This window comes from Papio anubis, chromosome 6 (assembly GCF_008728515.1).
Source record: "Papio anubis isolate 15944 chromosome 6, Panubis1.0, whole genome shotgun sequence".
Classification (NCBI taxonomy): domain Eukaryota; kingdom Metazoa; phylum Chordata; class Mammalia; order Primates; family Cercopithecidae; genus Papio; species Papio anubis.
In genome coordinates, this window is record NC_044981.1 from 160,855,218 (window position 1) to 160,927,306 (window position 72,089).

General features: G+C 36.6%; 1 long non-coding RNA gene across 2 annotated transcripts; it reads left to right on the forward strand.

The window, feature by feature from the left end:
- The first annotated feature begins 25,279 nt into the window (after positions 1-25,279).
- On the forward strand, positions 25,280-56,223 carry LOC103884134. Of its 2 annotated transcripts, XR_001902253.3 has the most exons (3): positions 25,632-25,827; positions 25,940-26,180; positions 51,540-56,223. It is a non-coding gene; the product is annotated as an uncharacterized LOC103884134 (long non-coding RNA). The 2 variants fall into 2 exon arrangements; XR_646639.4 differs by having other exon boundaries at positions 25,280-26,180.
- Positions 56,224-72,089: the final 15,866 nt, after the last annotated feature.

Genomic DNA, 72,089 nt, shown 5'->3' on the forward strand with positions numbered 1-72,089 from the left:
TAGTTGACCTCTTAAGAGTATCTTTTGATAAATAATCATTTTTCATTTTAATATAGTTTACATCATCCATTTTACTCCTTTTGTGCTAGGTATACTTGTATTCCGTTTAATAAGTTTTTGCCTATTTCACATTCATATAAATATACTACCATTCTAGAAGAAACCTTTAGGAGCTTTAATGCTATCCTTTTCATATTTATATGTACAAATATGCTGGGAATGGTTTTGGTGCATAATGTAAGATAGGGATTAGACTCATTTTGCGGTCATATAATTATATCAGTGATCCAGAATAGCTTATTATTAAAAAGCCATACTGTCCATGATTTAGTTTCACATTTGATTACATTAAAAAGTATGAGCTGTTTCTGGATTTCCTCTTATATCATATTAGTTTATTTATCTGTCATTGCATCAATAGAGCACTGTCTTAGTTATTGCCTTAATAATTAATACAAGATATCATGTGTTGTATCTTGTTACCAGCTTTGTTTTCCCTTTTCACAGTTATGTTATATGTTATTGGCACTTTGCATTTCATGTAAACATTTGAATCAGCAAGAGAGAATTTGTATGATTGCTAACCTGGTGTGAGCTTTGAGAAGTGTTATTCTTAGAGCTTCCTGGTAATATTTTCCCCTCGGAAGTAATTCTTGTCAGAAGTAATAGATAGGATTTTATCCTATATATATACAAACTGATATTCAGCCAAAGACTCAGTAGGGCCAATATTGAAATTACTGGATGTCTTCCTTTGTGTAACCTCTGAAATTTCCCTCACAAATTCTAGACTTTCCAGCCCCCTCAAACTCCTTTTTCTATCTCCTTACTTCAGTGGGATTGCCAAGCCCTGTTTGGGATCCTTCTCTGTCTGATGCATCTTGAAAATTGATTCTTGGCCCAAAGCCTAAGCAATGGCACAGCTTACTTACATCATGTGTTTCCTTTCTCACAAGGATCACAGTCAGAGCTGCCTGTTTCCTAATGTGGGAAAATAATTGTTTTTATATTTCACCTATTTCTAGATGTTAATGATGACAGATTAATTTTGGACCAGCTCATTACTTCTGAGCCAAAAGTAGAATTCTAAATGTATTTATATTAAGTTTGCGCAACACATATTTATTATCTGTTGTCTTATCTGATTCATGTTTTTAGAAGTGCACTAACAGTCAACAGAGAATTACATTCTTTTGTGGTTTTAGTAAATTTGTTCCAGAGCACGGTAAGTTTAAAGTGTAAAAGGCAGAAGTGCAGTGTTTACAATTCGAAACACCAGTATGAATTCAGTCCATCTTGGTGATTGTGCATTTAACAACAATCAATGTATCAATTCTTAATTCCCCTTCAGGTGAAAGAGAATTTTCCTTTTTCTAAATAAATTTCTAAATGAACCTGTATCCTTCAATGCAGAATAGTAAATTGGGTAGATTGTTGTAACCATAAAGCCTGTAAAGTATTTATATTAGAAATCAAACCCAAATATCTTATAGAAACACAACATAATTCTATAATGTATATCCCATGTTAATCAGTTTACCTAAATTTGAAATTTTACTAGGATATTAAAGTTGAATGTGTGTTTTTCATGCATGTACCTAGTGAATGTTTGCATTTATAGTAAGTTAAAAAATCAACTACCCTTTGATATTGAATAATTGTCACAGCAATAGATTAGCCTTTTGTATATGTCCATAAATTCAAAGTTTCAGTATTAGAGTTTAAAAAAACCCTTTAACTTATTTTGTGAGTTTACTCAATGAATATAATAATTAATATATAGACTAACAACTTCGAATAGATTATTTCTAAAAAAGATTTCCCCATGAGAAAAATTTCCTTAATTGTATGAGCTCTAGCTAATTTCATGTGTGAATGCTGATGTAAAATTCATTGTTTTAAAAATTAGATATGTGTAAAAACAGGATGTATTGAAACAAGCCAAGGGATTTATATGTTGACTTTTTATTTTCCAAGTTGCATGAACATTTAAAGACATTGCAGACTGGTTTAAGAAAAATCTACAGTTTAAATAATATTATTAAATAGCTTAGCTAAAAGAACTACAGCTTTTTGACCAGTCCTTTAAAAATACATTGTTCATATGTTGTGCTTATATATGGCAAGAATGTTGTGCTATTTTGAAGAGATTCCAAAATGGGGAAAATGGGAGCTATATTTATTATCCACTTTCTCCGGCAAAACAATGAAGGCTTCTCCAGCAAAACAATGAAGGCTTCTTTCACATCTTTGAGTCTTTGCTATTACACTGAAATATATATATATATATATACACACACACACATATATATTCTTTAATCTACTGTATGCTTAAATACAATATTAGAGATAATTTAATAAATGTTTAATTAGATCACAAAGTGTAAAAGTATTAAAACAATATTAACAGACTTGCTTAACCATCTTTTAGATTTGTATGATCATTTGAGAAATTTTATTTGCCACTATTAAATAACCAATTCGCCTAAATAATGTAAGTTACATGAAGAAGCTACTCATGTTTCTCATATTGTTGATAATCTATATTCTCCATATATGTCTAAATTATTTATACCAATAATAAATAAACCTGATTCTTATTATATATAATTTGGCAGAACTCAATAGCATATGGAGGTATCTTGTGAAACATAGGCATTTAACACAGAGGCTTACAGCTCAAAAACTGCACTGTGCAAACATTAATACAGCCTGCCATTTGCCAAGGGAAATACTTTTGTGAGCCTCATTAATTTAATTGGTCCCTGCCATCTAGTTAAAAAGGAGAAAAGAAGAGCTTTTTCTGACAAAACCAAAGATGGTTAAAAGTCCTATTAGATTGTGTAGCACTTCAGAAATTTTCGAGTTAGGAAGGAAATGGAATTGAGAACATTTAATTCAGCATTTTGTAACACCTGCCTCCCCGTTTTCACTCCCCCCCATCTCTCATATGGCGAATCATAAAATTTCTAACTCAAAAGGAGTCAGAACTCTTAAATATTAAGAGCTTGCACTAATTAATCTCTTCTTTTTAATTGCATATAAAGGTATTTTATCTCATGAGGTATAATTGCAAGATTGTATCAATTCCACTGGGAATGTTCTAACATCTCTCCAAGCTCCTAGCCTGAAAATCAGCGTGGACATCCGTCTGCCTCCCAGAGCTGGATGTTTTGCAGATTCAAAATTGTTTCCTTCTTCACTCAGTCTCTATTCCCACCAGCGTAGTTCTAAATTTCACCTTGCACCCCTTCTCCATCTTGATATGGAAAAGGCAAGAAAACCTAATCAACCAGTTATTTCCCTGCTCCTGGCTCCCAGTTGGTAATGCCACAGTCTTTTGGAGATGAGACGGGATTGTTTCCTTGACCTTAACCCCTTTTGTGGGCAGGAACTGGAGTGACTCGTTTCACTTAGCCCACTGCTGGCCTCTCCTTGTAAGAGGGAGCATGCGAGTAAGCAGGTGTGTGAACTGGAGAAAATGAATTCGGGAACCAGTTGGTCACTCCTCTCTGGTGGAAGCAGGCTCTTTGTGGGTCCTGCAGCAGGGTCCAAGCCCCTGCCCTCTTGGCACCTGAGTTCTTGTCTAGTGTCCAGGAAGAATCAGGTCACATGAATGGATTGAAGTGTAATGTATGCAGAGGATTTTATTGGGCAGTGGAAGTGATTCTCAGTGAGAAGGGAGTTGGAAAGGGGATGGTGTGGGAAGAAGGTGATCTTTCCCCAAAGCTGCACCATCTAAAGTTGGCCGCATCTATCCATTGTCTCTGATGCTCAGCTTCTTCTGTTCCCACCACTCAGCTCCTTGTATTCCTGACACTCAGATGCTTTTATCCCCAATGCTCAGCTGCTTGTGTTACTTTGCCAGCTGAAGTCTTTTTATGGGCACAGGATAGGGGCGTGGCAGGCCAGAAAGGCCGCATTTGGATGGAAAAATGGGGTCAGTTCTTTTCACTTAGGGCTATGGTTCCAGGCTGAAGGGTGGGGTTTAGCCGAGAGCTCAGCTGTTCTGTATCAGAAACAGTTGTTTGGATGCTTCCAGGAAGGGCCTTCTAGGTTTTGTTCCTGGGAAAGAGCCACAATGAGCGTTCTGCTTAGTGTTTGCCACTCTACTTGTAGAGCATAAAAATCCTTCCAAGGGAATATGGGACTACTTTTGCTTCATCTCTCCTCTAGACCCTAGCTTCCTGAAAGACACTGAAGGCTATGTCCAGTGTGTGAGAGTGTTCTTTTTAGGCTCTCTTCTAATCTGATTTTGAATCATCATCCTTCTTGGTTTTTTTTCAACATGCCTGCCACTAACTCCTGGAGTAGGGGTCAGCAAACTACAGCCTTTGGCCCAAATTCTGACTTCTGTCTATCTTTGTATAGCCCACAAGCTAAGCGTGATTTTTGCATTTGCTAATGGTTAACGCAAAATTAAATGGTGAATAATGTATCACACATGAAAATGATATAAAATTCAAATTTCAGAGTCCATCCACAAAATTCTGTGGAAGCACAGCCATGCTCATCTGTTTAGGCTTTGTCTGTGGCTCCTTACCTGTTGTAATGGCAGTCGAGTAATTATCAATGAGATGATGTGGTCCATAGTAGCTAACATCCTTCCTATCAGGCCCTTTCAGAAAAAGTTTGCCAAACTCTGTCCTAGAATATTACCCGAACACAGATTTGGGGACTTTATATTATTTCAGGCAAGTCCCTTAGGACATTAAAGGTTTGGCCTTTAGAACCAAGAGTTCCCTAATGAGCCAACTAGAGATTGTGTTTGCACACAGATCTAGACCTCCAAATTCTCCTAATAGAAGTACCTCTACTGTAATGTCCTCACACACCACTGCACCTCTCCCCTTAACCTCATCAGGTAGGTGGTTGTGGCTCAGCAGCCAGCACCAGCCAAAAAGTGTATTCAGCACTAACAGTTGTGTCTTCTTGTGATAGCTTATTAAACCTTCAGTGCTTTGGTTTCTCCATCCATAAAATGAATTCTTGAAATAAATGGTGTCTGTGTTTTTTCTTCTTCCAATATTCCAATTTTATGATTATACTGACCATGAAAAACAACTTTTAAAATTTAAAATTTCAAACCAGTTGTTGAGTTCAAGTTGGAAACATTTGATAGAAAAAGATAATTTTGTCTCAGTTAAGCATCTCATACTGTGATAATTGTGTTTTATTTCTAAAATACCCCTTTCATTCCAAACTGCCTGGAGCACTTCGGCATGAAACATTAGTCTCTGGGAAAGTCCACCAGCCTGAAACCCAACATAGCTTATATCAGAGCCTCATAAGCTTGCCCCTCAATTATTTTATACCTCCCTCACTGATAATGCTTTCTATAGAGGATAAGTGATACAATTGAACTTGTTCACATACACAGTCTGCTCCCTAACTCCATTAAGCCAAAATTTGTATTCTACTTTCTAACTTAGTTAAAATATGTAGCAAATTTAGCAATGCTATTTTGGTTAATTGCCCTAATCCAGGGAACACTGGCAGCTCCTCTGGGTCACCAGAGAAGTCTTCTTTGCATTGTAAATGTTTTTTTCCTAACTGAAAATGCACAGTTTCATTGGACATTCAAGTTGTACCAGGCTACCTGTGGATTTTAAATGTAGTAATCTACTGCTGCTATATTTTAAAGGACAGTGTTGAGTCATCCTTTAACACATTGTCACCTGCAAGTTGTTCCTTTGCTTTACTTAAGAGCCTTTGCTGAAAATATACTTGTATGAGCAATTATCAGGGTCTTTTTTGGTTCAGCAAGTGGTCTTTCTACTGTAGATTATACTTTCCAATAGACTGGCTGTGCCTTATTTTCTCTCTTGTTTGTAACCAAAAGTTGGCTTAGTCATTCAGATCTTCCTTTGTTGATTAGCTGTAGATGTATTGATTCCTCTTGAATTATTCAAATGGGTTTTCTTTTTTGTATAAAGCACACCAATAGTAGGAAAGTTCAGTTCAACATCAAAGACCTACTGCTGCCCCTTTAAGGACACTCTCTTTAGGATCCCTGTATTCACTCTTCTCTGCAGGTGTGGCTGCACCTGCACCTTAATTGTTCAGAGTACTTGGGTGACTATTTACAATGTGCGCTCTAGGAAAAGCAATTGCACCACCAACCTTGATAATGTCTCCCATGATTTTATAATCCTTGCAACAAGGGAAAGTTTAGTTTTTTCTACACATTTAGTTAAAGACAACATTTTGTTTTGTTACTCTATACAAATTGTATCTAGAAAACTGGGCAACATCATGGTTTTTATAAGACAGATATGACTTGAACCACTCCCAATCAAAGTTATTTACTCAGTTAAGCAACAAATGCAGAATAAATATTGATTGTTTCTATGCATTTCTCTTAGGCATTATTTGAAGAACAGTTATACTTGATAGTCATTATAGAAAATCTAAAAACGCATACAACCTTTCTCACTGTTGACAATTAAGGCAGAATGGCTTTGAATGGCCAGACATCTGCTCTGTGCTGTTTTTACTTTACTTTCATTTCCTGGAAATTCACTTACAACATCTCTGTTAAATCCCTAAGAAATGGTCCCTTAGTCATAAGTATGGCTCCTCTGTAAATAAGACGCAGGTGGAATTGATGAAGAATTCCTGTTTTCCCATCTGCTGTATAAATTTAAGATTTTAAAGGTTTGATATGGAGAATGCAGAGCTCTCTATGGGCCACTTGGAATTAAAATGGCATTATAAGGAATTCAGACAAAGAACTAGGGCTCAAATCTTTCCTGTTAAAAGTATCTCAACTGAAATCTACTTGTTCACTTACTGCTGTCTCCTTACATTTATCATGTGAGTTGTTAGGAACTTGGAATGGGATTACTGTGGAAAGAGTGGAGGAAACTGACTTGAAACTTTTTCTGAAATTCTTTCTTCCATTTAGATGTGGACCTGGTAGCCTGTGGAGCTAATGACATTATTTAAAGTCCACTAAAGAAAGCTCTATACTTGCCCCAGATTACAAAAATTTCTATGGCATAATGCAGGGAAGGGAGCCCACACAGAACCCAGTAAACTTCCTACATCAAGGAGAGGGAACCAAGATCCAGAGAGACCAAGAAGGCTAGAGTTTTCAGAACAAGATACAGGAAAGAAAAGGGTTGTACAGAGAAGGAATCAGCACATGTGTGGGATAAAACTGCTCAAGGCCCAATAAAAATCTGTAAAAGGATTAGCGGGAATAGTAACTGGTGCTCACACAAGGCTGGGAATAGTGCCTCTTTCCACCTGCCATGGAAAATTCATCATTTATATGGCTTGAATAAAGTGCTAGGGTCTTGTGTTAGAAGAGGGATGTGACTAGCCCTAGACTAAACTTTGCTCTGATCTTACTAAACAAATCTTAAAGGCAAGATCCAAAAGAAGAAAACAATTCTTAAAAGAGTTATATTTCATATGTTCAAAAAGTTAGAGACATAGTAGATACAAAGATACAAAGATACAAAGACATAGTAGATACAAAGATCAAAATTGAAGCTCCAGAAATAAAAACTACAATGTGTAAGGTGAAAAACACACTGAATGAGATTAACTGGAGATTAGATGAAAAATAATTTTCAAAATATATGCAAAGCATCAGTGAGCTGTGGGACAATTTTGAAGAAAATATGTAAGTGAAATTTGACTCTTCAAAGGGAAAGGAGACAGAAAAATTATTTAAAGAATTGATAGTGGTAAAAATTTCAAAATTTGAGCCACAAAGTTACACATAAAAGACAAAAAAAAAAAAAAAAAATCATGGTAATACTATCACTAAGCAAAGTAAAACTTGAGAGATGACATTAACACCAGAAAAATATTTAATAACAAAAAATTACCAATGAGAAAGAAGTATTTCAAAATGATACAAGGATCAATTCATTAAGAATATGTAACAATCCGAAACTTCTTAGCCTCTATTTAATCTACTTTTGCATCTTCAAAATACATGAAGAAAAATATGGTAGAACTGTGAGGGAAATGTTCAAATTGATGATTTTATTTAGGGACTTCAGTATGTCTCTCAATAATTGATAGAACATGTAGACAAAACATCAGAAAGAATACAGAAGAAATGAACAAGACTATCAACCTAATTGATAATTAATATTTATAGAACTCAACTGAAAAACAGTAGAATACACTTTTTTTTCAAGTGCTTGTTCACCAAGATATATAATATTCTTGGCCATAAATCAGATTACAATACAATTTAAAAGAATTCAAGTGATACAGATTATTTTCTCTGACTGCAGTGGAGTTAAATTAGAAATAAATCACCAAGGAATCTCTCAAAAATGATCAAATATTTGGAAATTAAAAAATACACTTTTAAATGACTTATGATCTAAGAAGAAATCAAAAAGGAAATAAAAAATAGTTTATATTGAATGAAAATATAAACATGGTGTAAGAAAATTTGTGACATTCCAGTAAAGCTGGGCTTATGCTAAAAGTTATAGCATGAGATACCTATATTAGAAAAAAAGCAGTGTCAGATCAATAACTTCAGCTCCCACTCTCAAAAACTAGAAAAAAGGGCAGATTAAATACAACATAAGCAGAGGAAAGGAAATAATAAAGATAACAGCAATGATAAATGAAATACCAAACAGAAACATAATAGAGAAAATCAATGAAACCTAAAGGTGGTTCTTTGAGAAAATCAATACAATTGATAAACCTCTAGCCAGAGTGGTCACCAGAAAAAAAAGAGAAGACACAAATTGCCAATACCAGGAATAAGAGAGATTCTAAAAATACTAAATGGATAGTAAAATATCATAAACACATTTATTTCAATAAATTTGAAAATTTGGATGTAATAAATTTCAAGTACATACATTACCCAATTTCACCCCTTAAGAAATAAATTGTTCAGATAGGTATATAGATTGAAGAAATTAAATCTGTAGTTAAAACCATTTTCCCAAGGAAACTTACAGGCACAGATGGCTTCATGGGTAAATTCAATCAAATATTTAAAGAAGAAATAATACTAAATCTGCATACATTTTTCCAGAAAATTGATGAGGAAAGAATATTTCCAACTTATTCTATGCAACCTGCAGTGTCCTAATATGAAAACTAGGACAAAAATATTACAAAAGAAGAAAAATATAGACCCGTCTTTCTTATGAACATATGATGTAAACGTTTGAACAGCATTTTGGTGAATTAAGTCATGCAATATTTAGAAAGAATGACATATTATCACCAAGTGGGATTCATTCCAGAATGCAAGGATACTTTACCATTCCAAAATCAACCAATTTAATTTCACCATATGTATCAGTTTCCTAATGTTGCATAACACATTACCACACATTTAGCCATTTAAAGCAACACCCATTTATTAGTATATATTCTGTAGGTCAGAAGTTCAGTGTGATGTAGCTGAGTCCCTTGGTCAGTATATTACAAGGATGAAATAAAGGTGTTGGGTGGTTTGAGTGTTTTTTTGGAGGGTCTGGGGAAAAATCTGCTTTCATGTTCATTTTCATCGGCAGAATTCAGTGTGTTGTGGCTGTAGGTCAGAGGTCCCCATTTTACTGTGGCTGTCAATTGGGGTGCTGCCATCAGCTTCTAGAGGTGATTCATACTTCTTAATATGTGGCTCCTTCTATCTTCGAGCCAGCAACAGTGCATGAAATCCTTCTCATGCTTCAAATCTCTGATTTGCTCTTCTGCAATTAGTTGGAAGAAACTCTCTGCTTTTAATGAGCTCATGTGATAATCTCTCTTTTGTGTGTGTGTGTGAGATGGAGTCTCACTCTGTCACCAGGCTGGAGAGCAGTGGTGTGATCTTGGCTCACTGCAACCTCCCCTTCCCGGGTTCAAGCGATTCTGCTGCTTCAGCCTCCCAAGTAGCTGGGATTACAGGCCTGTACAACAATGCCCAGCTAATTTTTGTAAGTTTAGTAGAGACGGGGTTTCACCATGTTGGCCGGGATGGTCTCGATCCCCTGACCTCTTGACTGGCCCACCTTGGCCTCCCAAAGTGCTGGGATTACAGGCATGAGTCACCATGCCCAGATGCCCAGCCCTCTCTTTCCTTTTTTTTTCCGAGACGGAGTCTCGTTCTGTCACCCAGGCTGGAGTTCAGTGGCACGATCGCGGCTCACTGCAAGCTCCGCCTCCCGGGTTCACGCCATTCTCCGGCCTCAGCCTCCCAAGTAGCTGGGACTACAGGCGCCTGCCACCTCGCCCAGCTAGTTTTTTGTATTTAATAGAGACGGGGTTTCACCGTGTTTGCCAGGATGGTCTCGATCTCCTGACCTCGTGATCCGCCCGTCTCGGCCTCCCAAAGTGCTGGGATTACAGGATTGAGCCACCGTGCCCGGCCCCAGCCCTCTCTTTCTTAAAGTCAAAAGTGCCATGTAAAAATCAGGGCAGTAAAATCCATCACACTCACCATATTCCCAGTTCTACAGATTATGCAGGGCCTATATCCTGGGAAGGCAGGGGGAATCTTGGGGAACATAATAAAATCCTGCCATTATCACCATATTAATAAACTGTAACAGAAAAATCATGATTCCTACAATAGATGGAGAAAATACTTTTTTCCAAATCAAACATCCATTGCTGATAAAAATTCTTAAATAAAAATAAAAGAGAATTTACTCGAACGGATAGAAGGCATCTATAGCATTCTATTTAATATTAAAGGAGCGAAAGCTTTTCTTCTGTTATGGACTGAACTGTGTTCTCCCGCTCTAATCCCCAGTAGCTCAAAATGTGGCTGTATTTTGACGTAGGGCCTTTAAAGAGGTAATCAAGTTAAAAAGAGGCTGTTAAGGTGTGCCCTAATCCAGCTGGACTGGCGTCCTTATAAGACATGAAAGGGACACCAGGGATGCATGCAGACAAAGAAAAGACCATATGAGAATGCAATGAGAAGGTGGCTGTCTGCACGCTGAGGCAAGAGGCCTCAGGGGAAATCAAGCCTCTAGCTTGGACTTTTGGCCTCCAAAACTGTGAGAAATAAGTTTCTGTTGTTTATGCTACCCAGTTTGTGGTATTTTGTTATGGCAGTCCTAGCAAACTATTATACCCCTTAAGACAGGAACAAGATAAGCATGTCTGTTCTTGCCATTTCTAGTCAACCTATACTGGCAGTTCTAGCCAACATGACCATGCAAGAAAAATTTAAAAAAAAAAAAAAAGGAAAAAAAGTGTGACCAATTCTATCCAATGTTACCAAAAATGAGAGAAAGAAGTAAAATCCTATTTATTTATGTACAATTTTATTTATGTGACATCTAGATAACCTGAAAAAAAACCTATAAAAATCTGGAACTAATAAGTGATTTTAGCAAAATTGCAATAAACGAGATTAATATACTGAAACTAATTATATTTCTTTATACTAGCAATACAAACTTGGTAAAAAATTTAAAATGCCATTTATAATAGCATGAAAAAATATGAACTACTTTAGGAATAAATCTGACAAAAGTTTTAAAGGAATGTATACACTGGAAACTATATTATTGGAAAAAATTATAAAACACACCAAAAAATAGTGTGTGTATGTGTGTGTGTGTTTGTGTTTTCTTTTTCCTTATGTCAGGAGACAATATTGTTAGGATGCCATTTTTTTTTTTCCAATTTGAGCTATAGATGCTATGCAATTTCAATCAAATATCCACAGAAAATTTTGTAGAAATGCACAAGGAGATTCTAAAGTTTTTATAGAAATACCAATAAACTAGAATGGCAAAAACTACTTTGAAAAAGCAAATAAACAAGTATAAAGTTGGAAGATACAAACTATCTGACCTACCTTGTTCCCTGTCCCAAGGCCAATGTCACTTGTCTTAAAATTTTGTTATGGAAATACCCCATTTCTGGTAGCAATTTTTATTTCAGGTATCTATTAGCATAAAATAAACTGTCTCAAAGCTTAGTGGCTTAAAACAATAATATTTTATTATTTCTCATGATTCTGTGGGTGAATCAGTATAGTGGTTGTTTGAGGCCGCTGTAGTGGCTGGAAGCTTGGTTTGGGCTGGAGCATTAAAAAGAAACTCCCTAGGTGTCTGGGTTGTGGCACGGACTGTTGGCTGGGGAACCCTGATTCTCTTCTTCCATGTTGCTTTTCTCCTTTCCAAGTGGTCTCACTTTTCAGTTGTCTAGCCTCAGCTTTATACCATGGTGGCTGGTTTCCAAAAAAACAAATATGTTTCCAGGACTCTTATGGACTAATCACTTTACATGGATCAAAACTAGTCAACAGGTTAGTCTAAGACAAGAAGTGGACTTCATTGATGGAAGTAGCAGGCATATGCAAGAATGGGAGGAATCAGCCTTCTCTGGAGACCATCTATTCCTAACCCTTCATCAACATGATCCAAATAGAACACCTATTTCTACTTCACCTTACCACTGCATGACCGTGGTGGTATTTTTTATTTCTTCTCAGCCCAAACTGTACCTCCTCTTCTGTAATTGCTATTTGCTATCTTATTGTGTTACTATAATCACTTTCCTGTTTGAAGAATTTCCCACCTTCTTTATTGTGACCCTGTTCTTTCAGCTTCCCTTGCAACTAAGGTATGACTACATAGCTTAGAGTCTGTCAAGTGGATGAACTTACCTCAAACTTTAAAGACAGAGTTGGTATAACTCTGACCAACTTTCCCTACAAGGAGTGGATGATGAATCAATATTAATTGTCTTGGAAGGTAACGTTGGTGATGCTAGGTGCAGCATACATGAACATCTAAATATATGAGTGTTACAAGCTCTTGCCAGTATTGGCAATATGTCCTCATCAGACCAACCCTTTGGTGTGTCTGGGCATTATGTCTGGCTGGATGGCCATAAACCTGATTTTCCAGTCCTCCCAGTGACTCTGGACTCGCCTGATAGAATTCTCATAGTTTTATTCTTCTTGAATGAGTCAATGGTACCTCCGAACATGGCTCCCCTCCATCCTATTCAAAGGTGCTCCCATAACCCAGTTTGCTAGGACAGAAAAACAAGTTAATCAGTATGTTTCCTTTTTCTTCTCCCTCCATATCTAATTATTCAATGTCTTAGGTTGAGTTACCTAGAAATAGAACTAGAGACAGGGATTCAAGTGCATGTGCTTTACTGAGGGAATCTTTAAGGGTGGGCGTGAAGCAGGATCGGAAAGAGGGAAAAAGCTGAGTAAGGTTGCGCTCTTAGGTCAAGCTTGTCATTGGTCTGATCTAGGAGTGAGCTATGAATATAAATCTCAGTTCAGGATTGTTCTCCATGCAGCCAAAGGTAGGGTGGCCAACCATCCTGGTTTTCCCAGTCCTTTCTGGGTATTAACCCTGAAATTTCCATGTTGCAGAAAACTTTCCAGTCCTGGGAAAGCTGGGATAATTGGTCACCCCAGCACACATTTGTACCCCTGTACCACTCAGCTATTGACTATGGGCAACCACCTATCCAAGGATGGGGCATATCACTTCCTGGGAGAAGCAGGTCCCATCAGTTAAGGGCAATTCTCAGGATAGGGGTTACAGCTGTGAGCCATTAGCAGAAAACGCCAACAGCAGCTGGAAGATGGGTCTTGGCCCTATGAGAGAAATTCAGGCAGGGAACCAACATAGCATCTACAGCAATCAATGGTGATATTAACCCTTTTCCTGTCTGCTGCGAGAATACTTGCTGGCAGTGCTTGCAGCTGCCACATTTACCCCAAGATAACTTTGCCACGAAATATCTTGCTTTTATTATTATTTTTGTGTTGCTTTAGTATATTGACTTTAGAAACAAAAGATATCATTCTATTTACACCATTCTGGTTTTAGTAGTAGTACTTCCATTTACAAAATATAGTTATTCCTGATTGCCGAAAATGTTAAATCCTAGAAAACGTGGCATTCCTATGCAAGATGTTAACATGGTTCTCAGTTGTTAGCCAAATATTCATTTGATGAATTTAATTTTTCTGAAATAGACAATTCTGATGATTCAGGTGATTCTGATATTAGTTCTCTTTAGAAATAACTCCAAGAACAGGTTTTATATTTTATTTTCACATTGAAAATCCATCAGGGCCGGGTGCATTGGTTCACGCCTGCAATCCCAGCACTTTGGGAAGCTGAGGTGGGTGGATTACTAGAGGTCAGGAGTCCAAGACCAGCCTGGCCGGCATGGCAAAACCCTGTTTCTACTAAAAATACAAAATTAGCCGGGTGTGGTGGCGGTTGCCTGTAGTCCCAGCTACTTGGGAGGCTGAGGCTAGAGAATAGCTTGAACCCAGGAGGCAGAGTTGCAGTGAGTGAGATTGTGCCATTGTGCTCCAGCCTGGGCAACAGAGTAGTGAGACTCTTCATCCAGTGTGGAAATGGTGGAAGTACCTACATTATATGGATTCTGTGAAGTTTAAATGAGTTTCTCTATTTGAAAAGTTAAGGACATCTGTCATATAATAAGTCATATCCAGCGAAATATAATGTCATACCATATCATACTGATAAATGTTAGTTGTTATCAAAGCCATGATTAAAACATTAAGCAATCTGCAATGGCAAAGCTGCCCACAAAGAATCTTCCAGATGATGCTGACTACTTAGTGCCCTTCTTCACTGAGGTTATAAACAGGGAAATGATATCGTGAAACTTCAGTACAATTCAGTAAAAGAATGTACTGTGAGTGGGGTGATGAGGTGCAGGAAATGCGACTATATGGCATCTTGGCATTCTGAGTATTTTAAGAAGGAAATAGACATCATGATGTAAACACAGAGGTTACCTTCTGGCCTTTCTCCTCTGAAGCAGGCCATAAAAGAATGATCTGATCTATCTTCCATGATAGTAGGTCCTAAGACCCTTGTGTTCTTTATACATGGAGGAAAGGAATGAAGACTCAGAGAAGAGATGCCAAGAAGAATCTGAACAAACTGGTCCTCTAAGCCCACCCCCCAAGTTTATTGCTTTCAGAGTCTACTCTTTGGCAGTCAACCAAACTTCTGCATGACTGTTCACAGACATAAGATGTTTCCCTGGTCTTCATTTCTGAAAGATCCCTTGCCACATAAAACTTTTATTAAATAGATTTGTTATGCTTTTCTCTCGTTAATCTGTATTTTTGCTATAGGGGTCTAGGTCATGAACCTAGAAATGGTTAAAGATATGTATGTTTTTCTTCTCTATAGAGGCATGCTAAATAATAAAGAAGTTTATAAGAGCTTTCTTCCCAGGAAATAAATTTCTTTTTGAAAAGAGTATTAACTTTTAATAAAACAATTATGAAAATAACTCAGCCAACATAGAAGAGTTAAGTTAAAAATAGAAAAAGAAAAGGAAATATCTTTCTAAATCATTTCACTCAGAAAATGAAATTGCCAATATCTGGTGAACTTGATTTCAGATATAGCTCTAAGCTTACATACAGTTGAAGGCTTGACAGATAAAATACTTTTACAAAAATTACACATAATATACATGATTCTTAAAATAACATTTTAAATGTAATTCTACTTGAATTTAAAGTGGATAATAGACTAAATAGGCACTGACTAAAAGAAGTTACGTATTACTGAAATAAAAGAGATCATTAGCCTCTGAGAGAGCTCTCAGAAGCTAAGGTGATAAATTAAAAGCTTGACGTTATTATGTTATTGTAGCCATATGAATCCAGTTTGTTCAATAAGTATTGATCTAAAATGGGGTAAGAAGAGGAAATGTGCACACTACATTTTCCTCTCATCACTGATTGTGAATGCTGTCTGGCTTTTGTTTAGTCGTTTTGTTTTGTTTTTTAATGCATTCAATTTTCAGTATCAGTCCCTTTTATGATATTTCTTAGAAAAAGATTATTAATTTCTATTTCATGTTTTCTTTGGCTGAATATCATATTCAAGATTATATTCTCCAAAATTGCTCATCGGTACAGTATACTCTGAATTTTTAAATGTTGCCTTTTATTTTTAAATATAATTTGGTTGGTGTAAATTTCTCAAATCTCTTTGTTTATGAGCCATTTTTGTACAGTGATTCATATAATTCTTGATTAATGGAGTTCAGAACTTTTCTAGATTATATTGGTGCGAATTTTTTTTGCGTCATTCCCTCCCCAGTACTGACTATACAGATTTGTACAGAGTTTCCTCTTTCTGTACCAGAAAAGTTCCCTACTTTTACATTCACAATACTTCTTTTTTTTTTTTTTTTTTTTTTTTGAGATGGTAGTGTCTTAGAGACGGGGTTTCACCGTGTTAGCCAGGATGGTCTCGATCTCCTGACCTCGTGATCCGCCCGTCTCGGCCTCCCAAAGTGCTGGGATTACAGGCGTGAGCCACCGCGCCCGGCCCACAATACTTCTATGTATTACTTGTAAACTTGTCTTCTTAATGTTCAATCACCTTATTGAAAATTATATTTATGTTCATTTCCATTTCAAATCAACGACTTCTCACTTTACTGTATTCTTGACACATTCATTATATATTTTTTCTTCTACAGCAGCTCTTACTTCTGTAATAATTTAATGTATCTTGCATCTATTATTTTCTTATTTCTGCTGGTTTGCTTTTCATTCTCATACCATTATCTTACTTTCTTGAAGTCATTTTTTAATGATGAACATCACATTTTAAAATAATTTATTTAAAATAAATCTGTTTGCTCAATTCTCTGTTAATTCTTTTCATGATATATGTTCTTCAAACTTTCCTTTTTTTTTTTTTTTTTTGAGACGGAGTCTCGCTCTGTAGCCCAGGCTGGAGTGCAGTGGCCGGATCTCAGCTCACTGCAAGCTCCGCCTCCCGGGTTCAAGCCATTCTCCGGCCTCAGCCTCCAGAGGAGCTGGGACTACAGGCGCCCGCCACCTCGCCCGGCTAGTTTTTTGTATTTCTTAGTAGAGACGGGGTTTCACCGTGTTAGCCAGGATGGTCTCGATCTCCTGACCTCGTGATCCGCCCGTCTCGGCCTCCCAAAGTGCTGGGATTACAGGCTTGAGCCACCGCGCCCGGCCTCTTCAAACTTTTCTTAAATCACCTTCTCACATCAATATTTTTTATTATACTCTGTTACGTTAAAACCTATTGCTCTCACATTTTCAAAGGACAATTTACCTGAGGATAATTTTGCAACATCATGCAATGGTAATTTGGAAATTATTAGTTTACTGAGTTATGCAGATCTTCTAAAAGTTTCCAAATTTCATAATCCAGTATCAAAGAGATCACATTCATTCATATCACCACAACCTTATCAAGAAAGTCTTTAAATGATGGGAAGTTATTGGTCTCAGAATGGTGGATATGATTTTTCCAAAATTTGAATTTTTCACGTGAACGCTTGAATTTTATCATTAGCAACTAATGTCAGTTGTTTTCCTGTATGTGACAGGTTCTCTTTACTTATTTTTTTTTGACAAAATACCTGCCAAACTCTTAAGTCAAAATAATCAGTTTGTCAGTTTCTCAAGTAAAAATGACATTAAATGAAAGAAGCAGTTTGCAAATGTAACAATGACACATGATTTTCCTGGAGACAACCATCCCACTTTGGTAGGTACCAGAAATCCTTTATGTACTTCACATTCCATCAAATGGGATATTAAAAACAACATGTACCCAAGGGTTGATTTTAATAAAATTAACACTTTTTATTGCTTCAGTGAGGATATTCTTAAGTGAAACTGGCATCTTTCCCCACTGCAATTGCTATGAAAAATACAATGACTGCTCGTTCAGATTGCTGACATTGTCTTGATTTGTGCTAAGCCCCCAGCTGTTTTACTCATTGCTTTTGTATCATCATTTGCAAATGTCAGCACAACAACTAATATCTCAATATTGTTGTACAAACAGTTTTGACTTTATGTACTTTGGAGATGGTACATACTTTGGAGATATGTACAGGGGTCTACGGATCCTTTTAATTACTAGCTTTAGCAAAAGCTGTGGAAGAAACTGCTATCCCCTCATGGTGGTGGAATTAGTAGTAAGAAGGAATCAAACTATTCACCTATCTCTTTGTATTTTTAATTGCTTCCACTCATATGTTACTTTTATAAATTATTTTGTAAAACTCAATAAAGAGAAATAATTTAAAACATTACCATCATAATCAGCAACAGCAGTTTAGCCCAGGTCAAAACATAATTTTATCTCAACTATTCTGATATCTGCCTTAATGTGACCTCTATTTTTAAAATAGATGTCTAATACTCACTCAACTGATGCTTAGAAAAATGCTAAGGAATCTATAACTGTGCTTTCCAATTATATATTTTGTACTTTGGATACATGCTTCATTGATTTATATAATCTAAAGTTTAACAAATAACCCCATTCAACTTATTGGCAAAATCAAAAATATAGTTTGACTCTATGATCATCAGTATGTAAATAAATAGGCAGGTGAAATCTTAATTTAATCTTTTAGAAAGAAATATATTTAAAATTGCTTGCTGCATAGATAAGTTAATAAGCTTCACCAAAGCATGCAATAATGTGAAAAAAATTTAAGTCCCCTAAGAGTGCCAAATATATGCCATTATTCAACAGCCAGCTCCATTTTTAATGATTTCCCTGAGCTACAAAGGCAAGTTGAATTGAATGATTTAATCAGCACACTATTTCCTATTTTCACATTTATGTATATCAAACTGAGAATATAATCACCCACATTATATAGAAATTCTTTTATGTCCTGAATAGGTCAAGTGTATTATTATGAGCTTATTTGGCTGGAAGAAACCCGGATTGTATCTGTTCTACATGAACTGATTACATTTTAATTGCATTTACCATATTCCTTATAGATTTTGTTTGGTATAATTAAACCAATTAAACTTATAACACACTTACTCACAGAAGGTACTAAGAAAAAAAGAGTAAAGAAAAGGTATATTTTTCACTACCTGATAGTGGTTTGAGCTTTTTTAGTACTAGATTAGACATCATTGCAATTAATTGAGTGTAATTAAAAAGTGAAGTGATGTTGTTACTGTGGTCACTCATCAAGTAGCGTGATAGCAAGTGCTGAGGCACTGTTGACTAAACGCTATTAAGGAGATGTTTTGATGTCATTTATCTCAATAGATACTCATCTGACGTAGGGTTCCATGGACAAAGCTATAGACACAATGGGTATTCAAATGTTAATTGAAAATTCTAATAACATTATAAGGATGTGAAATTAAAAAAATTATCTCAGCTGTGCAGAAGTTGGCAAACGTTTCATTAAAGAGCTATGTAGTTTCTGTTGCAACTATTCAACTTCACCAAGGTGGTGTGAAAAGAGCCATACAAGATGGCAATAAAACTTTACTCACTGCAACAGGTAGACAACCAGCAGTCATAGTTCACACAACAGCATGTCCTCGAGAAGTAACCTCTAACCTAGTGATTGTTATAAACTGCATTCATTCTTAGAAGAAAACATGTCAGAAGTGAAAAGCAGGTATAAGGGTGGAATAATCCATTTCTCTATCCATCTTAGGTTGTCCAGCTGGGGCCCCATAAATGAAATGAGACTGGCAAAAGACAAATTGACAAGAGAACAAATGTTTGTTAACAGGGGATAAGTGACTTGAATGTTTGGTTATATCTTGGACTTATATAATATTTTAGCAAAGGATCAGCAAAGAGAAGGGACAAGACAAAGGAAAAAGGCCTTGAGTCTCCAGGGGTATTAAATTGTCAGAAGGCAAATATATGAGAAAGGAATGAAACATAAGGGCTAGCTAGTAAAGCTTGTTATATAGAGTCTTCTGGTGCAGATTCCAGGCTAATAAGGGTCTAGAATGATCTCTGCTGATTGACTCTTGTCCTTCCTGGTAGAGAAGGATAACTTTGTAAATTTATGTCCTGTTTTTGGCAAATGGGAGGAGAGCAGAGAGCTTTTCCAGAGGTTTCTGCTCTTAATTGCCTTCAGCTCAAAATAATTCTTATGCCAAAGAGGCATATTTGGGGGCAATATATTCTGGTTACCTTTATTGGTTTGCATTTTATTTTGGCAGAGGCATATGAAGCATCACCAACAGTCCCTGATATATAACACTATTCTAAAAGCAAGCAAAAGTTGGATTTAGTGTGGGAACAAAATGAAAGGCACTATTCTATTTGGTCTTTCTTTGAGTTTGTCCATACAAAATAGATTCACCCAAAATTTCAAAGAAACAAGGCAGGAGTTAATGAATACTGCTTTGTTTTTCCTCCTTTTACAAACTGATATAAAGCAAGAGTTAATCAAGACCTTTCAAGGAGGCTCTGCTTAAAAGTCGGCAGTTTCTCTGCTCATTATCTCCTGAGTGAGATGCACACAAGTAAGTCACCCTGCCTATATTTTAAGGGATTAGTGTGGGAAGCTCCTGAGATGCCAACAGAAACTTCAAAGTGACATTATTTTATGACTATGGTTTAGGGGAAAGGATGTAGAAACTAAGACATCTGTGAAAGCATTTGCCACACTGATAATGGAAACCCCTTCCACATCTGTTTTGAAATCTGGGAGATAATTGTCTAAGCAGAAGCTCTGTTTCAAGTAACCGTCCAGCCTCCAAACTGAAGAAAGCTCTTCTAATTCAGATTCTAAGCCATTAGCTTTCTTCTGGAAGGTCATGTGCCCATCATTGATATGAAAATATTTCCTGTCCTCGTGGCCTCACAGCCCTGGGCTAATCCAAACTGCTCTTTCATTCCTTGCGTAAAACCTTAAAATCACTTTCTTCTTATCCATGAAATGCAGTTTCTAGGGCAATGCCTTTTCTCCACTTTGAGAGGGGTAACATCAGCTACAGATACAGACATCATTTGAGTTTTTTTCTCCATACACGAAAAGTTTCCTTTCCATGCTGGCAACCACGGTGATGCCCTCTGTGTTTGGAGAAGACTCCTGTTTTAATCAAATCTTTAAAAAAATATTATTTACACATTAAATGAAGTAAAACACTCTCCAGCTTCTCTCCTTTGCCCTTGCAACTGTGAACACAACACTATGCTCACAAAGCTCCTATGTCTCACCTTACAAGTCATTAAAATGTAATAACTAAGCCTCTACAGCTATTGTCCTCAGGAAAACACACACACACACACACACACACACACACACACACACCGCAACACGAGCACAGTATACTCAGCTTTGAGGCTATAAGTGTTCCTTGCAAATGTTTAAACATCTCCATTCCTTAGAATAGATCACAAAGCAATTGTAGATGCCTTCATTCTTGTTCACACAATTTACTAATTCACATAACAGGTCATCCAAAATGGGTCATTCAGTTATTGGCATAATTATCCAGGTTCAGTTGTTAATATAATTAGGGATAATGTAAATGTGAGCAGTTTTCCAAACCATAATTAATAGGGCACAACAATACACAGAGAAATAAAAGCCACAATTTTCCTAAATTGCTAGTCTAGCGCTCATTAGAGTAAGCTGTGTGGGAGCATTTGCCATGCACCAGGCCCTAGGCAAGGGATTTAAACAGATCATATCATTCAGTCCTGGACAGTCCCCACTGTACACATCAGAAACTGGAGCTGATAGAGGTTGAGCCCTTTGTTCACATAATCGGTAACTGGTAAATTAAACATTTGTAGTTGGGTCTGTCTGATTTCGATCACTATGCCATAGTACCTACTCCTAGATTAAACTTTTGAAAATAAATAAATGGTTTGGAGTTCCAGGGCCATCCTTTCTGGGACTATTCATTTGGATATGTTCTTGGGGGAAAATGAAAAGAGGAAAGGAAGTTGAGGGAAACACCCCTGCCTCCTGGATGCTCTTTCTACCACATCTGCAGGCTTCGCCACCTCTTCTCACTCATCCCTTCCACGGAGAATGGTCAACCTGATCCACTACACTGCAGAACAGATTGCTCCACATCTGCTAGGGAGTAGTGCTGCCGTATGCTAAGAGTTTGTTGATAGAGCACAGTCAGCCTTCCCTCTCACTTATCCCGGGGTCACTTTGTAAAATGTGGGCTGCCTTCTCATCACTGCCTCTTCACCAGCAGGACTTCTGCCAAGCGGGGGCAGCCCATTAAGACTGAGGCGAACTGCACACCACATTCAGACATCTGTAATCACACCTAAAGCAGTCTTTTTATGTGACTCGGGCTGTCTTTAGTATACTTAGGGCTACAAATGGCCGCACAGACTGGGGAACAGTGAGAGAAAAAGGAGCAGGTGCAAAGAGAAGTAGAATTGAGATAAGGAGAAAGAATAGCTGAGTCCATCCGTTTTCTACTTTCCTGAACTTGCAAGACATTCTTTCCTTGGTTTCCGAGAGACACAGGGTAACCTCACAATAAAATCCCCATGTGGGTATAAATGAACTTTAATAGGGTTTTATTTGCTTCAACAGAAGTGTTCTAAGGCATATACTAATCAATGTTCAAAATGTCCCCACTAATAAACTCGAGTGAACTCGAATCTCTGCGAGGTCCTTAGCACAGATCTGCAATCTGTTCACTTGTTCTTGGGTCCATTCTTTTGAAGGCACCTTCCACAGCTTCACGATGCTTCTCAAACATTTTTGAGACAAACAGTCTGAGAAATATTTTTTAAATAGTTTAAAACTTATGGGAATTCTGATTAATATACATTCCCGGCAAGAGTTATAGTTCTTAGATGCAGCAGAGTCAGGATATTTTTTTCCTATAATGAGATTCCTAACAATAATTTTTTATACAAGTAACTGCTTCTTTAGTGTAAATAATGATACGGAATTTACATAGAAAGCTTCATTCAATAAATCATCTTTGTGAATGGATATTTTCAACACTAGTGTTATATTTTACAATGCAAAATGTAAACACTTTACTTTTTATGCTTTCTTTTAGTGTTATGAATTATCTGAAAGAATATTTTGTTGATTGTTCCGCCATGGCTTATGCCCTTTTATTCCTGGAAAGATAAATCAAATTTTATCTGCATTAGTCATCTCCTTCTTGGAAATATTTAATAATGAGTAATGACAGAGTATGACTCTATGAACCAAGCCCTAAATGATGGTTCTTCGATACGGAAAAAATCTACAAGTATGTGGTAAAATGTGAGGGACTCTGGAAGGAACATATCACATGGTAAGATGAGGAGAAAAGCTTGAAGATGTTAAATTTTGGAGTTTCACAGCTCATTAATCTATCAGATGTGTTCTATGAGCCAGACACTATACTAGGTGCTGAGATACAAATATTAACAGAGGAAGAGCTCATAGTCTATGAAAGAAGACTTAAAAATAGAGTACAGATTTAAAAGCCTCTCCTGTAGCTCATTGCAGCCTCAAATTTCTGGGATAAAGTAATCCTCTCACCTCAGCCTCCCAGGTAGCTAGAATGACAGGCATGCACCACCATGCTGGGCTGATTTTATTTATTTATTTATTTTGAGATAGTCTTACTCTGTTGCCCAGGCTGGTGTGTAGTGGCATAATCTCAGCTCACTGCCACCTCTGCCTTCCAGGTTCAAGCGATTCTTCCACCTCAGCCTCCGGAGTAGCTGCAATTACAGGCATGTGCCACCAGGCCCAGATAATTTTTGTATTTTTAGTAGAGATGGAGTTTAACCATGTTGGCCAGGCTGGTCTCGAACTCCTGACCTCAACTGATGTGCCCGCCTCAGTCTCCCAAAGTGCAGAGATTACAGGTCTTGAATTCCTTGTCTCAAGGGAGCCTCCTGTCTTGGCTTCCTAAAGTGCTGGAATTATAGGTGTGGGTCACTGTGCCTGGCCTGACAGCCAATAATTTTTTATAGCTATTTACAAGAAGGAAAAAAATTATATATACCTTTATCGTTTGTGGGAATATCTCTTTGTAGATCAAACTTTGGTATTATCCTTCTGCTTCAAGAAATTTCTTTAATTTGTCTTGTAATGAATGTTTAATTGATGAATTTTCTTTGACTTTGCTTGTCTGAAAAATTGTTTCCTTATTCTTAATTTTTAAAATACAATTTGTGACTGTAGAATTTTGGAATAATAATTATTTTTTTCTTTTCGTAATTTAAAGATGCCACACCATTGTCTTCTAGGGTGCATAATTTCTGATGAAAAGTCTCCTCTAATTCTTACCTTTATTCTTTTGTAATGCTTTCTGCTTTTGGCAAATGTAGGAATTTGAATGTAAAGTATCCCAGTGTTGTTCTTTCTTTTTCTTTGTATTTATCTGGCTTGATGTTTGCTAAACTTTTTGAATTCGTGCTTTTATATTTTCATTTTATCTGAAAAATTCTCAGCTATTATCTCTTCAAATATTTGTTTTGGCCCATGTTCTCTCTATTCGCCTTCTAGAATTGTAATTCCATATAAATTACACCTTTGGGTGATGTTTCACAGCTTGTGGACGCTCTGTGTCTCCAACCACTTTATTTTTTACGTTGTGTTTCAATTTGGGTAATTTCTTGTTTTTATTTCAAAAGCTTTGGGGGCACAAGTGGTTTTTGGTTACATGCATGAATTCTATAGTGCTGAATTCAGAGATTTTAGTGTACTTATCACCTGACTATTATACATTGCACCCAATATGTAGTTTTTATTCTTTACCTCCCTCCTATACCCCTGCTTCTGAGTCTCCAAAGTCTGTTATATCACTCAGTTTCGGTAATTTCTATTAAACAGTTTTAAAGTTCACTGATTCCTCAGTTGTGTCATGTTGACTGATGAAGTTGTTACAGGCATTCTTCATCTCTCTTAACATATTTTTTATTTCCTATGTGGTAGGCAAAATGATGACCCCTAAAGATATCCATATCCTAATCTCTGGAGCCTTCAAATATGTTATACTGTTAATAGGAATTAAGTTTGCAGATGGAATTAAGGCAGCTAAACCACTGAATTAAAAATAGGAAGATTATCCTGGATTATCTGGGTGGGCCCAGTGTAAGGGTTCTTCATTGTGAAAACAGGAGGTAGAAGAGTTGGAGCACTATAAGCCAAGTCATTCCTGGTTTCCATGATAGAAAGAAGGCATGGAGCAAAAGAATGAAGTCAATCTCTAGAAGTTGGAAAAGGCAAGAACAGTTATTCTTCCCTGAGAGCCCCTGGAAAACACTATTATCCTGCCAATACCTTGATTTTAGCCCAGAAAGATACATTTTGGATCTCACATGCGTAACTATAAGAGAACGCATTTGTGTTCTTACCAATTTTGTGGTAATTTATTAGAGTTACATGTTGTTCATAGTTATTTTGTATTCTCTTACAGATAGTTTCAATATCTATATCATTTCTGTGTCTAATTCTGTTGATTGCTTTTTTCTATTGGAAGTATTTTTTGTCTTTTTTAATTTTATAATTTTTGATTGATGTTCATAGTGTACATGACAATGTAGTAAGTAGCATTTATGTCTGGAATTGGGCATGCTTATTTTCTGCTATGCTATTAGTGATGAGGTAGGGAGGATTAAGTCAATCTAGTTAAAAGTCAGTCTGGGTTTGCAATTAGCTGTTTCCATGTCTGCCTTCAGTATACTGCTATCTTCAAATTCCTCCAGCATTACCTTGTGCTTGGATTCTGGATAACTTTCCTGAGCATTTTTCTCAATGTTCCTCCCCAACCACAACTCCAAGTTTGCCTTTGTATCTAGACCTAAGAGAGGATCTAGTTTCAGGTTCCTTTTTTTCCCCCAAAGTAGAAATTCCTTGTTACTTGGTGCTTGGTAGCCTGGGCGACAGAGGCAAGGGGATTCTGTTTTCCTTGTTTAGTCACTATCTTAGGCTCTGTGTCATGGTTTCCAAGGCAGAGTTTCCAAGTGACCCAGCTCCTCTCAATTACTCCAAGTGACCCAGCAGTAGGGGAGCTCAATTTCCTGGGTCTAGGATGGTTTTCTGCAACTCTCTGAGGAGTAGAGAACATTTACTTTTACCCTCCCACCAATCATTGTGAGTCTTCATCAACTTTCTGGTTGATGGTGCTTGTTGCCTTTCTTCAGAGGCAGAAGGTTTTGTTCCTTATGGGAGAAGTAACTGGGTGCCGTTTCATTCTCTCCTGCAGCAGCTTCACCATCTTCCAGGACTCAACAACAAGTGTTCTCCTCTCTTTGATGCTGCTCCTTCTCATGGGCACACAGTAGGTTGTTGGAGAAAAACCTACAATGGACTATCAACTTTCCTTGGGTCTATAGCTTGGTGGTGTTCCATACAATTGCTTTATCTGACTCTCACTCCTTAAGCAATTGGATACAATTTTTAGCTGAATTATTTCTACACACATATATTGAGACCTTCTTCCATAGGTGAGTATTCTGTTTCTCCCTGGAGGTACATATCGTTCCTTAGATGTGGGTGGCTACCCTATTACATCAGCTTTCTGATAAGTTGAGAAAAGTTATCGTTCTGTAGATTGTACAGCTTTTTATTTTGGTTTGTGTGGGAGTATATTCTAGTACACTATTATATAATATAGCATACTATATAAGACATATATACATGTAGTGTATAATATATAATAATATATGTAATAATATATGTAAATAGTATACAATATACTGTACTGCAGTCTATTCTGGTGGTGCATTTATTGTATTTTTTTGTGATCTGTTGATGTGCTCTTTTAACATGTGTATTTCTTTATTGTCTCAGTGTTGTAGTTTTTTCTTCTATGGCTTGCATGTGTTCCTTAGCTTTGCTCACTGATCCCTTTTATCTCTTGTTATTTCTGTTTCATTTTTACTTTATTTAGGTGTTTTACAGATGAATTTGCTGACTCTCACTTGTAGGAAAATCTAAGTGCTCTTTTCTCATATATTTTCTTATAATATCCGTGTATGAATGCCACACAACCCTTTTCATTTATTTTAGAAAAAATGATCTATAGAAATTAGTAGGCAATTCCAATGTTGGAAGAGGCAGATTAGCTTTGTTGATTTTTTAGTTCAAGTGCTCTCCTCTTAGTTGCTATAGAGATAAACCATTGTTTTTAAAGATGTGAAACCTCTGTGCATAATTGTGTATTTCATGTTTCAGACCTTTATACATTTCAGAGCCTTCTCAATCAGCCTTGTGTGCTTATTCTTTCACTGGTCACTGTTACCAAGTAGAGTGACTCCTGTCTTCCAGAGTGATCCATTTGCTTCAGAAGCAGTGTTTTTGTTCGCCCTTTGAGATCTGTCACCTGTGAGATGCTGAACGTTTTATTACTTTTCCTCTTGTGTCTCTAAGTATTTTACCTTTTCTCAATCTCAGCCCAACTCATAGCAGTTCTAAATAAAGTGGAGCACTCTTATTTTAGAGTGTACATTTTCTGGGAACTTATGACATCTTCCTCTACTAGACCCTTCCTCTTCTTCAAATTCTTCTCTGACTCAATATCATGGCTTTGGTTTATTGCTTTATGAGTTCTTACCCAGCCCTGATGGTCTTAATAGCTTTATACAGCATTTTCATATAGTTCAAATTTTTTGTTTTTTTCTGTTCCCTAATTTGGCCAATCAAGTATTTTGTAGTTTATTATTGCACTGTTTTCCCTCATTATCATACATGGTTTCCTGGTGAAAAGGCAGATAAATTCTTAAATAACTTATAAGTTGATCTTACTGGAAGCTGGTAATATTTTTTAAATTGTTTTGATCATTACAAAATTAAGAATGCAGTTGCATATGATGATTGATGGTTCAGTGATTCTCAAAACGGATATTAGCAAGCACAATTTTAGTTAATATTCTTTTCTGGACCTTTTGATATAAAATATACTGATTACTAAACAGACTGCATTTACAAAGTAATCATTCATTGTCAAACACATATTTATAAATTTTCAATTAAAGTTCCTAATTAGCATGAACATCATGAGTTACTCTCATTGAATTGATACGGAAATAGACAAAACAAAGAAATAAAGAATTTTAATTAGTCTATGCAACCTTAATGTTGATAAATTTGCATTCTCTGTTGCGGGAAGTCAGGGACTCCAAATGGAGGGGCCACCTGGAGCCGTAGCAGAGGAACATACATTGTGAAGATTTCATTTTAATATGGACATTTATCAGTTCCCAAATAATACTTTCATAATTTCTTACATTGTCTTTAATCTCTTAATCCTGTTATCTTTGTAAGCTGGGATGTACGTCACCTCAGGACCACTGTGATAAGTGTGTTAACTGTACAAATTGATTGTAAAACATGTGTGTTTGAACAATATGAAATCAGTGCACCCTGAAAAAGAACAGAATAACAGTGATTTTTAGGGAAGACAACTATAAGGTCTGACTGCCTGCAGGGTCGGGCAAAAAGAGCCATATTTTTCTTCTTGCAGATAGCCTATAAATGGATGTGCAAGTAGGGAAGATATTGCTAAATTCTTTTCCTAGTAAGGAATAAATTATATTAACACCCTGGGAAAGGAATGCATTCCTGGGGGGAGGTCTATAAACAGCCGCTCTGGGAGTGTCTGTCTTATGCAGTGGAGATATGGACTGAGATACGCCCTGGTCTCCTGCAATACCCTCAGGCTTACTAGGGTGGGGAAAGACTCTGCCCTGGTAAATTTGTGGTCAGACCAGATCTCTGCTCTTGAAACCTGTTTTCTGTTGTTTAAGATGTTTATCAAGACAATATGTGCACCACTGAACATGACCCTTATCAGTAGTTCTACTTTTGCCCTTTGCCTTGTGATCTTTGTTGGACCCTTGTTAGTAGTTCTGCTTTTTGTCCTTTGAAGCATGTGATCTTTGTATCTACTGCCTGTGCTTACACCCCTCCCCTTTTCAAACCCGTAATAAAAACTTGCTGGTTTTGAGGCTTGGGTGGGCATCACAGTCCTACCAATATGTGATGTCACCCCTGGTGGTCCAGCTGTAAAATTCCTCTCTTTATACCAAATATCTTTATTTCTCAGCTGGCTGACTCTTAGGGAAAATAGAAAGAACCTATGCCAAAATATTTGGGGTGGGTTCCCCTAATATTCTCCTCTTGGTTTTTTAAAATAACAAGAAAAAATTTAAGACATCAATTATAATCAATATGGATAAATTGTGAAGGAATCAGAATCTATGTTGGGAACCATGGAGAAATAACATTTAAATTTTCTGGTTTTTTGAACTTTAATTGCTTTGTAGTTTTTTTTAAATCCAATTTGATTAAAATAAAACTGCATAAATTTATACATGGTGATATTGCAATTAGGGAATTACAATGACAAATATAAATGTTTAAATATCTTACTGATTAAATAAGAAACTTCTGACAAGAAAAGCAGTTACCACATTGACCAAGTTTATCATCTAGATTTCCATATCACCAGAAATGTCCAGCCTTTTGGAAGCTGATAGTTTGTTTTCCCTTTGACAAAATTTCTCCAAAATAAGTAGTAGCTATGAGTAAATAAATAAGTTTTGTGTTTATAATTTATATAACATAATTAAAATCTTAATGTATGAAAATACTAATGTACAATGTAGTAAGTATGATATAGTCCCTATCCATACTAATAAAACATTACCGATACAATTGAAAACACTTAAGCACTTTACCAACAATAAATCTTTCTGTTTGTTCTGGGTTAAACAGTACCTTAAATTTAGACTTTATTATTTTCACTTATTTCTGTCTATACTTACTATGTATGTGGGTTTCTTTGATGAATATATAGTATTATTTTTACTGTTTCAATTACATGCAAATAAACTGTGTGTATTCTTTTGAATCTAGATTTTTTTATTATACTAGGATTATGAGATCGATTTTTGTTGAAAAAAATGTAGTGTTGCACTAGTTCATTACTTTTTAATGCAACATACTATTTTAATATATGAATACAACACAATATAGTCCTACACTCAGTTCATGATCAATATTTGTGTAGTTTGCAGTTATTGTTATTACAGTCAATATTATTATGAATGTTCTTTTTTTAAAAATTCTTTACCTATTTTAGATAGTAGCTATTGTCTATTTTATGTGTTGCAAACATTTTCTGGTTCCTGTCTTAGTTTTGCATTTTCTTGAGGAGTGCATTTCTTGGTGAATGTATATTATTAGTTTTGATGTGGTCAAAATAATCATTCTTATTTGTTATGTTTTGCACTTTTATTTACCTGTTGAAGAAAATTTTCCCTGTTCTGAAGATGTGTAGGTGTAATTCTATATTTTTGATTAAAAGTTAATTTTGTGCTTATGTTGGTAATGTGCACAGAATTGATTTTTATATCTTGAATATGTCAATATATTTTTATTTCTTTCCATATTGATACAAATCATCCCAATATAATTTGTTGAATAGTCCATCCTCTCCCCACTGATCTGCAATACTATTTTGTCGTATATAGAGTTTCCATCCATGCATGAGCCTGTTCCTGGGCGTTTAAATCTTAAACCTAAAATAATTCAAAAGTGTTTGGATTTTGTATGTGAACAATAGGCAATCATACTGACTACTCCTAATGGTATTTTCTTTTTTCCTCTGTAATACCAATACTTTTCATTTCATTCTTTTGTTTCTCTGTAGTTGCTAATACTGCCAACATTTTGTTAAACATGAGCAGGAATTCAATTTGGTAGTAATATATTTTTTAACACTTGATTTTTTCCAGAAATTATTGTTTTAAATATTTATATCTATGTGAAAATAAAATTTGTGTGTAATATTATTTTTAACTGCCATTGTCCAATTATGGTACTAAAACTAGTCGTGATTTTTAAAGTTATTTAGAAAGTATTCTTTTTCCCCTGTTTTCCTGGGTAATTTTTGTAATATTGATATTTTATTTCTCATGGGATTTGAGTAGAACCTGTAAAACCATCTAAATTCGGTGTTGGTTTGCATTTTCAATGAGTCAGCTTTTGGATAATACATTTCTTTAATGATTATGGGAACAGTCAGTGTTATTTTTCTAATATATCAGTTTCATTGTTATCTTTTTCAGAAATATGTCTGTATTGATCAAATTTCAAATTTATCACAAATATTTTGATGTTATTTACTTGTGCTTAAAAAATAACTCATGTTATTGATTACTTCTGTCAACTTAAATTTTAAAGACATTACTTTTGTCTTTTTAAAAAAAGTAATCATGCTAGATACTGCGTATTTACTAAATTTTGTTATGTTGTTCTTTTAAAAATATTTTGGGTTGGATGTTTAGCTCATGTATTATTTCTTTATTTTCTAATATAAACATTTAGGAAAACAGCTATTTATGTTACATATATATGTATAATTTTAAGGATTTTTTAAGTGCTGCTAAAGTTTTCTGTTACCAACCTTGAATTTAATATCATTTTTATCACTATTGCTTTCTCTCTCTATTTTTAAAATTTCTATTAATGTTACATCTCAATCTATGAGCTATTTAGCATTCTAAAAAGTATTTCCCATATATGGAAGTTTTCCTTAATTCAGTATTAAATTTGCTATGTTGAGAAAATGTGTTTTGTTCCTTTTACATTTATAGTCATTAATACTATTTTTAAAAATAACTTCTATCATTTTATTTTATGTGTGGAGTTTTTGCTACTTTTCCTGTGTTTCTTTTTGTTTTTTTTCTGCCTTAATTTTATTTTATTCTTCATTTTATTTTGTTTTCTCTCCTAATCTTTGACAATTACATTGCTAATTCAATTTCGTCAGTGTTTGTTCTTAAGTTTTTGTTATGTGTACATAAAATCAAACATTAATCATTGTATCTTTCTCTTCCCAAGCAGTCAAAATACTTAGACCACTGTAACTCTATGCTCATCTATCTCACAGGTTTTCTGACATTTCAGGCCAATATGTCTTTTAATTCCAGAATTCAGATACTATGATTGCTATAAAGAGTCAATTATTTTTATTCTAAAACCTATTTGCTAATTTGTTTCTTTTCATTTTTTATCCCATTTCAGATCATTATTCTAATATTTTCCTTCTTTTTGAAGCATATCTCTTAAGTTTCCTTAACGTCCATGTGTTAGGAGTAAACCCGAAGTTTTTATTCAAAAATTTATTTATTTTTACTTGGTTTTAAATGATTATTTAGTATTGTATGCAATTTTATGTTTATAGTTATTTTCTTTAAGTAATTGGGACGTGTTATTTCTTCTGGCTTCTTCGCTTCTGCTGGTAAATCTGCTGTTAGGCCAACTACCCTTTTTGTGGCTTATCACTTTCCTTCTCTCTGTGGCTCAATTTTTTTTCTACTCTTAAGATTTTCGACTTTGATATCTTGCAGTTTCATTACACCATGGTTTAGTATAGAATTCTTTTTAAATTTATATTGCTTGGATTCTTTTTACGTCACTTTTTCAAGTCCTGTTTCTGTTTCTCTAATATTCTTTCAATTCTAATTTTATGTTCAACTTAAAGACAGATTTTATTTCAATAGGGTTATGTATTGTAACATTTTCTAAGCAGTAATTTTTCAAATCAGTATGTTTATTAATTTTTATTGAATCTTATTACTTGTTTATCTTGCTAATGTTCTCATGTATTTCTTTATATTTTAAAACCCAATTTAGTTTATAATCCAGATCTGTGGCTATTCATTGTTTCATCTGACCCTTATTCATGGTGAGTTTTTATGTATTTATAGTTTTAAAAAACTTTGAATACATCTTCCAGATTACCCAGGCTTGTAGTACATTTGAAGAATGTGTACATCGACTTTCTTGAGGAAACTTTTCTCTAGAAAAGATTTGCTTTTGCTTCTACCATGTGCTTAAGATGCCAGGAATATGTGATCACTTTAAATGATTTTATTGAATTTTTGTGTAAATTTGAACCCCATGGCCCAGTGATGTGAGGTTTAGGGCTATAATTTCTCAAGAAAACATCATATTTCTTTTCTTCTCACTTGAATGTAATGCTTGTGGCTTGTAAGGTACACTGTAGAGTCCTTTTCCAGTGGGAAGACATTTGCTAACTTACTTTTTCAGTGAAGAGTCCTGGCTTTGGTCAGTAGAACCTCTTTTATTTCACTGTTTGGAGTGAGCCCAGCATCTTGTCTCAGTGCTGTCAAGTATTCTGATCATGGTCCTCTCTTTAGCCAAAGGTCTTTAGATAACAAACGAGGGTGTCATTGACAGCTTGTCACTGTGGATATCAGTTTCCAGTGCTTTTGGTTTTAGCCCCTGGAATTTATTTTCTTTCTTGTGAGCACTGATATACATGAGTTTTATTGAATTATATACAAAATTTTCAGTAGGTTGGAGGGAAAAATGCCTGAATCTAAGGTTTGTTATGTTGTTGCGAGTGGAAGGCCATTCTGAAACTTTAGAATTATCAACACTATTTCAGGAATAAAACTGATAACATTTAAAAACCAGCACAGACCAATCAGAATGGAAGCAGGCCTTAAACAACTTGATGCCATAGAGTTTAATATCCTCCCTACCTGTCCTTTAAGTCCTTTTTATAAGATTAAGTGAGTGATAGATGTAGTCACTTTACATCATCTTCATCAAAATGATACTAATGCTTTCAGTCTTAAAAACAGTTATAAATTTAATTTTCAGCTGCAAATTAAACATTCACTTCTTTATAAAGATTAAAATTATTTATATTCACTTAAAACAAAGATTGGTTGTAAACTATTTCTCAAATGCTGTTTTTAATCCATGTAATTTGTTGAACAATTTCATTCTATACTCATAGGGGGCATGTCCTCATTCATAACATGAATCATTTATGGAGTTTTGTTTTGTGCCAGTAGTTATGCTACACAGTTTATATGCATTTTCTGTAACACTCACAAGAACCTTGGATGGTAAGTTCTTAACATCTCCACTTAGAAGGTTTGTAAACTTGAGCCAAAATACATTAAGGAACTGGCCTAATGAAACAGTTCATGAGTTCAAGCCCAGCTCTTCTAAGGTTGTATCAGGCAATGTCACTTATTGAAAATGACTGGAATCAAGAGACTGGACTTTCAATTCTACCACTGTTCATTTCTAGCAAAGTCACCATACTAAGAATACTCATTGCACAATATTGCTACTTATGGTTATTTCATATTTGCGACTTTTGTTAAGTAAGCTTTTTACAGTAGAGTCTTCAGATTTAAAACAATTTGTTAGAGTGTTCAGACTAATACACATATTCATTTCTGCGTAAATACAAAACATGAGAGACATGACCATAATACTGGATTAGACAGCACTCTAACATGGGGTTATCAGGGTTCCTGTATTAGTTTTAAGTGTACAAGGCAAAATATTATTCTACGATATTTAAATTTTTCTCCAATGTCTGATTTCATGCAGTTTTTTTAGTCTCAATTTAAATAATTATTTTCAGAAGTGCCTAAGAAGTTTTAGAAATTGCTAAAGATAGTCACTTTACATGGAAAATCATTTGTTTTTCATTCTGTTACTAAGTTGAGTAGATACATTAATGGGGACTAATGGTAAACTTAAAAATCAAGCTTTACAATATATTTAGGACATTAAATAACAATTTCCAAATATACTCAAATATTTATACATTTTTGTAGTCCCATCATTTTAAAGTCATGTTTATTGGGATATACTTTAAACTCAATAAAGGTCAGCAATTTTGAGTGTGTCATGGAATCACTTTGACAAATATATGCAGTCATGGGACCATCCCCACAATGAAGAAATAGAACATTTCCATCATTATAAAAAGTTATCTTGTGCCTTTATGAAGTCAATTCCTTCTTACCACTAATAGTCACTGGCCAACACTGATGTTTTCTGCCCTTATAATTTTGCCTTTTCAAATGTCATATACATAAAGATCATATTTATATTCATAACATTGTCTTCTGTGTCCAGCATGTTTCATGTGATCTTGAGACTCATTCATATTGTTGCATATATCAGTGGTTCAGCACTTTAAGTGTCTAGATAGTATTTTATTGTACAGATTTACTCAATTTGCTTATCTGTTCACCTATTGAACATTTGTGTTATTTCTAGATTTGGGACAGTGTTAACAAAGCTACTACAAATATTTGTGTGTAGATTATTCTGTAGGGAAATGTGTTTTTATTTCCCTTGGGAAATCCTATATCAAGGAATAAAACTGGTGGGTCATATGGTAAGTGTATGTTGATTTTCACAAAAATCTGCTAATCTGTTTTTTAAAAAAACAGCTGCACCATTTTGCATCTCCAATTCCTACACATCCCTGCCAACATGTGGTACTCGCAGAATTTTAATTTTAGCCTTTCTAGTGTCTGTGTAGTGGTATCTTCCTCTGATCCTAATGGCATTTCACTTATAACTAAAGATGTTGAGCATATTTTCATGTGCAAATTCCTATTCATATATCTTCTTTGGTGAAGTAGCAATTCAAATATTTTGCCATTTCTTTATCAGATTGTTTGTCTTATTGTTGACTTATGAGTTTTTAAATGTAAAATAGATAAAACTTCTGTGCTAGGTATGTATTTTGAAAATATTTTCTCCCAGTCTCTGGTTTGTTTCATTTTCTTAACCGTTTTTAGATGAGTATTATTTTTAAATTCTGAAGCCAGCCAACTTATGAATGACATAACAAACCTTTGCTTACCATATTGTCACAAATATTTCCTCCCATGCTTACTTTTATACAATTTGTAGTTACATCTTGTAACTTCAAATATCTAACCCATTTTAAGATAATTTTAGTATGGTATGAGATAAAGGTCAGGATGTTTTGTTTTTGCATATAACATCTAATTTTCCAACTAAATGCAAGTGTTTGCATATTGCAACATTTGTGGAAAAGGTTATCATTTTCCCTTTGAATTCAGTTGGCATGTTTATAAAAAATCAATTGACCCTGTATAGATGTGCCTGTTCCTGGTACTTCTATTCTATTCCATTATTCCATATGTCTATTCTTAGTCAACACTCTTTTTAATACTGTAGCTTTCTAGTAATTCTCGAAATCATGTAATATAAGTCCTCAAACCTCATTCTTCTCTTTTTTTGAAACAGTCTTGCTCCATTGCCCAGGCTGGAGTGCAATGGTGCAACCTCGGCTCGCTGCAACCTCTGCCTCCTGGGTTCAAGTGATTCTTGTGCCTCAGATTCCCTAGTACCTGGGTTTACAGGCATGTGCCACCACGCCTAGCTAATTTTTGTATTTTTATTAGAGATGGGGTTTCACCATGTTGGCCAGGCTGGTCTCAAACTCCTGACCTTAAGTGATCCACCAGACTCAGTTTCCAAAGTGTTGGGATTATAGGCATGAGCTACCATGCCCATCCTTCATTCTTCTTTTTCAAAATGCTTTTGGCTGTATTAGTTCCTTAATCTTTCATATAAAATTTTGAAGTCACCTCATTTACTTTCTATTTTAAGAAAGCATGCTGTGATTTTGATCAGTGTTATGTTAAATCTATTGATATATTTAAGGCGAGTTGACATCTTAACAATTTTGGTTCTTCTGGTCCCTGGAACACAGGATAGCTCATAATTTATCTACTACTTTAATTTCTCTCAGCAATATTGTATAAAGTTTAGAAGTCTTGTGCATATTTTGTTAAATATATTCCTAAATATTTCTGGGTTTGATGCTATTGTAATTGGTATGTTTTATATTTATATTTTCAGAATTGCTTTACTAATATATAGGAATATAGTGAAGTTTTATTTATTAAATTTGTTTTTTGTGACCTTGGTAAACATACTTAAAAGTTTTAGCAGGTTATTTCTAGAAACTCCTTTGGGAGTTCTTCATAAATTATCATGTTTCCTGAGAATATATAGATTTTTATTTTATTTCCAAACTGCATACCCATTATTTCTTATAATTTAATATTTCTTACTTTACAAAGCACTGGCTAAGTCTAGTACAATATTAAATCGGTGTAATGAGGACAGCCATTCTTGCCTTGTTCACACTCTCAGGTGGAAAATATTCAGTCTTTTATCATGAAGTATAATGTTAGATATTGGTTCCTTATAGAAGACTTTCCTCAGGATGGAGAGGTTGTCTCCATTCCTAGTTTGCAAAAACTGGTGTTGAATTTTGCAAAATGCTTTTTCTGCCCCCATTAAGAAGATTTTTAAAAATTCTTGATTAACTTGTTGTGGTTTATTATGCTAATTGACATTTGGATATTGAAATTAACTTTCATTCATGGCATATATCCAGTATGGTCATGGTATATTATCCTTTTTACATATGGCTTTTTATTTCCTAATATGATAATTCTTATGTGCATGAGACATATTAGTCAATACTTTTTTTGCAAACACATTTTTGCTTCAGTATTAGGGTAATTGAAGGACCCCTAAAATTTATAAGGAAGATTTTTTTCCTCCTTTTTTTAATTTTTGGAAGAGTTTATGTAGGGTTGGTATTATTCCTTTCTTAAATATTTGATAGAACTAATCAGTGAAGTAACCTTGGCCAAGATACTTGTCAGAGGATTTTAACTAAGAAATTAATTTCTTACAGGATATAAAGTTTTATATTCTTTTCTGAGTAAGGTTTGATGATTTGTGTTTTTCAAGTATTTGTTCATTTCATCAAAATTATTAAGTTTACTGGCAAAGAGTTCAACATAGCATTCCTTTATTCTTGTAATGTCTATAGCACATGTAGTCAGCTGCCTCCTTCATTCCTCTCACATTTACTGAGGAGATTGATGTTCTCATCTATAATTGTAGATTTTTCTGTTTCTCTTTTTAGTTCTATCAGTTTTTACTTTGTATATTTTGAATTTTGAATTTTTGCTGCATTCATATTGATGTCTGGACATGTAAAATTTCCTTCTTCATCCCTGGTAATATTTCTCATTCTGATATTTAGCTTGTCTAATACTAATAGAGCCTCTGCAAATTTCTTTTGCTTAGGATTTGCACAATGTAACTTTTTCTGTCCTTTAACTTTTAACTCACATATACCTTTCTATGTAAAGTATATTTCTTATAGAAAAATATAGTTGGATATTGCTTCTATATCCAATATTACTATCTTGTCTTCTAGATTGGGCACTTAGACATTTTGTATTACTCTAAATCTTCATGATGGTTGAGAATTGGTCTTCCATCTTGCTATTCATTTTCTATTTTCTCTAAATGTAATTTATTCCTTTTGTCCTTTCTCCTGCCTCATTTTGAAATAATTAAATATATTTTATTATTCATTTTTATTTTATTGGCTTATTGTTAGAATTTTGTGATTTATTATTTTTCAATTGTTTACCTCTAGGGCCTATATATATATATATATTTATTTATTTATTATTATTTTTTGAGACGGAGTCTGGCTCTGTCGCCCAGGCTGGAGTGCAGTGGCGCCATCTCGGCTCACTGCAAGCTCCGCCTCCCGTGTTCACTCCATTCTCCTGCCTCAGCCTCCCCAGTAGCTGGGACTACAGGCGCCCGCCACCAAGCCTGGCTAATTTTTTGTATTTTTAGTAGAGACGGGGTTTCACCATGTTAGCCAGGATGGTCTGGATCTCTTGACCTCGTGATCCGCCCCCCTGGGCCTCCCAAAGTACTAGGATTACAGGCGTGAGCCACCGCACCCGGCCAGGCTTATATACATTTTTAAATGATCACAGTCACATATTAAAAAAACCTCTTCACATAATTTCTAAGAAACTTCCCAATATATAATTTCATTTCCTCCCCACTTCCTTGTTTTTGTCATACATTTGAATTCTACATAGTGTAAATCCTGCAAGCATTGTTATTAATCTTTAGACATTTAGTTTTCTTTAAGAGATATTGTGAATAAGAAAAAAAATCATATTTGCTCACATTTTTCTTATTTCTGCTTCTCTTTATTTCTTTCTATGTTTCCAAATTTCCATCTTATATTATCCTCTTATGAACTTCATTAAAATATTTTTTAGTTTAGATATGCTGGCCACAGTATCACTCATGATTTGATTTTCTGAAAGAAAACTCTGTGCTTTAACTTTTAGAAGATATTTTCACATGTTATATAAATTTAGATTTTCAGGTTTTTCATTTGGTACTTTAAACATGTGGCTCTATTCTCTCGTGATTTGCATAGGTTCTGATGACAGCCTGATGTCTTCTCATCTTTGTCTCTGTATACTTTTTTATTCTTCTTTGATCCGTGGATGCTTTCAAAATGTTTCTCTTCTTTGATTTCTAATAGTCTGATTATGATAAATTTAGAGTTTTTCTTTAATCCTGCCAGGGGTCACTTGAGATTTTTGGATCTGTGGTTGGTTTCCTTTCATTGCATTTGTCTATTTCTTGGTCACTATATCTTCAACGTTTCTTTTGTCCCACTTTCTCTTCTTTTGAAATTCCAATTACACGTATATAATACCTTTTGACAGGGCTCTTGGATTTTTGTTCCATTTTATTCCTTCTTTCTCTCTGAGTTTCAATTTGAAAAATTTCTATTGACCTGTCTTCAGCTTCCTCCATTTTCTTCCTCTAGGCAGATCAATTTTGTGTCTAGCTTTCTGGCATGTCTGTCAAAGGAATTCTTTATCTCTGACATTGTCTTTTCTTTCTTAGCATATTCAATGGACACATCTTAATCGCCTTTCTCTCAATGCTCAGAGTGCCTATTTGTTCCTAATTATTTCCCCACAGTAGACTGCTGTTGTTTGTTACTCAGTGCGAGGCTTCTGGGGCAAGTCTTTTGGGGGAAGGGTGGGGTACCATTTTCCGGTCCATCCTTAGTCATTGTCAGGCCTTGTGCATCTGAACTTCAGAGGTGGGGATTTCTTGCCATCCTCCCTCCCTGACAAGGTGCCAGTCTCTGTGGCGTGTCAGTGGTGGTGCTTGAGCACAAGTGTCTTTTTGTTCCTGTCTAGTGTCAGCTGAGCTCTCCTTTGTTTCAGAGCAGGGCTGTGTCCATGAGTGTGTTTTCCCCACACCTCTCTTATTAGTAGATCAGTGTTACATTGTGAATGACAGATGGAGACGTGCAGGTTTTCCACCCTCCCCTGAAGCTCCTGGCCTTGGCCTAAGACTAGATGGCAGCAGCACTTCCTGGCTGTCCCCAAGCAGCACATGGCATTTGCTTCCTATGAGAGAAGAGTTCATGGTGTTGACAGTTCGGTGCCTGTCTCCTGCAGTAGCTGCTCACCATCTGTGTGTCTGGGATGTGTCTGGGATGGCTCTGGGCTTCAGCCTTTCCCATAAGCATCCAGTGGTAGCTGCAGGCACAAAGGAGCTGGCGAATGGTTGCTGATTCCTTCAGGAGCACACTCTTCCTTTAACCATTTGCTGAAGACATTTTTCTTGCCTGGTATCATGGTTGCTGCTACCACTTCCTCTCCTGCTCCAAAAGAGGAAACAATTCATGTGCCCCTGTACTCTCTGAGGGGCATGTCACATACTGGAATTCAGTTCACTTGATTGCTTTGGCTCTCTGATGGGCTGAAACAGTTATAATTTTATAGTTTTTCTGGCTGCTACTCATTGTTAGAGTGGGAGCAAAGTTCTGCTGCAGTTTTCTACATCCAAAGTGAAAGTAAAACCATGCAATCTCACTTTTAGAATGTATAAGCACAAGAATGCCTCAATAGCACTATTCTAAGGAAACTGATTTACATTAAAAGTGATGGCTTTGACTCAGTTCCACATTTTTTGTCTCTTCAGAATAAATCAGGCCATAGAATTGTTCTCTGCGATGCACCTCAAGTTAAATTTCTTTTGAGTTGAATATGACCAACTTTTTAAAACTTCCTTTACTTTGATTCATTACATACGTGGAGTTTTTGATTTTTAAATTTGTTCTCTTAACTTCTCTACTGATCTTCTTTCTTTTTGTCTAAATTTCAACTTTCAGCCACCCATTCACGTCAGTATATTACTATGTATTTTCTAATTGTATTGAATCAAATCCTGGTATCCTGTAGCATGTACAAATTATTGTAGGTGAATGCCACAGCTTCTCACGGAAACAAACTCAAAGTAAATATAAAGAGACATAATGTATTATGTTCCACTTAAATCTCCTGATTGATTTTGAAAATGTTGTGGGCATGAGATCCAATGATGATTTTCGTTGTTAGTGCCATATGTTAAAAATGGTATAGAAATATTCATTTTGGAAAGAGTACACAAAAACTGATTGGCTGGGCTCAGTGGTACACACATGTAGTCCCAGCTACTTATGAGGCTGAGAAATTGGGAGGCTGAGATGGGAGGACTGCTTGAGCCCAGGAGTTTAAGGCCAGCCTGGGCAACATAGTGAGAGCCTGTTTCTAAAATACAAAAGAAAACATTGATATTTCTGTACTATAAATTAACATTTGGTAACTAAAACAAGATCAAAAAATAAAAGTTACTGTGTAACATCAAAGGGAGAAATGGAGTGAACCAATATTGTTAGATTCAAAGGCAATATATACACTCTCTCACATGCAATGCAAAAGATGCGTGGAGTTTGTGAGGAAATGCATAATAATTAATACCACATATTTTCAAAATTTACCACTGGGTTTGCAATTTCTTGATAACAAGAAACATTGGAATCTGCAACTTGCAGGGGCAATTTTTTTTGTGTTTTTCTTAATTTTGAAAAGGAGGTGAGAGTTTTTAAAAATAAAGTGACATCTTGTCATTATTACTCTAACTTTGTGTGTATTTAGTATTTAGTCACGCCTAAATTGATGTCAGCCAAAGGTTATTTGTAAAAACACAATTCTTGACTGTTTTTTTCATTTTGTTCCATTAGCATACCATTAGAAACATAATTTATAAATGCATTCACTGGTACTTTTAAATAATACATGAAGATCCAACAACAGTACTTAAATTTTTAGGAGTTGAGCTGATTTTTAAGTGCTTTTCTTTTTTTTTTTTTTTTAAAAAACTTCTGATATAGTAAATTTTTCTTGTTTCTTAGGTGTTTATAAACTTGATTACAAAAATAAAGCACGGAATATTAGGAACTATCTTGGAAGTTTTATAAAAGCAATCATTTATTTTATTTTTTAAATTTTTATTTACTTTCATTTTTTCCGGGAGTGTGGATTTGAAAACAATAAGGATATTTTTATTAACACTATTTTTTAAAATAATGAGCACTCACAGAGAAAATTATTGTGAATATTAATTTAATTTTCTTTTATATTTGCGTGGAAGCATTCTATTTTGGAAAATTTCCTTGTTGTTTTAGATGACAAAGTAAATTTTTGTGAGATATATGAATTAAAACAGTTTAGGCAATTCAACATTTTGTGAGATTTAATTAAACATAAAGATCTCTGAATTATATCTCATTTGGGCCATGATGATTTATAAAAACTTAATACCATATTTGATAAATCATGTGAACTTGAATTATTTGTGACACAACTCTTTGGATAAAGACTTGAATCATAAAGTTAACAAAAGCATGTAAACTGACACTTTTGAAAGAGATGCTTTTTTTGGCTCATAATCTCAACTCTATTTTATTTACATGTACATAAAGTGACTATCACTGTTTCCTCTACAATCAATGTATTCTCTACCCTGAGTGAGAGTTTGTATACAAGCAAGAATGTACTAAAAACATCCTGCTTTTGAGCACTGAAGACATTTTTCTGACCTCTCTTCCTATGTTAAAGGGGATATCATTTTGAAGCAGTTTGGTTTCCTGTTTGAGTTTGTTTTATTATCATTAGCCGGACTTTACTCCTTAAACTTTATAATATGGCAATCCTTTCCATATCAGCTATTAATTAAGCAAATTTTCTTTCCCTGTTTTAAAAGTTTATATTGAAATGCATTTAAGTTAACAAAAATTTGCCAAAATAGTACAGTGACTTCTCATATACTATTAGCAATATATTCCATTTTCCGTTGCTCTGTATCCTCTCCAGTGAATTGGTTTGGCAGCTTCTTTTGTTTTAATTTGTTTTGCTTTTTGTTTTTAAATTAAACATTCTAATCAATGCTTAGTGATATTTTATTTTGATTTTGATTTGCATATCCTTAGTGACTAATGATGTGGGACATCTTTTTATATTATTGGTTACAATTAATATACTTTATTTGATTAAGTATTTTTTAATTGGGTTGTTTGGTCTTGTGTTGTTGAGTTTTGAGAGTTCAGTACAGATTTTAGATATAAATTCTAGATTAGAGATGTGATTTTCAAATGTTTTCTTAGTCTGTGGCTAGTTTACTCATGCTATTATGCCTCTTTTGCAAAACTAACACTTTAAATTTTGTTAAGAAACAGCTAATAAGTTTTTTAAAAAGTTATGCCAAGCACTTATGCAGTCATGTTTGAAACCCCTTTCCCTTGCCCAAGGTTATCTAATATTTCTGCTGAATTTTTTTTCTAAAAATTTTGTAGTTTTATGTTTTACATTTAGGCTTATAATTCATTTAAACAATTGCCTTGATATGAGGCAAAAATTAAGAGGCTTTGTTTGTTTGCTTGCTTTCTGTTTTTTGGACTTCTGAAATTCTAATTTTTCAGCATTACTTTTTGAAAGAGTTATTACTTCTCCACGGAACTGTCTTTGGACATTGTAAAAATCAATTGAGTATTTCTATATCTTTTTTTGTGGACTCTCCGTTCTGTCTAAATTTACAGAGATCTTAGAATTTGCTTGTTGATATATTCAACTCAGGCTGCTGAGGATTTCCTGATATTGCATTGAAGCTGATCAATCTATATCTCAATTGACATTGAAGAAAATTTACTCTTTCAATACATGGACACTTAGTATCTAGCTCCGTTTATTTAGTTAAAAATTTTTTTTTCTGCAGTTTCCGATTTTACAGTATAAATACTGCTGATATTTTTTACCTCAAATATTTATTTTATTTTTAAAGTTCTTTTAAATAGTTGTTTGAAATTCAAATTTCTATTATTCATTACTAGTCTCTAGCAATTTCTTTTTGTATACTGACCATGCCTTCTAAATCCTTGAAAAACTTCAGCTTCTTTTGTAGCTATTACATTGAATTTGAAATAGGCAGTTATAATCTAGAAACAGAAACAGTTTTATTTTCCCCTTTCTAATTGATATGCCTTTTATTTATTTGTTTTTTTTTTCCGCTTGCCCTTGGGCACTGACCGTGATTTGCAGTCTGTTGAATAGGAGTGGTGAGATTAGTAGCCTTGTGTTGTCTTAGGAAACAATCTTTCACCTGAGTGTGATGTCAGCTATAGTTTTTGGAGATGCCTGTCAGATTAAGCAAGTCTCCTTTTAATTTTTGTTTGCTGAGATTTTGTTTTTTAAATATTAAAGGAGAATAAATTTTGTCAAATGCTTTTCATATCTAAATTGAGATGATCATTTGTTTTCCCTTTATGCTGTATTCTCTTACCATGGTGAATTTCATTGATTGGTTTTTTTAAAATATGAGTTAAGCCTTGCACACCTGGGATAAATGCAGTTGGTTATGGTTAATATTCTTATATATTGCTGAATTCAATTGCTAATATTTTGTTGAATTTTTGCATATCTACATTTATGAGTGTTATTGGTTTGCAGTGATCTTTCCTTATAATGTCTTTGCTTTTAGTTTTGCTATGATCTAAAAAATCACTTGGGAAGTATTCTCTCCCTTCTTACACACTGATAGAAATTGTGTAAATTTGGATTTAAAATATTTGAGAGAATTAAACAGTGAAACAATCTGGGCCTAGGGCTTTCTTTATTGGAATGTTCTAAGGTATAATTTGTAATTCCTTAGAATATTTAGGACTGTCAGTAATGTATTTCTTTTTGAGTGAGTTTTGGTCATTTGCCTTTGCCCTGTTAAAATTTTTTTTATCATTCTTTTGATATCTATGGTGTCTGTAGTTATGTTTCCACTTTTGTTTTTGTTAATGGTAATTTGTATCTACCTTTATTTCATAGTCAATCTGGCTAGTTTTCCCAATTTGTACATAATTTCAAATTCAGCTTTTGCTTTCATTCTTTTTTATTGTGTTTCTGTTTTCCTTTTATTAATTTCCAGTTACCTTTAGACTTTCCTTTTTTCCACTTGCTTTGGATTTGATTTGACTTTTTGTTTCTAGTGTCATATAGTAGAAGCACAGATTATTTATTGGAGGCCTTTGTTTCTAACATAAGCAATTAATGCTACACATTTCTCTTTAAGGACTGCTTTAGCTGTGTATCACACATTTCAATGTGTTGCGTTCAGTGTGTTAAGTTCAAAATATTTCAAAATTTTGTTGCATACTTCCTTTTTAATTTAAATTTCACTTAGAAGTATTCGAGTATGTTTTACTTTAATTACCAGCTATTTGGGGATTTTTTTTGCTATCTCTTGTTATTAATTTTTTTGTTTAATTCTCTAATGATCCAAGAAGACACTTTGCATTGTTTCTAGACTTTTAAATTTTCTGTGGCTTGTTTTATGGCACTGCACAGAGTGCAGACCCAAAACCCAACACACCCAAAAGCTGCTAACCATGATCAGACATAATGCTTAACACCAAGATTATGTAAATCAATTTCCTCCTTCATTAATGTTTTCTTTAAACTACCCAATTCACAACTCTTGCTGGAAAGCCTGAGGGAAAACACCCATGGACCTTAATACAGCCATAGTCCCATAGGTCCTCTCTCTCTCTGACTCTCTCATTTTCTCTCTCCTCACTCACTGGCTGAGCTCTCTGCCAGCCTCAGTCTTTCTATTGGCCTCCTGTCAGTACTCCTACCTCTCTGAGACCCATGAGTAATAAATTTTGTCTGCTTCATGCATTTTGATTTTACTTTCTCATTGTGTCTCATGTGACACACACTCTGAACCTAAATCTCTCATCAGAGCTCTCTTAGAGAGTGCCTGTCTTGGCTTATGGTTGTCTTCAAGAGAATGCTTCATATATCCTCAGAAAGTATGTGCATCATTCATTTTGAGGTAGTGAGTTCTGTAAGTGTCATAGTTAATTTTGTTGACAGTATTTTTTTTTCTTTTCTATAATACTTACTGAGTTTTTATTTGTTCTATTAATTATTGAGAGATGAGTATTCAAATCTCTAACTATAATTGAAGGCTTGCCTATTTCTTTTATTTTCTTTTTCTTTTTTGAGACAGAATCTCACCCTGTCATCCAGGCTGGAGTGCAGTATTGCAATCCAGCTGACTGCAGCCTTGACTGCCGGCCTCAGCAATCCTCCCACCTCAGTCTCCCAGGTAGCTGGGACTACAGGTACATGCCACCATGCGTGGCTAATCTTTTTGATTTTTTGTGGAAACAGAGTTTTATCATGCTGCTCTGGCTAGTCACCAGCTCCTAGGCTCAAGCCATCTGCTGACCTCAGCCTCCTGAAGTGCTGGGATTACGGGAGTGAGCCATTGCACCCAGCCTTGCCTATTTCTTTAATCAATTTTTTCATGAATCATGAAACTTTGTTTTTAGGTGCATACACATTCAGGATTATAATAAAGTCTACATTTTTAAAATCACGCAATGGTAATTTTTTTCCTGATGATATTTCTTGTTCTGATGTCAACTTAAAGCTACATTTATTAGGTTAGTATTTGCATGGTACGCCTTTTCCCAGACTTAATTTTAGCTTATGTCTTTATATTTAAAGTAAATTTCTTTTAGACACATGAGTGTTGCTTTTTAATCCAATTTGACAATCATTATCTATTAGTTGTGTTTAAATTATTCACAAATGAATATTTATATATTTCTATTAAGATATATTACCTTACTGTTTTCTATGTTCTTTGTTTTGTTTTTATATTTCTGTCTTATTTTGATTCAGTTGATCATCTTTTATAATTACTGTTTTCTTCTGTATTAACTTATTTTGTATATCTTTTTGTAAAATGTTTCTCATGATTGCCTTGAGGTTGATAATACGTATTTTTAACTAATAAAATTATACCTTCAAATCATATTTTACTATTTCATATTTAGTGTGTGGACCTTGCCTCATTGTATAGTTTTCTCTCAACTTTTGTGTTATGATTGTCTTATATTTTAGTTTTAAATCTGCTTTAAATACGCAATACATAATGATAGCTATGTATTTAGTTTGGATAGCGAAATACCTTTTAGAACAAATGAAAGTAGGAAAAACATTAAAATAATAAAATAACAAAAAATTAACCTCTGTTTATTACATTTTCATGACTTTTTATTACTTTGCATAAATCCAAAGTTCACTCTGGTATTATAGCGTTTCTTGAAAACATTCTTTTAATATATTAGCAGTGTACATCGGCGGGAAATTCATTATCTCGATTTCTGAATTCTGAGAAAGTCTTCATTTTCCTTTATTGTTGAGGAACATTTTTGCTGAGTATAGAATTATATGTTGACTTGTTTTTCTTTTACTACTTGCAAATTATCACTCAATTGCTTTCTGGATTTCATGGTTTCAATTTTTTTTTTTTTTTTTTTTTTGACTGAGTCTCGCTCTGTCGCCCAGGCTGGAGTGCAGTGGCCGGATCTCAGCTCACTGCAAGCTCCGCCTCCCGGGTTTACGCCATTCTCCTGCCTCAGCCTCCCGAGTAGCTGGGACTACAGGCGCCCGCCACCTCGTGCAGCTAGTTTTTTGTATTTTTAGTAGAGACGGGGTTTCACCGTGTTAGCCAGGATGGTCTCGATCTCCTGACCTCGTGATCCGCCCGCCTCGGCCTCCCGAAGTGCTGGAATTACAGGCGTGAGCTACTGCGCCCGGCCTTCATGGTTTCTTTTAAGGAGTATGCTATGATTTGTTTGTTCCTCTTTATATAATATGTCTGTTTTGTCATTTTTGCCTTCAGAAATTTTTCTTCGTGCTTTATTTTCAGAAACAAAATATTCACCAAATATAATATTTCTGAATATATCGTACCTAGGTGGGATATTATTTTGTTCATTTATTTGTTCGTTTTTTTTTTTATTTGGTGTTTATCTTATTTTGTGTTCTCTGGTATTCATGGTTCTATAGATTGATGCCTGCCATTAATCTAGGTGCTTTCAGAGATAGATAGATAGATAGATTTGTATTGAGATATATTAGTTTGCTTACTGTTTTCTATTTTCTATGTTCTTTGTTTTATTTTTATATTTCTGTCTTTTTCAATTATTTATAATTACGTTTTTCTTCTATAAGAACTTAATTTTTATACCTTATTAAAATATATTTCCTGGTTTCCTTGAGGTGGTTAACATACTTTTTTAACTAATAAAATTCTATCTTCAAATTATATTTTACTACTTCATATATAGTGTGTAGACTATCTGTCTATCCATCCATCTATCGATCATCTATCTGTTCTATTTTAAGATTTCAGTTAACCATTTATTGAGTCATTCCATATTGTCTCGCAATTTTTATATGCTATGTACTTTTTTCTATCCTTTCTAACCTTTAAAATTGAGTTTGGGTAATTGTATTGATCTATTTCAAGTTCACTGGCTATTTTTTCTCATTTTTACTGATGTCATAAATTTATTTAATATAGTTGTTGCCTTAGCATCCATTTTGAGGCGTGACATATGTTACTTGAAACGCAGTCATACCCCATCACCTTTGGCCTAGTTTAAACTTCTCTCCCTTTGTTTACTTGTTCCTTATCTCACCGACACAAAACCCAACACACCCCAAAGCTGCTGACCATGGTCAAACATAATGCTCAACACCAGGGTTATGTAAATTAGTTTCCTCCTTCATTAATGTTTTCTTTAAACTACCCAATTCACAACTCTTGCTGGAAAGCCTAAGAGAAAACACCCATGGACCTTAATACAGCCACAGTCCCATAGGTCCTCTCTCTCTCTGACTCTCTCATTTTCTCTCTCCTCACTCACTGGCTGAGCTCTCTGCCAGCCTCAGTCTTTCTATTGGCCTCCTGTCAGTACTCCTACCTCTCTGAGACCCATGAGTAATAAATTTTGTCTGCTTCATGCATTTTGATTTTACTTTCTCATTGTGTCTCACGTGACACATACTCTGAACCTAAATCTCTCATCAGAGCTCTCTTAGAGAGTGCCTGTCTTGGCTTATGGTTGTCTTCAAGAGAGAGACCTCAAGACAAAATACTGCTACAGTTCCTAAGACACTATAAAAATTATAACATTACAGTCTACTTATGATCTTATCAAAGTTATTCTTCCTTTATGTTACTGTTTTTCTCTCCAACATTTCCATTTAGTTTCTTTTAATAATATTCATATCTCTGCTGAAATTTTTCATCTGATCTTGCATTTTATTCACCTTTTCCACTAGAGACTGTAAGACATTAATTATGGTTATTTTAAAGTACCTATCAAATAGTTCCAACATGATTGTATTATTTGAGGCTGGCTTTGTTGATTGCTTTGTCTTTTGGACTTTTTTGTTCATTTGTTTGCCTTTTAACATTTTAATGACTCATTTTATTGTTACTGCTTTTAGAAGGTGAACATTCCTGTGTAGAAACAGATAAATATACTTTGTATTTAAAAACGGGTGCTCTTTTTCTTCTTTTTCAGTGTGTGGAATTTGGATTAATATAATTGGACATTTGGTGGAGTTTGAGAATTTTTATTGTTTTGTTTGCTCTCAGTACATCACAGGTATCTAAATTAAATAGCTATCATTTAAACTAAATGCAGGAGCCTGGGAGTACTCCTGGCTTGCCTCTCTTGGCGTGGGTACATTACAAGATGAACTTGGGTAAGAGTGATCAGGATCCCTGTAGTTGTAGCATTTGATGGCCAAGGGAGGGCTTCCATTCCGTAAGTAGAAACTGTTAAAGAAAAGACTAAACTTTCCCAGGATTTAGACTCAACAACAGGATGTGGGGACAGGATAAGAGATGCTACTGTCCTGCTCTTCCTAGGAAGAAAACCCTTCATGTGAGTACTGGGAGGGCAGGCAACCCTGTATCTTTGGGTCTAGCATTCTGGAGTGGAGTCTCTGCCTTGTGGGGCTGGGAGTGAGGAGCAATGAAGCTGTCTTTGTTCACATATCACAGTCTCTTATCTTTTTTTACCAAAATCTCACAAACATTCTTGAGTAGATATTTGCCCTTAGGACCACTTCTAGAGGCATTAAGTGGTTGTGTGCGTGTGTGTGTGTGCATGTGTTGTACGCTTTTTACCAGCTTCACTAGGGAGTTAGTCATTGTGGCTCCCTAATGCTGTTATACCAGGAGTTGATACCCCCAGACTTTCTTCTTGGGCTGGTCATAATTTCTGAGATGAGTCTTTTGACTTACTGTCAGAAAATTAGTGTTCTGGCTCTTAGCATTCTGGGATCTGAGAGGAAGAAGACAAAAAGGATTGTTGTCATCATTTAAAATGGTCGGCATGCCAAATGTGAACATTCATGAGCTATCCTTCTTGCAGTGTAACACTTCTGTCTCCAGCCGTCCCAGAGACTCTCTGTTTTGCTGTCACCCATACGCAGTGGTTTCTTAGTTGTGTGGGATTTGGAAAAGGTTTTGAACAAGTTCTTAAGAGCATTTCCAAAAAATTCTACTTTTATCTCTGAAATTCACTTTTAACTCCCAAGGCACTTGAGCCCACTAATTTGTGTGTTTTTATGGGGTGGGGCGTATTCATTTACAGTGTAAGTTAGATGACTTTTTAGCTTTTCCCAAGGCCAGTTTTTATTTTTCTTCCTGGCTCTGCCATTTCAGTTGCAACTTATAAACTTGTGTTCCAGGTTTCAAAACTAGGTTCTTTCTGTTTTTATAGATTGATGGTTTAAAATATATATTTCTTGTTATTTTAGAGGTTTTGAGAAATATATAAATATATGTTTTAAGCCCATAATCTTTAATATAAAATCTACAATTTATTTAGCTGCTGTCACTGTGCTTATTTTTAAATTTAACCAAATAAAATAAACAAATATAAAACAGACATAAAGTTGTTTAAAATATTATTAAAACCATATAAAAATATGATTTACTTTTCTCTTCAAACTGCATTATTTTCTTAATGGACATCTGTATTTTGTCTATATAAATTAAACACTTTCTGTTTAATTAACATGGAAAACAAATTAAAGGGCTAATTTTTAAAAATATTAAAAATATTTAAAATTTGAAAATGCTTAAAATTTATTTCATTTGCTCCTTTTTTGTAATTTAACTAATTATTGGAAACTAGGACTGCTATACTCTGCTGTGAATTCTGTTGTTTTAATTATCATATCACATAAATAATTTTGCTGTGTAAATTTTGGGCAACTCACTTTGTGAGCTGTATCATATTTAAATACTTATGAGAAATAGATCAAAGCCTGGATTTTTACAACTGTATATAAATGATTATATCCTGGGAAATTAAATATAAGTAAAGTATTCCCCAAATATCTGACAATAATTGAATTAAATACACCAAACCTTAAATCCAGTCTTTAAAATAGATGAACCTCTTTCTCATGGCAAAAGAGAGGGAAACAATGGACCACCCACCCTCCTTCTTCTCAAAAGGAATGCAGGCACTAATGAGAAAATTCAATGGCACACACTTTATCAATAGTTTCAACATCTAATTTTTTTCTGTATTTCCTTTTTGACAAGGGACAATTACCAGAAAATAATAATTTTCGGACATTTTCAAAGCCTTTAGTTAATTAACTTAGACTTCTCCATTTGGAATTCAATTGTAGTCATTACAAGTGGTGCCCACAACTCATCAAAAACAGATCGATTAAAAGATGAGCTATCTGCTGTAATATAAAAATGGCCTGCACATTGCATATCTAGTAATTTTTCCATTCCTTTGAATTACCAATATCACTGGAAGATCTTCTTATAGGACACTGAAAATGGTCTTTCCATGTCTTCTAATATCATCACAAGAGTTTTCATTTTCTTCTTTGCAATTGTAGAGTTACTTTGCGGAAGACTCATCATCTTCAGTTGAAATACCATACTCAAAGAAGACTTCCCACAAGATCATGAACAAACATCTAAAAAAGAATGGCAACACTCAGACCATGCGTTTCAAGGTCCACGCCAGCACAGATTAATGAATGCTAGAATTATATAATAAAAGAGAGAGACAGATCCTCAAAGATATCCCGATTTTCGTCTTTTATTTGATAAGAAAGGAATCGAAAGCCCAGGTAGTTAAGTGCACTTTCTGATGTCACTCAGCCTGTCTGTAAAAAGGTGTTCCAAATTATTACCTGGTCTGTGTCATCTCAACATACAGCTTTTCAAAAGCCATATTTTGTGACTCTCAACAGATTAGAAACCATTGGTATGACTTGCAAAAAGAGGACCAGGTCAAAATATTCTAAAAATGCTCTAATTAATAAAGTTAATTAAGTGTAATGCTCTGGACCTTCAGAGTTTTAAAGCTAGAAAACTGAAAATTTCTTGAGCAGTTTCTGCCTTCGGGTTCATAGTTTGGCATTTTACTTTAAGGAGGAGAGTCTTTTTGTTCTTGAAAGACTGAACTGAGTGGTTCATTTTGACTGTGACAATTTAAGGATGTTAAATTTGTCAGGAGCCTGAGGCTTATAAACTATCAGGGCATAGGGTAAGTGGACCTCCAGCCCAGTGTTCTTATTTCCTTTCACATACCTGGGAGCAATGAGCTCTTGTAGCGTCAGAGTGATGTTCACAGTGATGTCATCCACTTGTGGTTAAAAGTTATCAGGACAAGTCTGAGGGCTGGATAGCTCTAACTGAGGCCATATCACAGAGAAGGACAATTGAGAACCCTAGAGGAAAGACACTCTAAGGGAAAGGGGCGTCTGAATGTGGACTTCCATCTCAGGCAAGTAGAAACTGGATCTTTGCACTTCTGTCTTGTTGGTGCCAGACCCCAGGTTTTCTCAGCCACCTCTTTGTGGTGTTGGGGCATGTCCTGGAGAAAATACTGTATGCAAGTGTGCTGAAGTCACCTGTGAGCACCAAACATGGTGGAACTGATTCCTGTCACTTGCTGTGGGGTGCTCTTGACTGAACATGAACTTGAAAGGAACATGATCTACTAAGTGAATGGTCAGCATCTGCAGCAGTGGTCAAAGAACAGGGAGGTCTTGTCAGCAAGACCCATTAGCTGGCCAGACCCTGTCTAAGGAAAACATAGGACATCATGGCTCTCCTGGCACCAGAGCCCACAGTCAGGGTCCTGAGAGTGCTATAAGTGATTGAGGAGGCCGGCGCTGGGCTTGCTGAGTCAGCCATGTGGGAGTTCACCACCAGTCCACTTCACTGAGAGCCTTCAACTGGTGCTTAGAAATGAATTCTTGAACACGTAGAGGCAGTCCTTGGAATTTCAGGGAGGAGAAGCCCAGAAAAGAAAAAAAAAAAAAAATTGGCTTCTAGTTCATTTATAAGATGGAAACTATTATCAGAATATGTTGTGTTTTCAGAAAGAAGTGACTGTTTCTTTTCTGCCCCTGGCTGGATGAAGCTTGGGATGCATGTTCTGCAACACAATGAAACCTCTTCCATCATAGCTTTTCCGTGGCAGCATTCCCACAGCAAGCTCACATGCTGCCCCAGAGGACATGAAACACAGTGTGCTTTGGCACTGATCGCTGTAAAAACTGGAAATTTGGAAGAAAATTGGAAAACAAAACAATTACTGAGCACCTGCCTCATGCTAGTTGTTGTTCTGTGTGCTTGGGAGACATGAGTGCAGGACAGACAGCAGAGCCCCGCGGTGGGGTAGATTGCGGTTCTTCCTCATCCACGTTGGCCATCCTTCCCTAAGGACGAACCATCCATTTCCCTTTAGTCTCTTTAGGGAGTGGTTCATGTGACCTTTGCTCCATGATATCTAAAGTCACAGTAGCATATGTCAAGATTGAGCCCCCACTAGCTTGGATCTCAGAGTGACTTTGATGAGCAAAGTCTTGTTCGATTCCTGCAGGGAAAGGAACCCCGAGTAGGAAGTTGCTGAGGTGTCCGTGCTAGTCTGCACAGCCGCTCTGGACTGATACACTCCCAAAGCAGAGATGACATTTTAGTGAGAACAGACACAAGTAAGAAAATCGAAAGGCAGATATGAATTTAAAAGAAGTAGATCAAGGTAAGGGGCTTAGGAATGAGACAAGACGCGAGAGGGGAGTACAATTTCAAATAAGGTGGTAATTACAGTAGATCTCCATGAGGAAGTCACATTCAAGAGAAACAGTATTTCTTTTAGGCTTTAAATAGAACTTTTGTTTTCCCTCTAAAATTGTGATGAACAACGTCACATTTTAATACACTAGGTAGTCTATATTTTTTCTTATATTTGGCTATTCTTTTTGTCCAAGTCAAACACACATTGAACATTTTTAACTACTCTGAAGGTGCAAGACACTGGTGATACCACGATGGATGAGACAGACTGGAATTCTGGGCTCACAGCTTAGGATCAGATGTTGGTACAGTTTCCTTCATGGGGGTGTCCCCCAGCTGGCTGGCTGGGTCCTATTTCTAATCTCTACTCACTTAGGGAGACACTTCTGGCAGGCTATGTCCCCATCAGCATCTGGTTCTCAGGAATTAGTTTTTAATTGCATAAAACCACCCCATAGTGGCTACACAGCCTTTGTCCGGTCTTGCTCTAGCACTGGTGCGCTGGGGTACAGGACTTGCTTTGTCTTGATTCTATCTCAATCAGCCAAATATTTAAAAGTAGGTCTTTGACATCTGCTCTGCAATTTGTGACTACTCACTTCCATATTCATAGCTAACTGAACCTACCCCAAACTATATGGAAATAGCATTCCATTCTTCCAGAACTAAACTTCATTCTTATTTCAAGTATGCATTCAGTTTGGCGGCTGGAGCATAATTTTGATTCGGTCCCTTTTCCTGGGGTTTTATCTAATCTCTGAAGACTAAAGGAGTCGTTTTCCTGTTTCCCAGGCACACTGGGACCCCAGGAATCACCCAGGGATCTTTCAGGCCTGATCACTTAGTCATGGGATACAAACACAGCAATCTTCCGGACATGGGGAGAGAGAGGCCGAGATAACGTGTGAGAAAGTAGGAGCAGGTAAAAATGGGTTGTGGACAGGTCAGAGTCACCCAGAAAGTGCAGACTGAAGGGATTGAAATCCAACATTTCTGTAAACCCTACTGGTTATGGAAAACATCCCCTCAGACTAGATTTGTACCCGGAATGAAGCCAGGCATGCTGGGACCTTGTGACAACAGAGCCATTTCTATTCTGGGGTCTCTACCTGAGGAAGGATCCCCAGGCTCCCTCTGTTCTAGGATTTTTTACCTGCTCCAGGGCTTCCCTCACTGCCCTCCCTCCCCGCAACGTGGGCAGGAGCACCAGGTGCTGAGCCCACTTCTCAGGGGATGCAGTGTCCACACATTTCTCACCTCCCCCTTCCCAGTCCCGAGGACCCCATGTCATTTCTCTTGTGTGTGTAACTCTGGCCACTGCGAGTGGGGCAGCCTTGCTCTGAGCTGCACACCTGCTCCTAAGGCCTGCTTCTGCAGCACCAAACCTGAGCTCCAGTCACGTCTCCATTATGCACTCTGCATTTTCTCTGCATCTTCCTTTTCCCAAGGAAATGAATGTAGAATCCCCTACCCCAGTTTTCCCAGATTGTAAGACAAGCATCACAGGGATACTGAGTGGCTTTAGGAGGAAGTCAGGCTCAACGCATTAAATGGTGTTAAGTCACATTGTGATAAAGTCATTCTCTTTTTAACTCTCTATCACTCCTGATTAGACCAAAGAGAGAAATATTCTGCTAGGATACCCACATTCATAAAATCACCCAAGTATACTCACTATCTCTCTTTTTAACATAGAGTAGGGGCACAGACTCAGACTTTCACTGAGAATAGTATTTAGGTAGAAATTAATAGCCGCCTTTTAAAAATTTCATGTAGTTTATGCTTACCTTCTACTTAAAATAGAGTGAGATGCACCTTCCCTTTTAGTTTTGTGTTGTTAAGTTTACGTTTTGAAATAATTTTTCATGAAATAAATGAATTAAGAGAAAAAAAAGAAAGCAATGAAAGCATGCAGGTTCTTCACTGAGATGGCGAAAATCATGTAGGAGGGGAGGAAGTAACTAAAGTTTACGAAATATTGCCTTGGCTGCCTGCCTTGGGAAGGGAATTGGTACAAGGAAATTCAGGAGACCACCATTAACATTTCCAAATAGTTTATTTCCATGGGAATGAAAGCAAATTTTCTTTCTTTGGAAAGAAAATATTTCAAATTGTTTGTTAAGGCTTTTTCAAAAAATCCATTCTTGGCATTCAAAAATATTTCTACTTCTTCTTAGCCAGGTCTCACCCAATTACTTTCAGAGACTTAATATTTGCTTCAAATGCACCTCATGAACCCACCCATAATCCACTTCTAACTCACTCCTTCATCACTGAGTAAACCAACCAGGTTGCACGTGGGCTCCCCAAACCTGAAATTCGGCTGTCCCATGCTTATGAGTAAGTACATCTAAGTGAGAGTGCCCTGTGGGCATTTGGATATATGATCTGAAACTAAGTAATTACCATAAAGGCATAATTAACATCACCTTGTTCATGGAGGGCATGGTGAAAGGGAACAATGAAGGAAAGAAGATAAAACCCTATGGTTAAAAAAATAGTATGAAGGGACAGCTGAAGGCTGGGTTAATGAAATATTGCCTTGGCTGCCTGCCTTGGGAAGGGAGGTGGTACAAGTTTCTAGACAAAAAAAAGGAAAGGGAAAGGATCCCTTTCCTCCATTATTTTGATTCCACTTTTGCCAGAACATTGTTTCATGAATTAATTCTCCTTTTAGTTGAGATCCTCATCCTTTCTTGGTCTCCTGGCTATGTTCCAGCAGCCAAGAATGAAAACACCTCTTCAGATTCCTATTGTCCTTGGTGGGCGTGGGGATCTCCGGTGGTGGTCATCCCCTCAGGATAATGACCAGTTTCCCCACTGTCCTGCTCAGCCAAATGTCTTAGAAGATTGGTTTGCATCTACTCTCCCCTCTTCCTGCAACTGGGATTCTCTCCTCCCCTCTCCACTGAAATTTCTTTTTCTACAGCCACCTGTGATCTCCTAATCACAAGTTGAACGCACGTTTTTATTTCTCCCTTCTTGATCTCATTGATTTTCTGTTCCTCTGGCACTGGTCACACCTCTTCTTTCTCACGTCTGCGGCTCCATGCTATCCTGCTCCCGCTTTCTCCTCATCCCTTCCATGGAAGCCCTCAGCTATCTCTTCACACTATTTTTTTTTTTTTTACCATAGGGTTTTATCTTCTTTCCTTCACTGTTCTCTTTCACCATGCCCTCCATGACCAAGGTGATGTTAATTATACCTTTATGGTAATTACTTAGTTTCAGATTATACATCCAAATGCACACAGGTCACATTCACTTAGATGTACTTACTCGTAAGCATGGCAAACACAACATATTTAAATAGGTCTCTTCATCATTCCCTTTATGACAGATTCTTCTAACCCATTTCTTATTTACTTTGGTCACACTAGAACCCTCAATATCCACAGCAAAAAAACAAAGAGATTTTTTGCTCAGGAAGCACAGGGGATGGGACAATCCCCAGTCTCTTCCTCTGGTAAAAACATCACATTCCTCCCTCTAATGGTAGTTTTTGTTTTTAAATAATGATAAGGTGCTTGCCCTCTTGTTATTTTTTAGACATGATTTCCTTCACATGCTAACACAGCATCCTTTGTGTTGAACCATATATTACATTATGTGGCTATAATATTTTCCCAATGTACTCTCCTTTTCCCATTCTTATTGTCTCCCTTCCTAGCTCAGTCACAAATAATCTTTCTCCTAACTGCATTACTAGTGTCTGACTCAGTCTTTGTTGGAACCGAACTCTCGATTCCCTCCTGGGCAGGGGTCGCCGCGAAGGATCACCGACACGAGGTTCACAGCAGAGAGCTATTTATTACTAGCGCGCTAGGGTCCCAAGCTCTAAGTTGGCCCTGGGACCCCGACTGCTTGTTACAGGCTGTTTATATAGGCAAACACAAGTTCAAACACAACTTATGGCGCGAAATTCAAACAAAGCTTAAGGCGTAAAATGATTGGGTCTAGCTATAGCCTGAGCAAGGGGTCTTGGTTTAATTGGTTAGAGCAGGACCTTATGAGGTTCTTTCCTGGAGTTGTTGATTCCGGGAACTTCGAGGCAGGGTGAGACCCCTATCTAGGCAGGGTGGGACCCTATCTAGGGCCACCTGGTGCTAACTTTTTAGGTTTTGTGAGGCCTAGTTTCATCTTCTCTTCCATCCTCCTTTGTACATACCCTTCATATACTAACAGCAAAATAGGGCCCTCCATTCTGTTGCTCCCTGATGCTAGAAGCATCAGTTAATCACAAGTCAAAGCCTAAATCCCAGGTACAACACAGAAGATGCCACTACTCATCTCTTCCTTCCATGCCAGCCTCATTTTGAGACTCTCTGGTTTACCAATATGCTCCCCAATACCAAACTGATTTTCGATCCCTGCATCCCTATGCCCACCACTGTCATCATCGGCATTTCCCTCTACTGCCTCAATCACTTTTCCTTGTTCTTGAAGAATAAACTTTGCTCTTACTCCTCCAAGAACACTCCCCAAACCCCACCACAACAGATCCCAGCAGGCAGGGCTTCCAGTCTTTGAGGTCCCACTGGATCTTGTGCCTAGTTTCATCAGAGCACTCCTGCATGCTGCGGAAAATCACCTGTGTACACTCCTGTTTCTGCATCAGACTGTGTCCTCCTCAGGGAGAAGTACTCTTTTATCCCGAGTCCTTAGCAAGTTGCTTCCTACAGGCTAGGCGCTCAATGACTTCGTAAATATTCCTTCATACTATTGTATTATTTGATAACAATGAGGCATTGTTACATAATTAGGGATGTTGAGATAATATTTCTCAGAATTCTTAATAATATTAACATAATAATAAGGCCATATGGCCACTATCATAATTATTCCATTCTGTCATTGTGCAAACCCAGCCGGGGGGTAAATGAATGGGCATGGATGTGTTGTACACAAAACTTTATCCAGGCTAGGAGCTGGATTTGGCCCACAGGCCATAGTTTGCAAACTCCCCATTTAGTAGATCAGAAGCTACAAATATGAATCCTTGCCTTGCTTTACTGAGGTATAATTGACAAATAAAATTTGCACATATTTAAGATGTATAATATAATGTTTCAGTGAGTTAGACTTTTTGGAAGAGAAATTCATACGTTTCTTTTTTTGTTGATTTAACATAAGCCAACATCTTATTTTTAATTTTTTCAAATTGGTTAACTTCTGTATTTTGGAAATAAAGTCACATGCTCTTTTAGTATAGTTCTAGACAGAACTATGAGTTTAAGAGATGACTCTAAAAAGATCACTGTCTTTTGTTTTAAGGGAAATCACTATGTGGAACTTGTTAAAAATGAATAAAAATTAAAGTCATGTATGTTAGGAAAATACTATTCCAGTTTTGACTGATAATCACTTTTTCTCTGGGAACCTAATGGCTGAAAAGAAAATGAGAGATAAGCAAATTCCAATGTTTTCATAACTCGGAAAAGCAAATACTTCACATGGATCAACTGCTGCTAAATTTAATAAGAAACATCCAGTAACCCTCCCTGTTAATTTAGTAGAACATCACCTTCCACAAAAAAACACTAAGTCTGTTCTGTGTGTTTTTTCCCTGCTTACTTTGCCATCAAAAGGAAAAGAAAACAATAATAATAGTTCAAAAAACTTTAATCTCTAGACATGCTACCCTATTCTGCTACTTATATGTATCATTTTTCATTTAATGTCTTTTCTGTTTTCCTTTCTGTCTGAGAAAAGATTGTTTACCTGCCAAACTCTGGGATTGGAGACCTGTGCTTCTTCAACTATTTCAGAGAATATATGTGATAAGACACAGCACTTTTCCAGATCAGAAAGCAGCCCACGGGGACTTTTCTATAGAGTGTTAGAAGCCACTTAATAACTCCTCTTAGAGCAGTCCTCACACACTCTTCAAACAATTTCCTTTCATTTTTCCAAGAAGATACCATCTACGACATTTCTTTTTCCATCTGCAGTGTTTAGAGGCATTGTGCATATTGTTCACCATCAATGACCTTCCAATTAGAATTTGTCACTCTCTTTCCCCTGGAATCTGCCAGTTTAAGAATATCTTCTTTCTCAAGAGTGAAAGTCTCATGCTGACAGACAATAGAGCCGCCCAACATGCATTTTTGTTCCTCTCTGAGCCTGGACATTTAGGTCATCTATTTTTTCCTGTCTCTAGGGCTTTTTTTTCCTTCCTAATCTGCTAACAATAACTATATTCATATTTTCTCTAGCATGTGCTGCAATATCTTTCCCTACAAAGTTTCGAGATCTTGAACAAAGATCAATTTATTAAATTAATCCACATGAGGAAAAGAGGACAGAGAATTACCATGTCACTCATATGACTAAATATGAAAATATTTGATGTTTATGAGAGGGGACAGGAAGCACGGGGGATGGGACAATCCCAGTCTCTTCCTCTGGTAAAAATATGAAACTCCTCCCTCTAATAGTAGTTTTTGTTTTTAAATAGTAAGGTGCTTGCCCTCTTTCTTGTTACATTTTAGGCTAGGGAATCAGGGAAAAAACCTCTTTAATTCCAAATCCAAGAAATACACTAACAAAAATTTCCCATAGGCCCTAATATTTTCCTTTTGGATCCCTTTTTAGAGGCAAGTTTTTGTTCAAAGCATGTTTCATATATTAAGGAAAGAAATAAACTAGGAATATGAGTTACAAAAGTGTAAGTCGCATTTTTGCTTTTTTCAATATGGTTTCTTCAACATGTTACTTACCTCTTTAATTTCCCTTTCACTGACTTCTCCAGTCTAACTTAAAAGATAACTTGAAAAGTATTTGTCTGACCCTAATATTTCTTAATTTTTTGCTGTTGTTTTTCTGAGTGAAGCAAGATGCAGAAGTTGGTTGTGACACAGAATAGCTCACCTGATTACAATGATCATTTCTTTTAACTTTTCAACAATGTCTTTATGAAGATTAAAATGTCAAATCAGACGCAAATTTTAGTAGTATAGCTAACTGACTTAGTTAACTTACTATTTACTGCATAAGGACAAAATATAAAATAAGTTTACAAGATTCTTGGACATAAACTTTTGAAAATTCTAGGGGCACGGTAGGAAGAGGCAGGATCCAGTGACTATTTCAACCTCTCTGAGGCAGTGAGTCGAATTACCTTTGTTGATGAAGACATAAATGGGTAAGACTGTTTATGTGGGTAAAATGCTTACTTTCAGAAGAGAAGATGGAATTCTGAAAGCTTTTCCTACTTTCTTTTTATGTTACTGTGAGTTCAATATATGGTGAATATTACTTTAGATGTGAGAAATTTTGCACATTTTTAGACAGGAGTAGCAAGTGCGACTCCTTTTTATTACAGAATTATTAGATCAAAATACGGGGAACTTGGATTGTGTTATAGGAAATATACAAGTCAATTTTAAGTTGAAGTCATGCTAAAATCGAGAAATGTGCAAAATAGTTTAATCCAGTGCCAGTGTTTTAAAATACAAAGGTATTAATATCAAATTGGGAAAATACACTATGAGAAAAAAGCTATTATAAATTTTCCATTTTACCTGGAAAGTTGATGTCTTCATACATTTTAAAAAATAGCCCTACGTTCATCTGGAAAATACATTATTCAGTTTGCACAAAGAGTGTCTGACACAGTATTCAGCAAATAGTATGCCCTTCATAAGTGTTTGTGGATTGAATGCACAGAACACTTTGTGGATTTAAATCATCTCCTCTCTCCTCACCAAATTAAATCTTAACTAACAACAGCATCCCCCAGGCTCAGCAGCTGGAATTCATCCTTTGGGGAGAGTGGCATCAAGAAGCAAAGTGAAGGAAGCCTTCAGAAGTGCACTTCAAGTGCCAAAGCAACATTGCAAGGGGAAGGGCTGCAAATCCTTGCTGTGTGCTTTCCAGGAGGTGCCATTCTGTAGCTGAAGTGGCATCCCTCTCCTCCTGCTAATTTTCCGGATCTCTAGTCTTTCACATTATGGTTGATCCGATATCAACACATTTCTATAACTAGATTGCTTGAAACTTGCTCAAGTTTGACCTATGACCTTCATTTATGAAAAATGGATATGCTTGCTTGCTCTGCACTGACACTGAGCATGTTCAATTAATGCTTACATTATAAAGAATGTGCAAACAACACAAATGGAAATTAAATCCTTTTCACTCTCTGTCTGCGTCTGAGCATTCATAAATTGAAATAAGTGTGAAAGAGCTGTCCTCAATCAATTTCAGCTCCAGTCCCTGACCCGATTATGCTATGCGTATCAATATATGTTCCCTTAATTAAATGTGGTTCAGCGAGCATTAATGGTATTTAAAAAAGAGAGAGAATTGGAGCCTCCTATTACTACCCATCATGTTGTTGGGAAAAACAATAGAGAGATTGATGAAAAGGATCATTGGCGGAAGGAAAGATGTTGTATACATTATCATAATGATCTCCTATGCTGAGTGATTTCAAAGTAAGACACTAAGGGTGTCGCTATTTTTTCCTCAGCAATTTCTTGCAAGGTCTAATGATTACAGAAAGAGGCAGAGCGGCTACATGAATTTCAGAAATTCAGTCCTGTTCTTGGTATTCCCACTATTCACTGCTTATTTTGACACTGCTACAAACATTTTCAAGCCTTTTCTGACACTCCATTTAAGCAATACAAGCAAGTTACTTCGTAAGTTTCCGCTTTATTCCTGACAAATATTTTTTTAAAATGTTCTCTCAGTGTGCTTTTTAAAAAATCATTTTACTTGAAGTTCCAGGATACACGTGCAGGACGTGCAGGTTTGTTCCATAGGTATACATGTGCCATGGTGGTTAGCTGGACCTTTCAACCCATCATCTAGGTTTTAAGCTCTGCATACATCAGGTATTGGTCCTAATGCTCTCCCTCCCCTTGCCCTCCACCCCCAACAGGCCCCGGTGTGTGATGTTCACCTCCCTGTGTCCATGTGTTCTCACAGCTCGACTCCCACTTATGAGTGAGAACATGAGGTGTTTGCTGGAAGCCATCATCCTCGGTGTGCTTTTAAGCAGAGCTAATGTCTCTCTTCTTTCTCCTTGCTATCTAATTTCCTTCTTTCTTTTCTACTTTGTTGTCTGCAGAGCCAGCAGAATGACTTCTGCAGAAGAAAACAGTTGTTGATGATGCTAGAGCCCACGGGGAATCCGTGGCTTCCACAGGGTTTCTTTCCCATCCATACTCCTGATTACGGCAGGCCCTACACTGAGTGCTGCTTTCATCAGTGATGTGCTGCTAGTGGGGTTAGAAACTGCTCATTAGAGGGTCTCACAGGGATAGCTTTTTAGTCACTTTACTTTGGAGCCTGGAAGATTAAGATCTGACAGACAGGAAGAGCCACATATTGACTCAGAGGGAGGTAGGAGGAGAAAAGTAGAATAGAATTTCTTTGGCTGGATTATAGTCCTTTTGCAAAAAGATGTAGCTGCAGCACCCACTGGTGTAATTACCAGTGCATGGTATTACCTTTGGTAGCCGTATGCGGTAAAGAGCTGCCATGTATGACAAGGCAAATCTTGAAGGGGAGGTAAGAAAAGTAAGAATTGATTACACCTGAAAGGACTGGCTTCAGAAAATGAGCCAGACTCCCTATGAATACAAGAAAAATGACAGACACCTGCTTCTTCTCACCCCTGGGGGCTAATTCAGTCGTGAGGTAGAGAATTGTATTATAGGAAAGCTCAAAATTGATGTCAGGGATCTGTTGGCCTTGGCTGGTTCTAAATGTGTCCTGAGCAAAAAGATCTGTGGGAGGTGGAGCAGAAAGAACAAGGCACCTGGTTGCTCACCACAGATGTCATTTAGAGGAATAATTTGGCACTTCTGGGAGTCCCAGAATTGCATATTTTCTTTTCTTTTTTTAAGGATACTCTAAAGAAAACTTAGATTTTTGGTGACTTAAGGAACTAAATTTGATTAAATTAGTTTTAATTGTCATGAGGAAAGCTATGGACAGTTTATGTCGTATTTTTTCTTAGTTTTTGACAACCAAATATATACCAGCTTAGAGGAAGGACATGATGGATGCATCGCTGTTGTCTTCCCTGAATCAACTTACTTCTTTTCAGTATTTTTTATCTTCAATTCTCTCTATTAGCTGTTTCTTGTCAACATTTAAATATGTTTGTAACTCTGCAGCTTAATAAAAACCAAAAACATAAACTATATATGTCCAAAAGTAAAAGAGAGACAGGAAGAAAGAAAATGCCCCATGAGTTGATCTAAATGCCAATCTTTCCTCTTTAGCTGCCCGTAGGCTTCTCCTCCTCCTCTTCACAGCCAAGCTTCTTAAGAGACATGTCTAGTTGTTCCCTCTACATCTTTACAAGCCACTCACCCTGAAATTTGTTTCCAGTGCCTACAATTCCATCAAAAATGTGCTCAACAAAACTGCTAATGACCCTGTTGTTAAATGCAAAGGGCGGTGTTTAATCTGTTTCCTCCTTATCCTTAGCAGCAGCCAACACTCAGTTTTTCCTGCTAAACCTTGGTTTCCACATGCCTCACTCTCCTGGCTGGCTTCACTCATCTCTGGCCACACCTTCAGTTTCCTTTGCGGGATTCTTGCCCTGGATCTTTTGCTGAACATCAGCATTCAGCTCTGAGAGTTCTCTTTTTCCTCTCTGCTTCATCATATTCACATCCATGGTTTCAATTATCAGTATTATGCTGATGATTTTTAAATCTTCATATGGCCAGCCACGATCTCTTTTCTAAGATCCCAGCTCATATGCTGAAAAGCCTCACTGGGTAACTGAAAAACATATCTTACCTGTACTATGGTACAGGTAAAGGTAAATGTGAACATGTCAGAGAAAAAACACAATCTTCTTCTACAAGAAGGTCATTCCCCCTCCCAATGGCTGAACAGAACTTCAAATCAGTTATACAAATCTAAATTCTGGGTCTCAGTATTTACTTCACTCTCTCCTCAACTGTCCACTCATCAACAGTTTTTATCATTGTATGTCTCTGAACTGTGTGTATTCTTTTTGTCTCCATTGCAGCTTTATTTCTTTGGACAAAGTCAACATTATTCTGTGTCAGCATTTCGGTGATGATCTCCTCTTTCACTTTTCCATAAGCAGGCTTGCCCACATTTTACCCTCTGCATCCATTACTTCTCTAAAATGGTCACCTGCCTGTGACTGCATGGTTCCTCTGCTCTCTCCTGCCATTCTAGACCAATCTCTGGCCACTTCCCTATGATTTCAGCTTTACACCCATAGTGGATACTCTTTAAAAATTAGGCCTTTGCATTCTGCCTTAAAGATATTTTTCCTTGGCCGGGCGCGGTGGCTCACGCCTGTAATCCCAGCACTTTGGGAGGCCGAGGCGGGCGGATCACAAGGTCAGGAGATCGAGACCACAGTGAAACCCCGTCTCTACTAAAAATACAAAAAATTAGCCGGGCGCGGTGGCGGGCGCCTGTAGTCCCGGCTACTCAGGAGGCTGAGGCAGGAGAATGGCGTGAACCCGGGAGGCGGAGCTTGCAGTGAGCCGAGATCGCGCCACTGCACTCCAGCCTGGGCGACAGAGCGAGACTCCGTCTCAAAAAAAAAAAAAAAAGATATTTTTCCTTTACTTTGCCAGCATTATTTCTACTTAATGTGTTTTGTCTCTGTGTCCCCATCTAAATCTCAGGTTGATTTGTGATCCTGGGTGTTGGAGGGACCTAGTGGGAGGTGATTAGATCACTGGGGCAGATTTCTCCCTTACTATTCTCATGACAGTGAGTTCTCATGAGATCTGGTTGTTTAAAAGTGTGTAGCACTTCCCCACCCTTCACTCTCTATATATCTGTTGCCAACATGTGAAGATATGCCTGCTTCCCCTTCATCTTCCAACATGATTATAAGTTTCCTCAGGCCTCCCCAGCCATGCCACCTGTACAGCCTGTGAAGCTATCAGTCAATTACACCTCTTTATAAATTACTCAGTCTTGGGTAGTTCTTTATAGCAGTGTAAGAATGGATTAATACAGAAAATTGGTACTAGAGTACTGGAGCATTGCTATAAAGATACCTGAAAATGTGGAAGTGACTTTGGAACTGGGTAATGGGCAGAGATTGGAACAGTTCAGAGGACTCAAAAGAAGACAGGAAGATGAGAAAAAGTTTGGAATTTTCTAGAGACTTTTGGAATGGTTGTGGTCAAAGTGCTGATAGTGATATGGACAGTGAAGTGGCTGAGGAGGTCTCAGATGGAGATAAGAAACTTACTGAGAACTTGAGTAAAGGTCACTATTGCTGTGCTTTAGCAAGGAGACTGGTGGCATTGTGTCCATGCTCTAGAGATTTGTAGAAATTTGAAGTTGAGAGAGGTGATTTAGGATACCTGTTGGAAGAAATTTCTAAGCAGCAGAGCATTCAAGAATTGGCCTGGCTGCTTCTAACAGTGTATGCTTTTAAGAATTCACAAGGAGATGATCTAAAATTGAAACTTATATTTAAAGAGGGAGCAGGAGATAAACATTTTGAAAATTTGCAACCTAACCATGCAGTAGAAAAGAAAAACCCATTTTCTGGGGAGGAATTCAAGGCTGCAGAAATTTGCATAAGTAAAGAGGAGCTGAATGTTAATAGCCAAGACAATGGGGAAATGCCTCCAGGGCATTCCAGAGACCTTCGCAGCAGCCCCTCCCATCACAGGCCTGGAGGCCTAGGAGGGAAAAATGATTTTGTGGGTCAGGTCCTGGGCCCAGATGCTCTGTGCATCCTTGGGACATGGTGCCCTGCATCCCAGCTGCTTTAGCTCTAGCCATGGTTAAAAGAGGCTAAGCTATAGCTTGGGCAATTGCTTCAGAGGGTGTAAGCACCAGGCCTTGGTGGCTTCCATGTGGTGTTGGGCCTGTGAGTGTGTAGAATGCAAGAGTTGAGGTTTAGGAACATTTCTCTTGTTTTCAGAGATGTATGAAAACGCCTGGGTTTCCAGGCAGAAGTCTGCTGCAGGGGCGGGGCCCTTATAGAGAACCTCTACTAGGGCAGTGCAGAAGGAAAATGTGGGGTTGGAACCCCCAAACAGAATCACCACTGGGGCACTGCCTAGTGGAGCTGTGAGAAGATGGCCACCGTCTTCCAGACCCCAGAATAGTAGATCTACCAACAACGTGCACCGTATATCTGGAAAAGCTGCAGGCAATGCCTGTGAACGCAGCTGCCAGAATTGTATCCTGAAGTGCCACAGGGACAGAGCTGCCCAAGGCCTTGGCAACCCACCCATTGTGTTGGTGTGACCTGAATGTGAGACATGGATTCAAAGGAGATTATTTTGGATCTTTAAGATTTAATGACTGTCCTGCTGTGATTTGCAGACTTGCACAGGGCCTGGAGCCCCTTTCTGTTAGCTGATTTCTCACTTTTGGAATGGGGGCATTTACCCAATGCATGTATCCCCATTGTGTATTGGAAATAACTAACTTGATTTTTACTTCACAGACTCATAGGCAGAGGGGACTTGTGTCTCAGATGTAACTTTGGACTTGGACTTTTGTGTTAGTGCTGGAATGAGTTAAGACTCTAGGAGACTGTTGGGAAGGCATAATTGTGTTTTGAAATGTGAGAAGAACATGAGATTTTAGAGGGGCTAGGGGAAAAATGAGATGGTTTGGTTCTGTGTCCCTACCCATATCTCATGTTGAATTGTATTCTGGAGTGTTGGAAGGACCTGGTGGGAAGTGATTGGATCACTGGGGTGGACTTCTCCCTTACTGTTCTCATGATAGTGAGTTCTCACAAGGTCTGGGGTTTGAAAGTGTATAGCACTTCCCCATTCATGCTCTCTCTCTGTTACCATCATAAGAGACATGCTTGCTTCCCCTTCTCCTTCCACCATGATTGTAAGTTTCAAAGACCTGGATTTTGAAAGTATGTGGCACTTACCCCTTCATGTTCTCCCTTTCACCACCATAAGAAGACATGCTTGCTTCCCCTTCTCCTTCCACTATGATTGTAAACTTCCTGAAGCTTCCTCAGCCATGCCTCCTGTATAGCTTGTGAAACTGTGAGTCAATTAAACCTCTTTTCTTTATAAATTACCCAGACTCAGGTAGTTCTTTATAGCAGTGTGAAAATAGACTAATATAGTACTTATTCTTCAAAATTTGTTTAAATGACATTTTTTATAAGCAAAGCGTAACATCTCTTTATCCAAACCCTAATATATTCCCTAAAAATGTTCCCTGCTATGTATTGATATGATTCCTTTAAACTTCCTAATGTTTTATCATCAATTTTTGCTTAATTGCCTATTAACCTATAGTGCTTATAAAAGAAAGAAATCTTAGCAGTTATTAACAGACAGCGCTATGATTATAGTTGAATATGACATTCACTCAAAGGAAAAACCATGTAAAATTATCATTTGTGTTTATATTTATTGATATGGAAAATATTTTTAATAACTTTCTATAACATTCTGTCAAGTGAAAAAAAATAAGGTTCAATATTGCAAGTGCACTATGTTCCATTGATTAATAAATAAATTTGTTTTAAAACTAGGAAGGAAAGCAACACTTCCAGAATAGTGAAGTGAGGACCTTCACAGATAATACTCCCCAGCAAAGGCAACAAACACATTGGCAATGCTATGCTAAAGGAGTGTTTTTAGAACTCTGGAAGTTAACTAAAGACTTAAAACAGTGTAAGAGTGTTTATTCAAGAAAATCTGCTGAACCTTGGTAAGAACAGCACAGTCTGTGACAATTCATCTCCATTGACTCCCAGCCCTGTTTCCCCCAACTGCTCTCACTAGTGTTGAAGGCCAGCAACCTACAGCAACCTACAGCAACCAAACGGGACAAGTGGCGTTTGAAGTTCCCCAGAAAATCTCATACGAAGTGCAGTTTTACTATTTGACCTGTCTCACAGTTCCCTGGAAAAATTCTGTTGTTTTACACAACTTGACTCAGTGCTCTTTTTCAGGGAAACCTTTATCCTCAAAGCTTTGGGGGAAACAATCAGTAGTGATCATTCATCATCCTGCTGCCTGGGGCCGCAGTGCCAGTCAGGGCAAACAAGAGCCAAAAACCTGGCCAAAAACTTGAAAAAGGGAGACCTCTGGAATGACAGACAAATTTAACCAAAAAAAGTCATCCTTGTGCACTAACGACTACAAAACATGGTGGAAAGAAAGAAAAAGACTTAAATAAAATGAATAAAAAGACATCACCTGTTCATGAATCAGAAGACTTAGTATTATTAAATAGCAGTTCTCCCCAAATTGACCCATAATCCCATAATTCAGTGCTGTTCCTGTTGAAATCCTAGTCTTTCTTTCTTTTTTAATTTTTTTACAGAATTTGACAAACTGATCTTTTATGGAAGTGCAGTGACCCAGAATAGCCAAAACAACCTTGAAAAAGACAAAATTGGAAGACTCATACTTCCCAATTTCAAAATGTACTACAGAGAATCTGATTATTTCTCCAGTTTCTGAGTTTAATTGCAGTAAATACACTAAGCAACTGGTAGAAAGCCCATATTGGATCCTTGAGCTAGGTAGTAAAGATGATTTAAAAAGAAATGTCAAGTGAGCATCTCTATAGGTCCTCTACCGTCAAGATAATACACTGAAAGCAATATTTCTTTACTCACCAAACTGTGTCTTTTTTTTTTTTTTTTTTTTTTTTTTTTTGAGACGGCTCCGTTGCCCAGGCTGGAGTGCAGTGGCGCAATCTCGGCTCACTGCAAGCTCCACCTCCCAGGTTCACGTCATTCTCCTGCCTCAGCCTCCTGAGTAGCTGGGACTACAGGCACCCGCCACCACGCCCAGATAATTTTTTTGTATTTTTAGTAGAGACAGGGTTTCACCGTGTTAGCCAGGATGGTCTCGATCTCCTGACCTCATGGTCTGCCTGCCTCGGCTTCCCAAAGTGCTGGGATTACAGGCGTGAGCCACCATGCCCAGTCACTGTCTTATTTTTATAAAGCTTTGCTTAAACTACCTATAGTGGATTATGCTGTCAACAACTGAGACTCCTATTTATAAACGTCTATCATTGTAGAATCAAAATAAGATTTTATATATGTTTTATTTTCTATTTTATTGCCTAATAAATATATGTTCATTATATGGGCAAGAGAGTAAGATTTTAAGAGAGGTTTTGCTACATGGGCTTTGATTGACTGGACTCTCAAATAATTCCCTTTACCCTGGATCTCACCTCTCATACCTCTCATTGTTGAGGGAGGATTAACTTTTTTTTTTTTTAGATGGAGTCTCGCTCTGTCACCCAGGCTGGAGTGCAGTGGCGTGATCTCGGCTCACTGCAAGCTCCACCTCCCAGGTTCAAGTGATTCTCCTGCCTCAGCCTCCTGAGTAGCTAGGATTGCTGGCATGTGCCACCATGCCTGGCTAACTTTTGTATTTTTAGTAAAGATGGGGTTTCACCATTTTGGTCAGACTGGTCTTGAACTCCTGACCTTGTGATCCGCCCACCTCAGCCCTCCAAAGTACTGGAATTACAGGTATGAGCCACCATGCCCAGCCGAGTGGGCACTAACTTTAGAGATTATCCTAGCCCTCTGTTTTCTTGCAGGGAAAGGCAACAGAGTAAAGACCAAATTCTGTGACTGAAGCATTGGTCAGTGGATTGAGTTTTGGCACAAAGTTATCTTATACGGTTTGTAGAGTTGATTAGGGTCCATTACTGCGCTCTGGGTTTGGTTCTCTGGGCCTTTGGTTTCTCCTTCTGGGTCTTCCTTCTTTTTCGTGAAAGTAACTGAGTGGTTTTCTCACCTTGCTTCTAACATATAGTGATCTGGGTTCTTTCATGTGGTTACCGTCTGACAAAGGGGAGCTAGAATAGCTGCGAGCTGGCCAGACATCTTTCTTTTCAGGAGCCTTAGGACTTTTTCTTCTGGTTTCTCTGCATAAGCATGTTTGGGTTACCTCGTAGCATAGTAACCTCACAGCAGTAGGACTAGTTACCATTTGGTTCAAGGTACCATAATGAGTACTCCAAACATCTAGGTAGATGGTGCAGCCCCTTTTCTCACATAGCCTGAGATTCAGACAGCAACATTTTGGATATTTCCTATTAGTCCAAATAAGTCAGAAGCCAAGATTCAAGGAGAAAGGACATAGATACCACCTCTGAATGGGAGGAGATCATGTTTGCATTGTTGAATAGTTTATGGGATGGGATTTATTGTTGGCTGCCTTTAGAAAAAACAACCTTCCACATGAAGTAATATAATATTGATTAACTTGTTAACATAGGCCTCACAAGCACCATTGCTGGTGGCTAAAGACTTGCTCCTTTGGGGCTTAGAACTGATTCTCCCAAACAAATTGAATTTAGCAGAGGTGCAACTGTTGCTTTTAGTAGAATGTCTTTCAGCATATAATACAATTCCAGTTTCATATTGGAGAGTGCAAACCCTCTGAATTGAGGCATTCATAAAAAGACAAAGATGTTTACAAATATCCTAGGCAAATGGCTCAAAAAGATGTGTTAGAATGCTTAAAGCAAGGTCAAGGCTCATGAACTCCAGGGCACTGGAGATATGGAGGCATATGCAAACATCTTTTCAGGTCATTTCCTTAAACTATAATTTAACCTCTGCTCCTATCTCAGAAAAATGATATCTTATTAGTTATTGCTACCTATGATTTAAAATATCATAACCTATTTTGGAGAATCTATGGAGAAAAAGAAAGCGCCAACCCTAGAAATACTGAGGAAATATAAGAAGCTATTGAAAATCTTTTAAACACACAGCAAATTCTTTTTTTTTTTTTTTTTTTTTTTTTTGTTGAGACAGAGTCTCGCTTTGTCACCCAGACTGGAGTGCAGTGGCCAGATCTCAGCTCACAGCAAGCTCCGCCTCCCGGGTTCACGCCATTCTCCTGCCTCAGCCTCCCGAGTAGCTGGGACTACAGACGCACGCCACCTCGCCCGGCTAGGTTTTTGTATTTTTTAGTAGAGACGGGGTTTCACCGTGTTAGCCAGGATGGTCTCGATCTCCTGACCTTGTGATCCGTCCGTCTCGGCCTCCCAAAGTGCTGGGATGACAGGCTTGAGCCACCGCGCCCGGCCTAGCAAATTCTTAAAGGGAGCTTACCAAAGGAGACTAGGGATATAGCAGTTCTCTTATAACATCTAACATCAGGGTGGTAAGGAGAGTAAGTGGCATGTGAATTGTTTATAAAAAGCATAATAATAATAAATAATAATTGTTACAAAAATTTTAAAATAGTATAAATATTATTATTATTTCACTGCCACCGCGATATTTTTGTTTTACTTTGCTAATGAAAGAATTGCTAGACGGTGGTTAGTGCATATTCTAACCTATTGTTGTATTTGTTATTGGATCTCAGGTGAACTTGGTGACTGCAATGAGAATTCAATACTTTGAT